The sequence below is a fragment of the Drosophila serrata genome, unplaced genomic scaffold, assembly GCF_035046125.1.
Source record: "Drosophila serrata isolate PLE 108 unplaced genomic scaffold, ASM3504612v1 contig_249, whole genome shotgun sequence".
Taxonomy (NCBI): Eukaryota; Metazoa; Arthropoda; class Insecta; order Diptera; family Drosophilidae; genus Drosophila; species Drosophila serrata.
In genome coordinates, this window is record NW_028257147.1 from 1 (window position 1) to 69,951 (window position 69,951).

Here is a 69,951-nt window from a genome sequence, read left to right on the forward strand (position 1 = left end):
AATTCTAAGTATTTTAAAAATTATTTTGAGTAAGCAGATTTAATATTCCAATAAAAACTAGCATAGGACAGCTTTTAGAATTAAAATTAAACCTTTTTTGGCTTAGTTATGAGTTTTTTAAGATTTTGATTTATCGAAGAAATTGTTATATAAAATATTGATAAATATCGATAGTAAAAATGTGAATATTATAGGCTTAATTATGATCAATTTCCCATTTAATCCTATATTTCCATTGAAAACTTTAAGGGCGTATAAACTTAAGCTTCCAACAGTCAGTTTTCTTATTAATTAATTCCCTCTTACAAAGTCTCCCCTGTTACCCAAAATATTGTCACCTCCGCTTTCGAAAATTCCTTTTCGCCCAAATTCTTCTTCCTCCGTTTTTTTTTTTTTGGAAGCTAAACAATTTTCAAAAATTTTCCTTCATCTCCCCCCAAATATGGCTGCAAAACTTTCGGTTCAAACGCATCGCGGACATTTTTAGGCCCAGTTTTTAGCACATGTCACGCCTACATTGGGTGGCCCCCCCCCCCCCTCGAAAAGCGCTAATTGGAAGGGCGCATCGCTGTCAGGATATAGGCGACCGAGGACACCCGTTCCTGATCCTCCATCATCATCGTCGTTGTCGTCTGCTGCAAATTAATGCAAACAAACATTTTAACGCCTCGCCGGGCAAACAACCAAAGAAGCAGAGAAGCTGCAGCAGGAAAAGCACCCAGAGGAAGGGGGAGGGGAGTGGAAAAACTGTGAGCGGGGAGATGGGGCTTAGCTGGACACGCAATTTGTGGTGCAGAGCAAGAAAATCTATGTAATTGTGGGAAGAAAGGAAGGAGATCAAAGATACTTTAAAAGCTTAGGAAAAATCTTAAAAAATGAGTTTGAAAATAAATTACTAATTTTAAAAAATACCTTCTTAATTTTCCTTATAAGAAAATCCTCTGAAATCTTGAATATTAACACTAAGATTTTTCTTCCGTGCCACTTTGAGCTTCTCGCATTTTCCCGCCGTGGCCTCATCGTCTCTGAAGTGGCCATCAATTCTTCGTGGCTTTTCCAGCAAGATTGTGAGGGGGGCGGGGGGCGTAGACTGGCTGAAGTGTGGAAAATTCTAAAGTGTGGGGGGGGGGCAAACAACAGAAGCTTTTTGTCGCGACTTTTCATCAGGCAACAACGTCCGGCACCGCTTTTTCGGACCAAAAATCTGATTTATATGCTTGACAACATCACGTTCGCCAGCTTCCCGCGGATGAAGAGATTCTGGCCAGGATGAGGGCAGCTGTCAAAGTTGAACTTTAAGGAGGAATCTCTGGTGGTGTTGCCTTGGTAAAGACCCAACATTAATGAAACAATATTTTGTTGTGATGAATATTACAAAAAGCATACTTCCGGTGTTAGTCAAAACCTTGTATTACGATGTTATGTGGAGTTTGAAAGTAAAGGAGCTTAAATCTTATAGCAGATTTATTTTAAGAAATCTTTGTTAACTGTTTTTAAGCAATTTTAGTTCTTAATTTACCATATTCTAGAAAGAAAACGTTTTTAAAAAATAATTCTAGGTATTTCAAAGTCGTTTTTGATCTCTTTTTTTTGCTGCACTCTTAGTTGCATTCACTCCTTTGTGTCCCTCATAGATGCTGCATCTGTCCCTCATTGCTTCATTTTGAGTTCTGCTTTTGTGGTTTTCTGGCATCGTTTCATTCTCATCCGTTTTTGTTTTCCGGTATGAAGAGGGAGAGGGGTAGATAGGGGGGAACGCCACTCTGTCGTTGATGAATGCAGCGCATGCATGCGTGAGGCGCCAAAAACCGCTGCCACCCAGCGTAGCGCAGCCCCCTTCCACTTCTAAGCCACCCCTCACTGCTCTTTAGAGGGTGCTATACACTGAAGAAAAATATTACGAAAAATAAATATTATTTAAAAGGGTTTTAGAAGAAGGTTATCAAATACTTTTAACCCAAGGATTTTGTTGTGTTTTATATAAATATAAATAAATAATTTAATATATTCAGATAAATTAAAACTATTATATGCCAGAAACCAAAAGCTTAAAGATTTAACTGATAAATAATAATTTAACCTTTTTTTTTTAATAACGTATCAAAGAATTCTTAATTTTTATGTATTTCAATATTTACAAATCTCATAACTATGCCAAAAATGCATTTATTTCAATTCGGAAAACTTTCCTATGCCCGCTTTTATAATGGCTAAAAAAACTGCATACTCAATTCAAAATGAAAATGTCAATTTTTGACAATTTTAATGATGTAACCCCTTATCTTTTTTTTGCAAAAATCTAACAAATTTTTGAAAAATTAGATCGGTTCAGCTGTTGATGCTGATCAAGAATATATATGATTTATGGGGTTGGAAATGACTCCTTCACAGTTTAACAAGTTTCTGAATAAACGTACAATACCACACTTTTAGTCGGTATTTGTCTATATTTTATAAACAATTTTGTCAATAAATCAAATTTTAAAAATCTCATAACTATGCCAAAAATGCATTAATTTCAATTCGGAAACTTTTTCAATTTTTTTTTTTACTGTGTAAATTCGTTGTTGCATTCGCTTGGCGAACAGTTATGCAAATTTGTTGTGCGTCTCGTCCGTGGTGCAGTTTTCATCAAAACCCGTTCGCCACAACGTCGCGATGGCGCCAGCAATAAAGGCCAAAAACAACAAATAGGAGCTGCAACAACAATAAAAATAGCAACAAAAACGACAACAACAATAAGAATTTAGAGGAGCAAACAACAAAAGAGATACCGCCCGCTGATGATGAGGCCAACGATGACCGGCTAAGCTGGCACTTCCTTCCTGCTGCTCCTGTCCTGCTGCTCCTGTCCTGCTCCTCCTCCTGTTCCTATTCCTGGTTTTAACCCTATGGAACTCTTGGCCATCATCGATAGCCCAATGGCCATACTTGGCCGCAAACTTTGCATGTGGGGTGTGCTAATGATCTTGTGAGCCCAATTGCATTTTGGCCAAGGGATGCGGTGGAGTGATGCGTAACTATGGGATATAGGATACAAACAGAAGTGAAGAATATATGTAGATACTATTTGGGGGTTACAGATTCGTTAATGGGGGAACTGGTGGTTATATCATATAGTATTCCGATTTTCAAACTAAAAACGAAAATCTATAATAATAAAAGATAGCTTTGAATCAAATTAAGTAAAATATGTTAAAAACTGTAAGTTACAATTTCCCATTCAGTGCGTTGCAAACTACTGACTGAAATTATAATACCCTGCAAGGGTATAAAAAAGAGCAAAAACCAAGGGTCAGTATGTTATAATTTTGATAAATTTTACGGATTTATCACATATTTTTTACTAACTCAAATTCTCATTATTTCAAAATAAACAATGAGACCTTTCCCTACGCTTCTCAAAAAAGCAAATTGTGCTTGCTCTCTTTTACTCTCTCTCAAAAATAATACTTTCCTCGCATTCACTCTTTCTCGAAAAAGTGCCCTCCTCTGCGCTTCTCAACCAGTGTACTTAAGCACAGTAGCAAACACAATTATTTTTGTTCTTCTTCTTGTTCCTTTTTAAGGTTTCTAATTAAATTTCAGTTTAAATCCAACCTTTTTCTATTATAAAATTTGTGTTAAATCAATGTTTCCTATCACAACTACTACTCTCAAAAAAAGTGCCCTCCTCTGCGCTTCTCAACCAGTGTACTTAAGCCCCGTAGCAAACACAATTATTTTTGTTCTTCTTCTTGTTCCGTTTTAAGGTTTCTAATTAAATTTCAGTTTAAATCCAACCTTTTGCTATTATAAAATTTGTGTTAAATCAATGTTTCCTATCACAACTACTACTCTCAAAAAAACTGCCCTCCTCTGCGCTTCTCAACCATTGTACTTAAGCACCGTAGCAAACACAATTATTTTTGTTCTTCTTCTTGTTCCTTTTTAAAGTTTCTAATTAAATTTCAGTTTAAATCCAACCTTTTGCTATTATAAAATTTGTGTTAAATCAATGTTTCCTATCACAACTACTACTCTCAAAAAAGTGCCCTCCTCTGCGCTTCTCAACCAGTGTACTTAAGCCCCGCAGCAAACACAATTATTTTTGTTCTTCTTCTTGTTCCGTTTTATGGTTTCTAATTAAATTTTAGTTTAAATCCAACCTTTTGTGTTAAATCAATGTTTCCTATCACAACTACTACTAAACAAAATCCCACTAAAACAGATGCCAACTCCGTAGCCTTGTCTCTGGTACTCCACCAAGCCTGCAGAGAGAGTGTAAGTAACAAATCATTTAACTCCTTGGGGATACTGATGATCTTGTGATTTAAGAGGCTGTTTATGTGGGAATATTTAAAGGGAAAAGTTTTGTATTACTTAATGTTCATAGATACTTACTGATCATAGTTAATAACTGGTCATAGATACTTACTGATTATAGTTACTTACTTGTCATAGATACTTTCTGTTCAGAGTTACTTGAATGTTCATTAAAACCTACTGATCATAGTTAATTACTGGTCATTGTTATTTACTGATTATAGTTCAATAAATCGTCCGATTGTTCCTATGTCAGATATATATGTATATATGTATATATATAGTCCACCGATTTGCCACGCTCCAACTTATATACTAGTAAAATTATAAAGAAGATCATTCAAATAGCTTCCTCTTAAATTTGTTCCAAAACAAATCTCGCACATGCTTATGATTCTCAACTTGTTTTAACATCCCCGGAACGAAGTGACTTCTGCCGGCCATGTCTCAGATAAGTGTTGTGCTTCAAAGTTGCAAGTCATTGTTTATTTGTGTTCAAAGATAGTAACTGATTATACATACTTACTGATCATAGTTACTTACTGGCCATAGATATTTATTGATCAAAGTTACTTTCTGTTCATAGATACTTACTGATCATAGTTACTCACTGCTCTTAGTTAATTACTGATGAAAGATACTTACTGATCCTCATTTAACAACCGTTTCTATGACGGTTATATTATTGGTCGGACATGACTCCGTCTTTGCGTTTTAAACTTCTGACTGAAATTTTAATACCCTGCGAGTGTATACAAAGGAAACTACAATCTCTGAGTGCACTATAATTTTATAGATTTGCGTCACTTAATCTTCAAATGGTTGGCCCTATCAAAACCGATTTAATCTATCACTATTCACTTCAATTTCGTAGACAGTATCAGTCAAGCTTTTCCCTGCTATCTAAAGTCTCAACGCCAGTAAAGTAAAGTGTTATTTAAAGATAAAGCCAAAATGAAAACCAAAACAAACCTGTATAAATTAAAAGAAAGTACAAATAAACGTTTGAATCAGTTGATTTTATGCTGAAATTTAACCGTCGATGATTAAGGAAAACAATGACGTACTTAAACAATTTTTTCGCATTTCCTAATACATTGATTGAACGATTTTAGCAAATGATTCAGAGACGCAGAGTGGGGTAAACCAAAAAGAAATATAAAACCGTGACTGATAAAGCGGACGACCTTGTCAGGGCCAAAAGAATACGAGGCCTAGGTCTCTCTAATATACTGCAGTATTATCAGTGCACTGGGAGATATTACATATATATTGAGGAACAATTTTAAATAAATCAGTAATAAAATAAAATTTGTATTAAACGAGGTTTTTCTTCAGATTAAATATAAATTAATTTATAATAAATATAATTACAGAAATGCGAGTAGAAGGGTAGATATGATATAATGATTTAGAATTACAAATTATAATAGGAAGTTCATTATAATATATTGTGAAAACCCAATCCCACGCTCAATATCGCATTAAAAATATCGAAAATTTTGTTATCTTAATATTTTAGATATAAATAAATATCATATTTTACCAAAAATGTATTTGTTTTCTATTATATTGATCCAATATAATATTTCAATACAAAAATTGTGCCTAATATTATATACATATCATCGTTTCCGTACAATAGAAACTCTTGTAGATTATAGATACCTTATTGATTTATGAATCTTTTTGTTCCTCCCTGAAGTTACTTTATTTTCTTAATTTAAATTTAAAAAGGTTCTCTCACTGTACTAACCAAACGTAGCTGTGTTGTCATGTTCTCGGCTGACTGATAATACTGATAAGTTTCGACACATTTCAATTTTTTTTCTCCGCTCCGCAAGCAAACAACAAGTAGACTCAGTTGAGAATTGAAATTAGCCGGAGAAAGTTCAGCTAGATCTCTGCCGATCTAGTAGTGAATATATAGTATATACCCAGCTATATGTCCAGTGCCTTGAGCAACGTTTGGTGCTCACTGCTGGCCAAGCAGCCCTCAAAGGACTTCGAAATCGATGCGGAAATAGATCCACGGCCATTGGCTTTGAAATGGGATTCCCAGGAGGATGTTGCCAGGATGCCAGCAGCACATTATCTTCAGCTAATGTCATTGGCCGCCCGCAGGGTGCAGAAAACTCGATTTTCGAGGGGAAAACAATTGGAAATTAGGGCCGGAGTTGGTGGAGTAACAGCACCTGATGTCGAATCTCTGGGCTTGGAGGACTCTGAGGTCTGGGCGGGAATTAGCCTACGCATTGTGCTGCGGCTTCAAGTTGACCTGCTGAGGACCTCTGACCCGAAACATCTGCTCCTGCTGCTCCTGCAAACTGTTTCCCATTCACACGCTGACAGCCAGCGTAAGTTTTTCTTTTTTTTTGGCTACAAAAAAGTTTTTTCTTACTTATGAGAGGGTTTCTCTACTATGGGTATCGTTTTGATGGTTTTAATATATATATTCTGTGATCTTAATATGTATAATCGTTTAAACAATCACTATACCTATCTTAAATGTCTCAACTTTGATTAATTTTTGTTAATTTGTGGACTTAAAACCTTTCCATTTAACAACCAGTTCTTCTATTTATCTTATCACAAACATTAGTCATGCGATTTTATATTGTATTGTCAAGAAAGTCCACTGATTAAGTGACTTCAGAAAGTATATATGGATGTATAAATAAGAAAAGAATAGATATTGATTGATTCATAAAAATTTATCTAGGTTTTAGGAAGATATCTGTAGAAATAAAGGAGACTTTTGGTATACAATATTCAATTTTAAACTTATATTTAAGATTATATAACTCATTTCTTGGATCTTATATATGAAACCTTGTACCATTCCTCAGAAACTGTATTATATATTGCAGAGTATCCATTTTTTTGTGACCTCATCGATTAGGATTATTTTCACAACCAGCTTGTAGTCTGACTTTTAGTCCAGAAAATTATTTATTCTGTTTTTTTTTTTTGGGAAACTCTCAGCTTGGGAGTTCCTTTACCCCCAGGCGTCTCTCACCCATAAATCTCTCTGGTTAGTGGCTACAAGTTTTCCTCTTTTTTTTGTCGGAAAACCCACTTGGAGTGAGAGAGTGAATAAGTGGACCAGCTGTGATCAAAGTTATTTCATTCAGTTACAACTGACTTTCTCCCTTTTCCTCCCTCTTTCCTTGCAGGTCAAATGCTGATGAAATGGCTAATCTCAACGATGCAGAGCAACCCGAAGAGTCCTGCCAATGAGTGCTTCAACCAGGATAATTCATTCTTCAATTCTCTGGCTATGCAATTCTGCAATAATCTCAAATATGTCGGTGTCCTCAAGCAGATCTCCAGTGAGCATTTGGATGGCGGATTTAGCGTAAGTTCAATGCACTTTTATTCCCGGAAATTGGTCATCTGTAGTCAAGGGGGGAAGGGTGGGTGCTAACTGAACGGAAGTTGCCACGGCGCTAACGGAAATGATGACAGCAGCGCGTTTAGAGTCATGGCCAGAACCAGGACCAAAAACGGATGACAGCTAAACTAAGTTTCAAGTCATTAGCGTTTCAGGAAAAACTATTGATAATGACATCCGCCAAAATCCACTGATCGAAAATATTAGTTAACTCAAAGAGAACCTAAGGGATTTAGGTTTGAATTTTTATTAGTCAAAAGATGAAAACTCCTCTTGAAAGCTTCCTTTATAATCTGTAAACTTTCGACAGCCTAATTGAGTCCAATTTTGTCCTGTGTCCTGTGTCCTGTGCCACCAACAGTTATATCCCTTAGGCCCTTGGAAAAGGACCTTCAACTTACGGCCTCTGTGCATAATGTTACTCATACGCAGCGTTGTCCAGCGCTCACTCGTTCGCTCGTCGAAGTTCCTGCGCAAAAGTTGTGCAACACTGAACCGCAAAGTTGTGCCCGGAAATTAGCAATTCCATTGCAAAAAAAATGTGGGGAAAAAGACAGACCAAGGGGCCAAGCCTTAGCTGCACTTTCATTTTAACCGAGCCACAGCGGTTGTCCATCTAACCCTTGCCATGTCCGCTCCCTTCCCACATCGGGATGGGATTGTTGGGGGATTCCCCCTCTGCCTGCAAGTGTCAGAACTTGTTAAAACTTTACAGTCGGTACAGCCGTCAACTATCAAAAAGCCAAGTTCTCTCTTGGCTGCATTAACAATTTTTCGCTTTTGCTGTTGATTTGGTTTGTTTTGCTGCATGCAAAATTATGAAACCAAAGTTGGGGTACACAGAGTGAAAATTTGTGGACTGCACAAAAAATATATACTTTTCTCTTATTAAAATATTATATGAATATGATTTAATTTTCAACTCAATTCATTCTATAACATGTCTATAAGAATTTCTCATTATTCTCCTATATTATATTTCAAAGATATTCTAATGTTAAAGTCAGGTAATGCCGCTTTTAACTGTCTTCAATTGCTTTTCTATATTTCATAGAATATTATATACCAAATATATTTATTTCTCTCCATTAACCTCTTATAACTTGTTTATTTAAAATTTAAAATCAAAATATTAATAATTTCTTTCGCTTAAAATGTATAAATAACATTACAGAACAGTCAAAGCCATTTTTCATTAATTAAACATTAAAAAACAGAAGATAATTTGTAAACATTTTTAGAACATACCTTCTGAGTTTTATTAAATTAATTAATATAATTAAAAAATTAAAATTTTTCAATTTATCCCCAGTGCATTGAGCAATAACCGAGCCCTTTTAATATCTCCCTGGGAAAAAGGCCAGTTTCCTTTATTTTTCTTTTCTTTTTTTTTGTGTTAGCCAACTCATTCCTTTTGTGCCAACTCTTTGGCCAGCATCTGGCGATGGTCATCTTCATCTGCCGCTGCCGGGCCTAATGGACTCCATAATAGTTTTGGCCATATCGGGTACAGTTTAGCCAGGCATTTAGCATTTTAGCATTTTAGCATTATAGCATTGCTCTTGACTAGAAAGCTAAATAAACAAACGCTTCCAAAGGGAATGGGAGGAAAATCAGCAAAAGCTTTAATTGCCCCTGTAGAAAAAAAAGGCCAAGGAAGCTGTTCCATTTCCATTTCGAGGGCTGTAAACCGAGACCCAGTTAAGTGTTATTAGACAGGCGACAGCAGGGACAAACAAGAACAACTGCAGCAGGAGTGGGAACAGGAGGAGCAGGAGCAGCAGGACTCACAGGATAACAGGAACAACAAATCCAACAACATTGTACAACAACCAAAAACCACCGCAAATAATGAAGCACTGGAATATAGCCCTCAAATTAGTTTAGGCCAAAAGTTTTAGCCACAGCAGCTTAACCTCAAATCCCTAAGAACGAGATAGAGAGACAAACTCTATCTCTCTCTCTCACACACACTCCTAGCAAATGGCAGACGCCAGACGACACCGTTAAGTGATTTTCTATGTGATGATACTTGAGCTCAAGATTATGATATCACAAATTTCTTCAACTGGCTGCCAAGTGGAAAGGAGCAGTGTTGCAGAGTGATATATATATACATCTATATTATATATATATATATATTTATATATATACATATATCCTTAGGTATGGGAGGGGTGTGTGTGTTGACGACGTCTCCGATGTCTCCGAAATGTGTGTTCGAACTTTTTGGGCAACAGGCCAGCGCACAGTTGGTAGTTAGAAAAGGATAGATGGATAGATAAAGAGGTGGGAAAGAGATAGATGAAATAATGTCAAAGGTTCGTTGTTCGACGTTGACTTTAGTTGGTGTTTTATGAGTATAGTAACCGCTATTTGGTAGTTTTATTATTTAGAGGTACTGAATAAGGGTTATTTAAAAAAAATTGACTACAGGTTTTATGTTTCTAAGGAATTTTATGAGACATATTTATAGTTTATATAACACTTATTAGAGGAAACTTAAAATTTCCAAGAGGAATATGGTATAGAAATTTGTTATATTTAATTCTAACTTTAATTCTTATGATATTTTATTAAGAATATATGCTAAATATTTTGTTATTCATTATACCCTTGCAGGGTATTATAATATCAGTCAAAAGCTTGAAACACAGTCAAGGAATTAAATCCGACCCTTTAAGGTATATATATTTTTGATCAGCATCAACAGCCGAGTCGATCTAGTCATGTCCGGCTGACAAATAATTTTTCGAAATTTTCTCAAAAAAAGATAAGGAGTTTCATCGTTAAAATTTTCGAAAAATTGATAACTATTTTAATTTTCTTACATTATAAATTGAAGAGATTTTTTAAGCTTAAAAAAAACGAACCGCTTTCCGAATCGAAATTAATACATTTTTGACTAAGTTATGATCGACCTCAGTTTAATGAAAAGATCCAATTGCAATTTTTAAAGAAATAATGTATATTAAAATTATATTCAGTTTTTTTTATTGTTTTTAAGGTGGGTTTGAATAATTATTGTGCAAATTAATATACAAATTTAACATGAAAAGAATACAATTGTTTTTCAAATTGTAAAGAAACTATTTTAGTCTCGCTAAACATTTCGTAAATTTATTCTGAAATCTATATTTTTTAGTAACTATAGTTTTCCATTTTAATTTCTTTAATTTATTTCTACATTTTCATTATTTCCAGTGACTACTGTATCCTTTATCCTTTTTTTTACGCCATATTCCCTTCTGTTTCTTCGTGTTATTGTTGTTGCCAGCTCATTGAAAGTTTGTGCGTTTTTATTACTTTGAGTCGAAAGTTTTTCCCCCCAGTTTTCCCGCCCCTCCTCCAGCTTTCCCTGCCCCACCCCTCCATCTGTTAGTAGTATTATTCTTTTGGGTCTGCCGGAACAAACGAAACTTTGATGCAGAAATGAGCAAAACTGGATTTGAATGTGCAATGTAACTAACACTGAGTGTGTGTCGATGTGTGTAGGAGGAGCGTGTTCGATTGTTCTTTAACTAAATATACATATATTATATGGATATATATATATGTATATATATATATTTGGAATGAGATTTGTGGTGGTTTATATCAAGTGGCTCTGATGGGATTAGATTGAATAGATTTTGATGTTGTTGTTAATTAAGTGGGAATTGGGAAAAAGGCAAACTAGAAATTTGGCTAAAACTGCGTGTGTGTTCTAATCGCTTATTAAGTGTTGAATTTGTCGGACATTTAAATATATAAAGCAAAATGTTGTTAAAACAATTTAATCCTTGAAAAATATATGTACATATATTTGAGGTTTGGTAGGATTTGAATTGTGGATTAATTAATAGTTTTTAAAATAAAGTTAAAATTGTTTTAGAATCAGCAGGAATGAGAAAAAATTCTAATATATGGAAACATGAATTTGATTATGCTTTTCTGTTTTATTAAGCATAAATACATGTAAATAAATTTTAATTATCAAAATCAATATTTTAGGAGTTTTTTAAGATCATTGATTAGCTATTTATTATATGGTTCTTTAAGGTGGTTCTTAAGGAGTTTTTGGTAAGATTTTAGGAAAAGGTTTTAGGGTTTTTAAGGAATCAAATTAAGAGTAGCCTTGACAACTAATTTTCATTTCTTATATTAAACGCAATCCTTTAGTTTTTAATTTCATTTATTTTTTAATATTTCTACCTAATTATTTCCTTAAATTTCCCAAATCCAATTTTAACATTTCCCCAGTTAATTTTCAAGCTTTCCTTATGATTTAAGTGTTTTATAAGAACCAAAGTAAAAGTAGCTTTGAAAACTAAGCCAAAGTATAAAGATTTATTAAACCCATTCTTAAATTTTGTATATAATTATTACCTTAAATTTTCCAAATGTGATTTAAACATTTCCTCAGTTAATTTTCAAGCTTTCCTCTTATTTTTCGGTCACTGCACTTGGCATTTCTTTTACTCCAACTCACCTCAATGTGGTCTCTTATGGTTTAGGGTTTTTGGTTCTATTTTATTTTTCAGCTGCGCATTTTCTGGTGTGTGTTGTTTTTAGGGGAGGGGTGTGCTGAGTGGGGTGTGTTGTGTGTGTGGTGTTTTTCTTGCGTTCTGGTTACTTGCAGGTTTCTTAGGTAACTCTCCCTGGGTCCGTTTTGGTTCTTTAAAATGTGCAAACAACATGCAAATCGCTGGCACCACCAGCCCAAAGTGCAAACACTTGGGCACAAATGGTGTAAAGTGCGATAAACTCAACCGATTTGCCCTGCAACGTATATATATATATAAATCTTTATATATCTCTATATATATACCCTTATAAGATACTTACTGTGTGTGAAAGTGTGTTTTCATCTGCAAAATCAGGCGTCGGGCCGAGCTGTTGCACTTGATTTGCATTTGTCAAGTTTTCAAGTTCTTTGACTGATTAGCGTTGTGTGGGTGTGTGTGGGGGTGTGTGTGCGGGTGTGTGTGCGGGTGTGTGTGCTTAAACGGCACTTGTAACGGCATAATTAAATTGCAATTTTAATTGCATTTGTCAGGGCAAGTTGTGTGGGAAAATTTGACCCTAATTAGCAGTTCTTTAAGGAAATTCTTTCATAAAGAAGAAAAGTCTTAATTAATGTAGTTATTATTTGAGGAAAATATTGAATTTCAATTTTAAACTTGAGATTACTTAAGACAAATATTGAATTTAAATTTAAATTTTAAATATATACATTTTCCTTTAGTATTCTTTCTTACTTTGCTTTTAAATCCATCTCCATGCTTCTATATCCTCACAAACCCATAACAGTTTTCACTGCTTTCATATTCTTTAACTTCATGACAACAAAGAAAAGGACAATTCCCACAGTGGGACTGAAAAGTCAGCATCGTCAACAAGGACATGCACAATCAAAATCAAAAGGAGTTTTGCATGCAAGAAAATAGTGAAGAAATATAGCGAACTTTTAGCCGAATGGCTGCTTTTAAGCTTTGTCGCTTGTCGCACACTGGAGACCCACTGGCAGCTATGCACTTACTTCTGTAGTTTATATAGTTTTTATTTTTCTTTATTTTTTTTTGTCCCACTCGACTGGCAATTAGAAGTTATAGGTAGTACAAAAGGAATAATCATAAATATATAGCTTTAAGGGGGAAATTTATATTTAACAATTAAAGAAACTAACTTTTGGAAACTGAAGTTTGGAAGTATTGCAATTGTATTCTAGGAACGAATCAGCAAACGATCATAACTAAGCATTAAATATATTCATATTTTTTTAATCATTTTTTATTTATTTTAATAAAACAAAATTTTTTCACATATCAATTACTTAAAAATCTCATAACCAAGCCAAAAATGCATTAATTTCGATTCGGAATGCTGCTCTATGTTAGTTTTTATTAGGGTTATAAATCTGCATACTACATTTAAAATTTTGTAAAATTCAAAATTGTATCAATTTTTTTAAATTTTTAGCGCTGTAACTAACCCCTTACAATTTTTTTAAGCAAATTAAAACAAATTGTTTTCCACCAAACATAGCTAGTTCAAATCGACTGCTGATCCTGATCGAGAATATATATGATTTATAGGTCAGAAATGATTCCGTCACTGGGTTTTAAGCTTATGACTAAAATTATAATACCAAAGGTATAAATGTTTATGCACCTTTATTATAATGTGCTCTTAACTATAATCTTACATTATTTCCTGTTCAAAAAGAGGAAGCCCGTTTACTATCCTAAAAGTAATAGGAATTAATTTCCTCTATTTTTTGTATTTCTTATTCCTTAACTTAATCTCTAGTACTACCAATTTCTAACAATTTTCCTTACAATTTAATTCCTACCCTCAGCCCTATGAGATGTACCAATGGACCCATACGGAACAGCCGACGACATCGCTCCCACTGACACCCGGCAAGCTGGACAAGGTGGCGGCCTGGCCCTTCTCCAGCACACCCGCTGGACTTCGAACATTGGAAGCTAACTCACTGGCGGGAACAGGAGCTGGAGCTGCTGGTGCTGGTGCCTTGGGAGGAGCTATTGCCGCCACCTCAGGGACTGGGACATCCACAACAGCGATACCCGATAGCCAGAAGACGCTGCAGCAGATCCTGAAGAAGCGTCTGCTCAACTGCTCCACGCTGGCCGAGGTGCATGCGGTGGTCAATGAGCTGCTGAGCAGCGTGGATGAGCCGCCGCGACGCCCTTCCAAGCGGTGTGTGAATCTCACGGATCTGCTCAATGCCAGCGAGGCAACCATTTATGAGTACAATAAATCCGGAGGAGCTGACTCGGGATTGAAGACTTACGCGGAAGCAGGGACACAAACGGAAACGGAAACGGAAGTGACGGAGTGCAAGGGTTCCTGCAAATGTGGTGAATCCCCGAAAGAAAGGGATACCACGGCTAAGGAAAAGCAGAAAACTGGAGCTGCTGCACCGCCTCCCCCGCCACCTCCTCCGCCGCCGGCTCCAGCGCTTGCCGGTCCACCGCCACCACCTCCTCCGCCGCCTGCCTTTGGTATACCTGCGCCACCGCCCATTCCTGCACCGCCCCGAGCTCCTGGAGCTCCACCACCTCCACCGCCGCCACCGGGCAGTGGTGCCGCCCCGCCTCCACCGCCTCCTGCTCCAGGTGGACCAGGTGCACCTACTCCGCCGCCCATGAGCCCGTCCGATTCCGCTAAGACGCTAAACTCACCCGCCCCGCTGCCCGATCCCGCCGAAGGGAACTGGTTCCATCGCACAAACAGTGAGTATAAATTAAGTATATGATGTAGTAGTCCGATTTTCATAAAATTTGACACAAAATTCTAGATTAATATATAATGGCTATATACTAGATTAGATGAAAATCTGTTGAAAACTGAAAAAGTTATAATATTATTATATATATATATATATATATATATAAATATAGTCCACCGATTTGCCATGCTCCGACTTATATACTAGTAAAATTATATAGAAGAATAACTCTATAGTTTCATGCCTTTCTCTTAAATTTGTTCCAAAACAAATCTCGCACGTCTGTGCATATGATTCCCAACTAGTTCTAACATCCCCGGAACGAAGTGACTGCTGCCGACCAAGTCTTAGATATGTGTTGTGTTACTAAAATTGCAAGTCATTGTTTATTAGTGTTTAAAGTTAGTAACTGATCATTCTTGCTGCTCATAGATGCTTACTGTTCAGAGGTACTTGCTGCTCATAGATACTTACTGATCAGAGTTACTTAACGTTCATTGATACTTACTGATCATACTTACTTACTGGTCATAGATATTTACTGTTCAGAGTTACTTACTGCTCATAGATACTTACTGATCATAGTTACTCACTGCTCTTAGTTAATTACTGATCATAGTTATGCTTCCTCTTGAATTTGTTCCAAAACAAATGTCGCACATATGATTCCCAACTAGTTCTAACATCCCCGGAACGAAGTGACTTCAGCCGGCCATGTCTCAGAAATGTGTTGTGTTACAAAAGTTGCAAGTCATTGTTTATTAGTGTTCAAAGTTAGTAACTGATCTTACATATTTACTGGTCATAGATACTTACTGATCATAGTTACTTACTGGTCATAGATACTTGCTGTTCAGAGTCACTTATTGGTCATTGGTAATTACTGGTCACAGTTAATTACTGATCATAGGTACCTAGTGTTCAGAGTTACTTGCTGCTTATAGTTAGTTCCTGCTCATAGGTAATTACTGGTCATTGTTAATTACTGATCATAGTTCTATAAATCGTCCGATTGTTCCTATGTCAGATATATATATGTATATATATAGTCCACCGATTTGCCATGCTCCGATTTATGAACTTGTAATTGTATATAAAAGAATAACTCCATAGTTTCATTTAAATGCGGTGCTCCTAAAATTTGTTCCAAAACAAATCTCGCACATGCTTATGATTCTCAACTTGTTTTAACATCCCCGTAACGAAGTGACTTCTGCCGGCCATGTCTCAGAGAAGTGTTGTGTTACAAAAGTTGCAAGTCATTGTTTATTAGTTTTCAAAAGTAGTAACTGATCATACATATTTGCTGGTCATAGATACTTACTGGTCATAGATACTTGCTGTTCAGAGTTACTTACTGCTCATAGGTAATTACTGGTCATAGTCACTTATTGAACATAGTTGCTTAATGTTTATAGATACTTACTGTTCATAGTTACTTACTGGTCATAAGTACTTAGTGATCATAGTAGTAAGTTATGCTTGCTCTTAAACGTACGTTTATTATATATATTTATTTCTAAAATTTATTTATTCCAGCTCTGCGCAAGAGCGCAGTTAACCCGCCGAAGCCCATGCGTCCCTTGTACTGGACACGTATAGTGACGAGTGCCCCACCAGCGCCACGTCCCCCCTCCGTAGCCAATTCCACAGATTCCACTGAGAACAGTGGGAGTTCTCCGGATGAGCCGCCAGCTGTGACAAGTGTCGATGGAGCTGCAGGAGAAGATCCACCCACAAAGGAGATCTGGACAGAGATCGAGGAGACGCCCCTCGATAATATCGACGAATTCACGGAGCTCTTCTCACGCCAGGCCATGGCGCCGGTCGCCAAACCCATTGAACTGAAGGTCAAGCGAGCCAAGTCCATCAAAGTTCTCGATCCGGAGAGATCGCGAAATGTGGGCATCATTTGGAAAAGTTTACACGTGACATCCCGTGAGATCGAGCATGCTATATATCATATAGACACCTCGGTGGTCAGTTTGGAGGCCCTGCAGCACATCCGGAACATGCAGGCCTCGGAGGATGAGCTGCAGAAGATTAAGGAAGCAGCTGGAGGCGACATACCCCTCGATTTGCCTGAGCAATTCCTGCTGGACACCTCACTGATATCCATGGCCAGCGAGAGGATTTCCTGCATTGTCTTCCAGGCGGAATTCGAGGAGTCCGTAACACAGTTGGTTCGGAAAATTGAAACAGTGACTCAATTATCGCGACAATTAATCGAAAGCGAGGATCTGAAACTGGTTTTCTCCATTATCCTGACACTTGGCAACTATATGAACGGAGGTAATAGACAGCGCGGCCAGGCCGATGGCTTTAACCTGGACATCTTGGGTAAACTGAAGGATGTGAAGTCCAAGGAATCGCACACCACTTTGCTCCATTTCATTGTGCGCACATATATTGCGCATCGGAGAAAGGAGGGAGTGCATCCATTGGAGATTCAATTGCCGATACCAGAGCCACCGGATGTGGAGAGAGCGGCGCAAATGGATTTTGAGGATGTGCAAAGGCAAATCACCGAACTAAACAGGAGATTTGCAGGTGGGTTTAAATATATATCAATTTATATTTTACAATTAATAATTATAAATATTTATTTGCAGGTTGCAAAAGAACCACAGCCAAAGTCTTGGCCGCCTCTCGTCCCGATATACTGGAGCCCTTCAAGTCTAAAATGGAGGAGTTTGTTGAGGGAGCAGACAAATCCATGGCCAAGCTACGTCAGTCCCTCGAGGAGTGCCGCGAACTATTCCTGGAAACAATGCGGTTCTATCACTTTTCCCCTAAAGCCTGCACTCTAACCCTGTCCCAGTGCACGCCCGATCAGTTTTTTGAATACTGGACGAATTTCACCAATGATTTCAAGGACATTTGGAAAAAGGAGATCAACAATCTTTTAAATGACTTGTAAGGAAAAAAACTGATCCTCTAAAAATTAAAATTTAAAATTAAATTTTATTTGCAGAATGAAGAAATCAAAACAGGCCCAAATCGAGTCTCGTCGCAACGTCTCCACAAAGGTGGAGAAGTCCGGACGGGTTTCTCTAAAGGAACGCATGCTGATGAGGCGCAGCAAAAACTAAATTAACTATCTCTATCTCTCTGCCCACAACGCAATGATATATTTTTTAATTGTGGTTGCATTTTTTATCACGCATTATTGCTAAGCAAATTTCTCGTTACATGGATTCATTCTCTGCTATTTTTTAAGTTACAAAACTGTATAAAATAAATTTAAAAGGAAAACAATCTACAAGCATGACTCTTTAAATAAAATGTTCTCGTAGTGTTGTGATTGTAACATTTGATTGTTTTTAATTGTACTTTAAAACCTGATGGCTTGAATTAATGAAGTTATTAAACTCAATTTAGTTTTTCTTTTTAAATTCAAATTCAAATCTAAGTATGTTTTTGTTCATTTTCGAACACTGATTGCTAGCAGTCTCTAGTTATTTTTGGTATTTTTCATCAAGCCTTTTTTTGGTAGCTTTTTAAAAAAATAGCAACGGTCACACTGAATCCAAAAACCAAAACAAATCTTTGGCAATTTCGTAAATTTACGTTTTTATCAAATAATAAACGTTTAATAGACGCTTTCAAAATGCACCGCTCCCATCCGAGTATTAGTCGCCGCAAGCACCTGATGAAGGAAATGATGGAGGACGACTATGCGCTGCCCACGGAGCAGCAGCAGATCGTGCGTGTGGTCAGCAGCCGGGGAAACAATCTCCACGAGGTGGAAACGGCCAAGAGCGAGGCGGAGGAGAACTTTCTGGGTGAGTGCGGGGAAGAAGCAGGAAAATCCAATTTTAGTTAATAAAATAAATACTTTCCTCTTTCAGTTTCCATGCCCAACAAATTCCGCAAAAGTATGTGGGTGAAACGTGGTGATTTCCTCTTAATAGAACCCATCGAAGAAGGAGACAAAGTCAAGGCCGAAATCTGTAAAATCCTTACCACCGACCATGTCAAGGAATACACCAAGGCTGGCATTTGGCCGGAAAAGTTTGCCAAAAAACCCGCGCAGGAAGAGGAGCTACCAAACCAAAATCAAGAGGATTCCGATTTCGAGGATGATCTAATGCCCAACACAAATCGTCCGCAGGAATCCTCTGAAGAGGAAGAGGACGACGAGGATACGTCCAGCGATGAAGACTGACATTCCTTAAGGTACACAAATTCTGTAATTTAAGATTTTTTAAACGTCTCACAAAAATTAAAACAAAAAATGGTTCGCTGTAGTTGCTATTGCTAAACCAAGTTGTTAATTTTTATAAAAGGGCTTGTTAAGTGGCCAATTTGAAGTTAAAGATTTATTTAACTTAAATTAATTTAATTATTTAATAAAATTAATTAAAAACGGTTTTAAATTAAAGAACAAAATCTAATTTTTTATATTGCAAAACTTGCTTATATCATTTCTCATTTTGACAAATCTTTAAACAAACGTACCTTTTTTATCATACAGCGACATATCCATATTTTCTGCTATATCCCATAGAAACAGTGTTTTGTTTTACAAAAATGTAATTTTGTATTTATAATTTGTTTCATAAGTTCTTTTTTTTGCTGCATCTCTCCGTCTCCCTCACCTTTACTACACTTCTCTCATAAATTTAACAAAAAATTATCATTTTGGTGTCTGCCTGCTGGTGCTACTGTTAGGTTTCAACACAACTGAGCTCTAAAAATTGTTGCAAAAGCTACACAAAAAGCCTACACATGAAGTAATTAATTAGCGCCGAGATCGGATCCTTAAAGCGTTTCATGGTTTCTTAATTGGAATTTGTTCTCTTCTATGCATCGGATTCGAGTTGAGATGGCTCGTTGTTCTTCTTCAGTTCCACCTCATTGTTGAGTTCCTCGATTTTGACGCTCATTGTTTCGTGCTTGGATTCCAGGGCCAATGTTGAGGGTCTTGGTTTCGTGAAGGGAAAGTTGGTGAGGTCCTCTATCTGCGGCGTGTGCACAGCTATCAAATCCGTTTGAGTGGAGCTGCAATCGATGATCTCGGCCTGCTTCTTGATCGCATCCTGGGGCAGATTGCACACCATGGTCAGGCAATTGACAATGGTGCCAATGGAGCTCTGTAATATTTGCACCTGATCGGTGAGCATGGTGCAACGCTTGGCCAGATCATTAACCACCGAGGCCGAGTTTGGATCAAGACTCATGTGGCCAGAGGAGCTGGATCCACCACCATTGGAGTCCTGCTCGCCCTCCTTCTGATCAGCGGCGGGTATTCCTTTCGAAACAACCTCCATGGTGGACACCTTCTTCCACAGCGCACTGATGGCCTGCATCTGCAGCTGCTGGATCTCGCGCTCCTTTACAAGATGCGCCTTGGTCAGGCGCATGTCTTCGCTAAGTTGTCTATAGAAGTAGGAGTCATTGAAATATCCCATTTTAATACCTTTTTTGAGGCACTTACTGTATGTATTCCTGCGTGCGTCGTCTCTGCAGTCTCTCGGCTATATCCTTGTTGGTCTTCTTGCGCGTATGATAGCCACGCCACATCTTTTGGATGGTCACAGCCGAGGACTCGGTCACGTGTTCGCTTAAACGTTCCGCACAGTTCTGGCTGGCTCCGTTGATCTTCTCCTGATATACCATCATCTGCTGCTGCTGCTGTTGTTGCTGCTGTTGCTGTTGCTTTTGGGCTGCCATCTTTCGGATGGCCTTTAACTTTTCTGTATTAATCTGTTCCCCGCCATCGTCGTCAGTGCTAAAACCGCCGGCATCTACCATTATCGTGGATGTCTGTAGCTTCTCTTGCTGCATCTTCTCTTGGTTAGATTTACCAGCCACCTTCCGCGGACTATTGGCGGGACTTTGGTTCCTTTTTAACTGAGGACTTTGAACCCTCGGTAAGTTTAGTTTGTTGTCTGTAATAAAGTATAAAGGTTAGGGGACTATGTGAAAGTTAGTACAGTTTACAACTGGCCACCTTTGTTTTTGTTGACTTTAGATTTGTGCAGCAACTGCTGCGAGTTCATAGCCCCCACGACAGTCATCCTTTGGGCAACGGCGGCGGGACAGACATCCGGACTCATCAGGGTCTCCGGCACGGGAACCATTTTCGAGGCAGCCGCCAAGGGACCTCCAGAAGGGGTTTGGCTGATGAAGGTTTGATCTAAAATGGGGAAAAAGTGATTCTATTAATATAGTTCATAGTTTAGATAGTTTCTGATTTAAGCTCACCATTATAGGGATTGGGGGTTATATTCCTAGGTGTGGACTCCGTGGAGTTGTAGGTCTTGGTAGTCACACTACTTGACATACCGCTGCCTGCCAGCGAGTAGCCATCACCATCGTTTTTAATATTTTCTATAAGCGAGATGCTCATCTGTAGGGAATTATTCGCCGATCCATTGTCGCTGACAAGGCTGTTGTTACAGCTGCTGTTCCCATGATAGCTATTCGCCATGGATTCGGGCGATCCCTGGCGTCCACTCAAACGGGAAACTAAAGAATAGATAAGCATGTAAATTGGTATTAATAGACAGATAAGACTTACATCTCGGCGACTGTATCCGACTCGTGGGCTTTTTGCGATGGGATGAGGGCGAGGTACTGGCCGAGCTATTGGCATTATCCATAATCTCCTCCTGCAGCTGCCGTTGATGGTGTTGAGCCTTGCTCAGGATCAAGCGCAGCTTTCGATCGTTCTCATTCTCCAAGGCCTCACCCACCAACGGGCAGTTGGAGCTTAGGTATTTGGCCAAGCTTATCTGCTCGCCCACGCGAAACTGACGTCCGCGTCCCTGGCTATACAGCCACTCGGCCTTGAGGCCTTCGATGGGGGCTACCACATAGCCATCGATGTACTTGAGGTTCATGCACCAGTTTAAAACAAAGGGTCGATAGTCAAAGCCCCTGGAACATAAACCAGTATAGTTAAAGAAAAGTAAAGTAAACCATATAAAGGAAACTCACTCCATGCTATTGGTCATGTGGACACAGGGATTATCCGATATCGAAATGCTCAGCAGATTGCACAAATGCGACAGCGTACAGATCTCATTCAGATCGGTTATTCCATTCTTGGCCAGCGTTAGGGTCTCCAGGGAGGTGGGCAAATATTTATCGCATTGCCGTAAATGCGTCAGCCGATTTCCATGCAAATAGAGCTCCTTGAGATTCCGCAAATACGACACATCCGAGATGCTGCCAATACTGTTGTCCGCCAGATTCAGGCATTCCAGATTGACGTTCGTGTTAAGGTGCTCGATGGTCTTGATGTTATTCCCCTCCAGGTTCAGTATTCGCAAATGAATGCACTCTTTAAGGCCTTCAATCGATAGGATGCCATTGAAGGAGAGGTTCAGTTCACGGAGGCAGTGCAGCCGGCAAACGCCATACATCCGCAGTAATTGATTTCGGGCCAGGGAGAGCTTAAAGTGGGGTTTAATAATAATTAGTTAAATGATCTTAATTAGGATTATTAACTCACCGTTTCTATCTTGAGGTACGAGTCTATGTTGTCAATCTTCTGCAGTTCGTTCTCATCCAGGATAAGCTGACGTATGTTGTGAGCATCATCCTGTTTGGGCACCTTCTTCAGCTTCTGCTTGCTTAAATTCAGGATGTGCTTCTCCTCGCTACTTTCGTCGCCTTGTTTGGGGAAAAGAAATGGAAAAGATAAGAATATGTAATATTTATAGTTAAGAAATTAAAAACAGCAAAGGAAGCTAACTTCGGGAAGTTAAAGCTAAAGTTTATACGATCATGACAAAGCCAAAAATTCATTTATTTCTATTCGGAAACCGGTTCTATGCTAGTTTTTAATAGCTTAATAAATCTGTATACTCAATTTAAAATGTAAGAAAATTGAAATTTTTATCAAATTTCGAAAATTTCAACGATGTAACCCCTTATATTTTGTTAAAAAAATTTCAAAAATATTTTTTTCCACCGGATATGATTAGATCGATTCTGGTGTTGATGCTGATCAATAATGTATATGATTAATGGGGTCGGAAATTACTTTATCACTAGGTTTTTAACAATATAATGCCCTACAAGGATATAAAAATTCTATGATTTTTTTCAAGAAATTATTGTATTTTTAAAAATATTCTTTACTATAAGCTGCGTATATTCTCAAGTTTCTATCACACATATCGCCTTTGATTTAATAACATTTAAAATAGTGCCAAAAAGTTGTATTGGCTAAAAATAATCAAAATATTTCATGGCCTACTTTTAGATTCTTTGTATAAATGATTTAAAATTCATCTACATTTCTTTTATGCCAAATTATTATATAGGTTCCACTGTGTCTACATTGTAGCCCAATTGATGACTTCATCGGGGGGGTTCTGGACCTTCTCAGGGTTGGAGAGGGTGTCAAAGCGCAGGTGCGTCTGTCCTGCCAGGACCCTCAAACAGCCCCCAGCGCCCTCTCCCGCCCTAACCCCCACCCCTCCCCGAAAGCAGACTGCAAATTCCCATACAGTCGCCACAAAAAGGCTCACTTAACCCTGAGCATAAACAATAAGGCAAATCAAAGAGGGGAAAACTTAGCTAATTTAACTACATTACTTACCACTCATTGTGTTAAAAATTCCAGCACTTGTTACCGAACCAATTCAACTTTTTTTAAGTAGCAACTTTTGGCGTCGCAGCGAAAAATCAATGAAACGCAACTTTTCCTTTCTCCACATGCAGCCGCCGTCTTTCAGTTCTCCAGCTTCTTGTGCCCAAATTATCCAGTTTAATTATTCCAATTCCCGTCAGCTGGGTTGGTTTTTTGTTTTAGAATTAGGACCACGCCATTGTAAATAAATGGTTATAAACTATATTATTTTTTAGCGCCGTAAAATGAATTTTTGTTTACTATAGCTATTAGTGTGACCGCACTGGGCGCGTTAAATATTCCAGCAGAATTGAAAGGCAGAAAATACTAGTTGCTATACCGAATATACCAAAGATAGAAAGAGTCTTTAAAATGATGCAAAACCGTTTTATTTTAAAAATATTGAAATTTTTGAACTTTATAATTTATACTTAAATATTAATTTAAGAATTATGACTAATAACAATAAGGGCAAGGAGTATATATGGTTTAATTTTTCTTTCGACTTTGAGATACTTAAGTTTCAAAAACAAACATTTTTATTTCATATACATATAAACATTATTATATTACAAATTTAAAATAATCTTAGAAAAAATAAAATATATAGAATAATCTTTTCTCTTAGTAAATTAATAGACATTAAATTTTGTTTATAATTATAAAACCAGTCAATGGTGTATTTTTTTTATTCACTTTACAATTTTCTAAAATATAATTGCATAAAAAACCAAGACACGGTCCACTTGGCAGTAGGATCATCGAAATATATATGAAGTACCCGTTAGACACTCGAACTAAGGACCTTGCCAAGGATAACTTCCTTTCTCTGTACGGTTAGAGAGATAAACACGATCGGATTTTAGTAAATTTATTTGGTAAAGACAACTTTGGGGTGAATCTTCGAAAGGGAGGAGGCGGAGGCGTAGTTTCCTGTCGGATGGGAAAAGGGAAATGGAAATACCAGTGGCGATAATCTAAATTTGCTGCTTGAATAGTCCGAGTGCATGCGGATGCTGTCAGTCTTGGTCTGGGTAGCTTCACGCCCTAGTTTCGATGCTTGTGTTCGCACTGGGCGCCGCCGCCGTATCGCAGCTATCCACTTGGGTGGGCTTGAGCATGGCCAGCGTGGGGCTACCATCCAGGACCTCATCCTTTCGCACATGCAGCATATCGATCTCGGTTAGTGCAACATTTGGTTCCTAGATAAGATAGAAATATGACTTGAAAAGGGACTGCAGAAAAATCGATAAAAATGTGAGACAAAATGATCATTCACCTTCTCCATTGCCGCATCGGACACCTGCAGATGGTACTTGTCCCGGCAGAAACGCGACAGCAGGGCAATGCCCACATCCCTCTTCTTGGCGTACTTTGTTTCCCAGGCGTCCAGCAGGCGGTTGTAGTAGCGCGCGTTCTCGATGTACCTCAGGTATATATGTGTGTCAGCGGTGGGGAAGATTCGCTCCAGAGGCTGGCACCGGGCCAGCTCGTCCTCGGCCACAATCAGACACCGCACATCGTCCGGCAGCAGGTTGTCCAGTATGGTATCCACATACTCCTCCCGGAACTCGATGCTGCGATTGGTATACTGATTGTGTTTGCGTACCTCCTCCGCCGTCAGGCAGGTGGTGAAGATGCGCTTGTCATGGCACAGCGGCCCGCTCAGATTTAACTCCTGTAGAATCTCGTTCTGTTGGTGTTCATTTAGCTTCGGCGGCACCTGATACAGAGCCGTGTTAAGCACAGCCTGAATGAGGGGACCCTTTACATGAAGATCTAGCGGCAGTTCGGAGTGCAGCGAGGGCGATATATTGATCTCCAACAACCACGGGACCAGATTCTCGTCCAGCAGCACATCGAAGCCGAAGAGTTCGAAGCAGTTGTAGCGAAAGTTTACATTCTGGCGGTACATGCGATTCAGTCCTGACTCTCCGCTCACGATTCCCTTGATAACCAGATTCCGCAGCGTGGCCCACAGGCGTTTGGTATTCACGCCACGATTCTCCAGGCAGGACCAGAGGGATTGCAAGGTCCACTTGTGACCTTGACAGGCATTAAAGTCCTCGTTCTTGGCATAATTCTGCGAGAATTTGTTGATGCTGTAGTTGGTCAGGTGCATGCAGCGCTCGTCTAAGTTGCTCAGCTCCGAGCTGTACTTGACGGACGCGAATCTCGCCAGTCCATCCTTGAACATGTAGATGCGCAGCGGGTTGATGGAGGTCAACACTACGTAGAGCCGCATATCGAACTTGTTATCGTTGATCAGCAAGGGTCGCTCAATGTATCTGCAAATGGGTTAAGTTTCTCATAAGAATACAGATTAATTGCAGGGATTTCGACACTCACTTTTGCACCACCAGCGGGCGATCCTTCGGAAACTGGCTCCACTTGTTCACTATCCGAATGCCAGTTCCTCGGGCACTGGCAGGCGGCTTAACAATCCACTTGGTGAGCTTGGAAGCGTTCTTAGGCCAAACCTGTCTCAGATTCTCCAGGTCATCAGGCATTATATAGGATCTAGTAAAGCAAAAGTATGGTAAAGCCAAATTATTATATAATTGGATACTTACCTTTGCATAAAACCAAACTCTTTCTTGCCGAATTTCTTCATGTTATTGTAGATGCTACGCCACATGGTGTCCTTGCGTCCAATACGGAACGATCCGGGTATGTGGTTGTACTTTTGGTGCGACCTAATAGTCCTAAATCCAGGGCTCTTCATGTGCTTCTCCCACACGGCCATCCAGTCGGTGGTATCTGCCAAGGTATCACAGATTAAAGATCACATATCAAAGATTAGGTGCCACAGAAAACTCACTCTTAATGATACGAAAGCCTGAGTTCAGAACTACTCGCTTAACTATCTTTGGCATGACGGGACTTAGCTTCCATTTAAGAACTCGATGCAAAGCTGCCGGCATGGGGGGACCCTTGTCGGCGTGCGAGGTGAAGTTGAGGTAGGGCGGAACGTTCGGGAACAGACTGGGCGAGAGGATCGTTTCCGGGCGGAAATAAACGGATGCCTCCGAATCCGTGGTGGCCACCGATTCCTTCGAATGTGTTTTCGCTGGCAGTAGACGTGTATGCCGGCTCTGGTGGGACTCTGTGCTATCCTCCTCAAGGAAGAATGGCGTGCCCACATACTCCTCCTCCGAGTCGGAGTCATCGTAGTTGTTAATGTCATCGATAGCTAGGAATTAGAAACATATGCATACAGAAATATCCTTTAGGAAATAGCAAACTTGCTCACCTGCACATGGATCGTCTTCGTGCTTCCGATCATGATGATCATGGATTGCTCCTTTGTTCAAGGACACTCCCACATATGTAGCGCTATGCTCGCCTCCCGGAATTCGCTGATTGGCCAAGTGATGATGGACCTGCTGAATGTGAGGCGGTTGGGTGTACAACGAGGCATACAGGCTCGTCTCTAGGGCGGTGGCCGCCGACTTGGTCAGCCCATTTTGCGTGAGCAGCTTGCTCTTCTCCTCCTGCTGGGTATTTAGAATGCTGCTTCCATGGAAGGTGTTAACCACAATCTTGCTGGGTGGTGATGCCTTTAACGTTTGCGTGCTTGAGCAGGATACGCTCGACGGTGCCGTCTTGGACAGGGCATGTGGACTTAGGCTGGATCGCTTGGTACGTCCATTGATGGTTGATCCCTTGACGCAGGCATCGTCTCGGGCGCGCTTCAATAGCATCTGGGCGGTTAGTTAAAGCAAAAGCGGAAACGGAAACGGACAAGGAGCACGCAGTGGGGGGAATATGGGAAAACAGACATGATATATGTTAGCAATTAACAGGAATAAAATGAACTGATTTATTTAAGTCATTGATAATGCAGTCCAATTAGGGATGTATATCGAAGGGAAGAATATGATATGTATACCCATCGTTCTTAAGATCATATTAAAAATATATCTTTGATATATCGAAGTTCAGAATAACATTAAATAACATATATTCGAAACATATATTTAAGCTGACCCAAAATATCAAAGGGAATATTGATATATCTCACATATGTAAAAGAGAAAAAAGAGAAAAATCTATACAGTATTAAAACTTCTTTACTCTACATTTTATTTAAGTTTAAAATGAATTAATGGAGAAATTGCTTGCTGACTATAAATGAGGTTAATATATAATTGATAAAGCAAAGTTTATTCAGATAAATAGCAGAGGCGGGGAAAATTAGGAATATAACAAAAAGAAATTAGTAAATTGTGAGGTATTCATTATACCATTATATTATAATTTTATTCGAAAGCCAGTAAAGGATTTAATAGGATCTATTACATTGCTTAGAGCACAGAATTAAATTTGTTACTATATGCCTAAATAATAGACCTTTTTAGAGTTAAATTAATAATTTCGTAATTCTAGCAACATATCCTTATTATATATTCATAGATCAGAGATTATTGATAGAAAACAAAGAATGCTAGCTAATCTTTCCTACTCACAAATATCTCAAATGTAGTGCCCGATCCAAACAGATAACATATAGTTTATAGCTTCTCCACACTCACCTGGACTTTCTTGTACGACTCCGATTGGAGTATACTGTTGGGTGTGCCGGCTGCGGACGTGTTCTTTGGACTGGTACTGGTGGCTGGAGACGGGATTCCCCGAATGCCGATGCGCTGCGATGTCGGCGTGACCTTCGATGAATCTCCGGCATATGAGACGCTACTTCTGACTACTTTCTCCGGCGTAAGGCGTTTACGCGGCGATGGCGGTGATCTGGGCTTTTGGGCGGCTGAGGGCGGGGATCGGGCTGTGGCATTGGCTGCAGCGGCGGCCGCGGCAGCAGCAGCGCCAGAGCCAGCGGAAGTGGCCAAATGTGATCCTCCACCGGCGGCGCTACGATGCGGCGGAGTGCCGGTGGAAATCCGGCTTTGATTTCGGTTTGGTGCCGAGAGGTGCGGACTGAAGGGATGGCCAGCGGTGGGTACGTGGTTGTGATGGGCCAGTTTCTTGGCCATGACCATCTTGTCCTTGTAGAGCTCAACCTCTTCCAGCCAGGATTCGTGAAAGTCCAGAATCTCGATGCCCTTGCCGCCGCCATTGCGCTGCTGTCCATTTTGCTGATGGCGAAGATTTCGCCCCGTCAAGCTGTGGTTCTCCTTGGCAGCTGTCCCCGATCGGGCCGACGTCGTCCTCTTCTCGGTCATTTGAGCCATACTGAAGTTACAGGTAATTTAAATAACTGAAAAGGGGAAGAGAATTATAAATATATATTATTGTAGAATATGTGAATTGATACAAATGTTTCGATATATTGTGATATATATTTAATTGTCTTTATCTAATTTGAATTTTATTCAGTTTATTTTGTAATCAGCTCTATTTAAAGTCCTTTGTTTTCATTCTTATCATTGTTGCTTTTCAAATGGTGGACGTTTGCCAGCCTTCTTTCTCAATGAAAGAATTAAGTTTGTGAGAATGTGCATATAATTTGTAAATGTTTTAAATTAAAATTGATAGAAGGTCTTTTATGCGGTTAGTTTATTCAATATTACGAGTTTTATTTGCTATCTTTTATGTTGATTGCTTTAGTAGGATTCCTTGAAAACATATTAATTAAGTATTTAATTCTTGGTCACATTTGTTTATAAATAATACTTTAATATTTATATTTGGTATTTTAATTTTATCATTTATTTATACTTCCAATTGTTTGTAGTATTTTTTAACTCTATTTGTTTTTGATATAGTTGGTATTTGTATTTTCCATTTATGTTTATTATTAGGATTTTATTTCCTGAAGGTTATTTTTCTTTCTTTCTGAGTTATTCAATTTTTAAATGATTTAAATGAAAACTTTTTTCATGAATGTGTTTTATATAATTTTAAATTTATAAACACCTTTCCATATTTTATTTTATTTTTTATTTTTGAAGACTTTATTTACTTCTGGAGTTTTTTGAAACTGATTTCCCAGATCTTTGTGGCACTTTTCGGGTTACTTTAGGGATCGGAATGGAACGTAATGGGGGTTTTCCGCGCTAAGTGGAGTGGGTCTGCCGAATGGGTTCAAGGTGGTCGCTTTTTGTTTTTGGGCCACTGCAGGTGCCGATTGTTCAGATTGCTCAGGATTACTTCACCACGACGACGACGTAGTCCGCGTGTGTGTGTGTGTGTGTGTGCGAGGCGTGTCAATGGCTGGCTATTTTCGAAGATTCATGGCACGGCACCAAGATCATCCAACGAGACGCGAAAAAAGAATAAAAAAGCGAAAAACGCAGCATCGCCCAGAATGCGGGGCACACTTCGATCATCGATCGGCGGACGCGATCGATTGCCGATCGATCAATAACAATATAAATGCAAAGCGTGCCAACAAAATAAATATATAAAAGAAAAGACTTTCGCCTTCGCTCAAATTCAAAAATCAAGAGGGCGCGAAAAAATTGCGACCCTTGTCGCTATTTCACTCTCTCCTTCAGAGCCGGCTTTTGCTGCGTCCGTGTGCGTCTGCATGTGCGCGCACTAGTGTGTGTGAGTGTGTGTGTGTGCGTGAAGCTGGACTCACCTTGTTATTTTTGATTTCTTTTTGCATGCGCACAACGAATTTTGTTGAATTGTATAAATAAACCGAGAATTTGTAGACAGTTTTCGACTCGGGGACTAGATCTAAATTGTTTAGATTTTGTGACTGATATTGATATTCATTCAAAACGACAACAACAGCGGCGGCAGCGGCAAAAACAACAAACAGCGACAAGGATGCCAACTTGTCCGTTCGCTGTCCTGTAGCTTCTATCGATAGATCGATACTTCTGTCGATTTCTGGTGTCGTCGGGCGGCCGGAAGGCGCGCTTTTTGAATAAAGACTGAAAATTGCAAATTTAGCCACAAAAAAATCCAATTCGAATCGCTTAAAAACAAGTCTATGCTAATGTATATAAAATACTTTTAGTAGAAAAATTTGAGTATTATGTATTATTTCAAATGCCAAAATCCATTATAATTTCATTTAAAATTTGAGGTAAAAATCTATGAAGTACTGTTTTGAACACATTACTTTTCTCTAAACTCAAATCTTCCGGAAGTACGTACTAGGTCATGAGAGATATGTGGCAAAATCGAAGTTGACAATCTTGGGTCCAAGGAAACCTCCAAAACCGGGACGTCTTTTGTAGTAGATGCCAATACCGGACAGCGGCACCGGTGGATTTGTGACAACATCCTGGATGTCAATAAAGGGCACTGTGGTCTGGGCAGCATCCTGCTCGAATCCAGTGTGGGTGAAATCAATATGCTGGTAGGTCTTTGGGAAAGGCACCGAAGAGGTAGTTAACGTGGGCACATGGGTCTCTCCTAGGGTCAGTTTTTCGCTTAAAGACAGAATAGTCGTTAATTTTATGAGTAATTCAGAACAATTAATTAATTAAACTTGTAGATTGGATTTACCTTCCCTGATTGCCATCAGTCTCCCAAAAGCTCTGCTCCATTGGTTCAATAAGTTTGCCCCTCAGGAAATCGAATTCGGTATACTGAGCCTCCAGATGGAGATGGCCTCCAACGTTCTGAAATCTCAGTCCGGTGATAAGGGAGCTGTTGGTAGGTGCTTCCAACTCATTCAGATCGATGGATCGTCGGTCGTTGGTCAGCGTGTGGTAATCGACACCCTGCCGCACATTCTTATCAGTGATGCTGTACTCGTCCACGGGCTTCCACTGGAGAGTGGTCTGATTGATGGCTCCTCTGGGCAAAAGCTCTCCCTCCTGGATCTGGAGATGAAATATGCGATTCCGCTTTACGAAACGAAGACCAGTCACAACTCTGTTGTGCTCCACATCGGCTCTCACGGGTCGCAGGTAAAAATAGCGATCGGATTTGGGACCCTGCTCATCGCACAGGCACATGCAGTAGCTGCATTTCCAGAATATCCAGCGACCCCAGCTTTTCGCCCTTTCTGTTTGCCTGCCGCACTCAACCCACTGTCCGAACCTATGTCCGCTTTTATAATGGACGAACTCGTAGCGCCTGCTGGAGCTCCAGTCTGCCAGGCAAACCTGCATCTGTGATTCCACAAACTTGCAGTGGTGCACGTGACCAAAACACGCCGGCTGCTTGGAGCAGAACTCATTATCGTAGCATCCATAATTGCTGGTGTAATCGAAGTGGGCGCAGTCATACCGACACCTCCCATCTGGATTCAGATCCACCTCGTTCTCGATGTAGCCTTGTAGGAGGCGGGTGACCTCCTCGTAGGTGACTCCTGCCGTGTGGTGTGCCGGATCGCATCGCCAAACAGTGCGATCTGATCTGCTTATCACGTCCTTGAACATCCTCAGAGTGCGGTTTGTCCTGCGATCGTATTCTTGTCGCATTAGTGTCTTCTCTTCGGTGAATTCACCGTCTTCTTTGAGCAAAGTCCAGGAGAAATGAGCCAAGGCGAGGGCTTTAAATTCGGTGAGTGCGATGTTCTCGAGCAGCTGATAAAAAAACAAATGGGAGGACTGCCGCGTTCTGCACATGTGACCGGATGAAACCTACAAATCATTTATAAGGTATTACAGGGATACAAATGTATGTTAGTTAATACAACCTTTAATCTGGTTTCCAATTCGACCAAAAGATTGTTGGGGGTTAGATGGGGCTTGTCCTCGGTTCCCAAGAGCGTGGTGTGAAGTTCATCAAGACTGTCATGGATTATCGAGAGCGTTTCCTCAGCAAAGCTGGAAAGGGTTGTCTTTTCAAAGGCCGTCCTATTTTGATATGTCTTCATCCTTTGGTAGCGAAAACTAATCCTGTTCATTATTTTTTGAATATCTTGCATCTTCGCTATTGTGGGACTATTCGTTTCTATATAGTCTGCGACCGAATCTATTATGAAGTCCGCAAAATGCTGATGCTAGAGAGGGATATCTCTTAGAGGTGCATAGGCAACAAAAGAATCCTTATAGCTTACCTGCTCCCTCATCGTGTCATCTATTCCTTCGATCCGGCTTCGGATTTCCACCAACCAAGGCTCAACCATTGACTTGGGTTCCTGAACAATTGGAATATTCTCGTCTGGCACGTAATCTATGAATTTATTGGATTGTGCCCACTCAATGGCACCATCAAGGCCAGCACGAATTGCAGCAGGACCATTAAGAGCACCATTGATAGATTTTCCGATGACCAACAGCAAAGCCAGAAGAAATGGGACTTCCATTTTCACAGGGATAAAGGTGATGTCCCTTTGTTTAGCGATAAGATGTCGGAACGATGTGTTTTCCTTAACGCTAAGAACCTAACTAAATTATTTTCTAATCTGGTTTCCCTTTTTAATGAGAGCGGCCTTTGAGAGCGCTTTTTGAGAGTGACAAAAATATAAACCAACAAAATATATAGTAAAATCAAATCTTTTTGCAAACTCATATTCTAATCAGAGGCATTGTTTTCTTAGGACCCATAGAGATATTGTGGCGATTCTGAGAAAACTTGCAGGTTATTGTTTTTTTTTAAACTATGATTCTAGATTCTTCTGCCCAAAATGATAGTTTGAATATATATGTATTGATTAATATTAATTAGCATATGTGGGAAAATTCTTTCCATACCGATGCCACTAGATCCTGATACTTTATATACTGAGACCTTAGGTAAAACGTATCAAATAACTTAAATCAAATGGTTTGTTTAGCTCTCTTATAGTAACATTTCATTGATTGTTATTTTTTATAATTCCTATTAATTATTAGGATTAGCTTGAATCATAAACTATGTTTTTTGCAATCACAAAGTCTTAAAGTCAAATAATTTTTTGGAGTGCTTTGTTTATCGCTACATTCAATTTTTTCACTTCTATTATAAAATCTACATAGTACCACTAAATTTTTTGCTTAGTGATAGTACATATATTTCCTCTTATAATCTTTAAGCGCGACATGCTTAAAAAATACTAAAAACAAGAATGAAGCCAAGTTCGGGAGACCACAGATTGTATACCCTTACGATCGATCATAACTAAGCCAAAAATGTATTAATTTGTATTCGGAGAGCTGTTCTTTCTTAGTTTTTATAGGGTTAAAAAATCTTCGTACTCTATTAAAATTGTACAAAATGAAATTTTTTTTATCCATTTTTGAAAATTTTAACGATAAAAAATTTTAATTTTTTGAAAAAAATACATTTTTGCTGGACAGCAAGATTGACTCGGCTGTTGATCCTGATCGAAAATATATATGATTTATAGGGTCGAAAATGACTCCTTCACTGGGTTTCAAGCTTCTGACTAAAATTATAGTACTCTGCAAACATATAAAAATAAGTGTAAGATGAATGTCTATACACACATGTATTTTCTCATTTAATTAGTTTATTTTAATAAGCCTGCGAAAACACTGATAAGTGCGCAGCTTTACTCAAAAATCAGCCCAAAATAATTAAATTATATTCATTAAGTTTTGAGCATCAGAACAGAGAAGAAATAAATTTAAAAGAAAAAGTTCGCCATGAAGGGAGAACATTTCCTTTTACTGGTCTCTTTCTTGGCCTTTCAGAAGACTTTCTTCTGCAAAGCCTCTTCGGAAAGGTCTGAAGAACCGATTTTTAAGCTAACTCAAACGAATAAACGATTGGGTGACATAATCAGACGGATCGATGAGTTGCAGCAGCTGAACAGAGCCACGGTGAGTTCAATCCCAGTCTTATAAATAGAACCGAAACTGTACTGGAGGGTTCCAATAGAATCGAAATATTGCTGCATTTGCCGTCCTTCCAAACGGCTACATGGATGAAAGCTTTGACTTTAGCTCGGAGTTCGATGAATCTTATAGAACCATAGGATGGATAGAGCACTTATACGACTATCTTGGGCATTTTGAGAAGGGCAGGTTTGAAAATGATACGCTAATTCGTTTCGCAGAAGACACCGTTGCCAACGAACGTAAGGAGATTAGGATGGAAAAGTTGCACGCTTTCTTCTTTGGAAGCGAGGATCTACCTTTTGCAGGGAGGCATCTTCTGAGATCCCTTGCCGAAGGCTATCAGGTAATACTAAGCTGTTAATCAGCTAGAAACATAACTCTAATTAGAATATTTAATTATGCTTACAGAAATATCCAAATAGAACTTGCAGGACTCCGCAGTCACCACAGCAGTATCTATACACTTTGTATGTGGACATTGCTCTCGCCGAACTAAAGTCCCTTGCCATGCTGGAGTGGTCCTGGCTACTCCTCGGGCAATTTGGAAGAACCGGGTTCACCGTGGAGCAGGAAACAGTGCGGGAGGACTTTGAGCAAAGGATGAAACGGACTCGGAAGAGGATCGAGGATCAAATGAGTGGCGCTGATCAAACTGTCTGGCGTTGCGATCCTTTGAAGCCCAAGGCCGGAGTCAACTACGATGAGGTCACCCGGCTTCTCCAAGGCTACATCGAGAACGAGGTGCATCTCAGTGCGGAGGGGACATGTCGACATGACTGCGCCTACTACCAATCCGCGAGGAGCGAGGGATGCAACGGGGATGAGATCTGCTCCCAGCAGCCGAGGTGTGAAGGTTTCCTGCACAACTGTCAGTTTGTGGAGTCCGACCTGCAGGTATGCCAGTCGGAGACGAACTCACACAGGCGGTACGAATTTATTCAGGGTGAAGACGGAGGCCACATGGGACGCCCTGAGGAGTGCAGCCGGAAGATGGACAAAGCTAAAAGCTGGCTGAGCTGGTTCGTCGAGTGCAGTTATTGCCTCTGCCTGTGTGATGAGGAGGGGACCAAGTCGGATCGATACTTCAACCTGCGACCAGTAACAGCCGATATATTGCGGAACAGGTGAGTTTGAGCTGCGCTCTTGACATACATATATTTCTCACTGCTCCCTTCAGAGTTGTCACTGGATTGCGATTTCTAAAGCACAATCGCATATTCCACCTCCAGATCCAGGAGGGGGAGCTCCTAGCACATGGAACGATCAACGAGACCACTCTCCAATGGAAGCCCCTGGACTCTTACAGCATCTTAGATGAGAACGTTAAGAAGGACGTGGACTTTCACATGCTGAGCTACGAGAATCGATCAATCGATCTAGTTGAGATCAAAGAACACAGTAACTTTGTGGTGACTGGATTGCGATTCCGAGTGGTTGGAGGCCATCTTAATCTGGAGGCACAGTTCAATAGGTTTGACTTTAAGAGCGGCCAGCTCACTGATTCAACCAAATGGTTGTCAGGAGACAGCGAGAAAATCAGGTAATGTTACTACAAGCATCTAAGGGGTGAATATTGTCTATTAAAGCCCCATTTCTATTAGGACGAAAGTGGTCCTGGAGAACACCAAAGTGTTCCCAAAAACCTCCACTTCCTCTGAGCCGTATCCCAGCGGCAATGACCATTATGTGGAGTTTACAAACTCGGGTCTTCAAGAGGATGCCGCTCAGACCACTGTGCCCCTTGTTGACATCCAAGCAGTTGTCTCCAAGCCTCCGGTTCCTCTTTCCGGAATTGGAGTTTACTACAGAGGCAGCAAGGGATACGGTGGCTACGTGGCTCCCAAACTAATAACCTACGATTTCAGCCAGAATTTCGATTTTCCCATAATGTAATTGGTGGTTGGAACAACATAATACAAATGTTACATATTAAACCTATTTAATTTTGATTTGATTTGAACAATCTCCAGGCGGATTTATCTATATTTAAAAGAGCAAATCTTCCTTTCGAGATTCTTTTCCATGCCATCCTGGAACTAAATTTTGGATCATTGTAGGTACGAAGCAAAATCGAAGTTTACAATCTTGGGCCCAAGGAAGCCCCCGTAGCCTTGGCGACCCTTGTAGTAGATTCCTATGCCGGACAGCGGCACCGGTGGATTTGAGACCACGTCTTGGATGTCGATAAAAGGCACGGTGGTCTGTGCGACGTCCTGCTCGAAGCCCGTATGGGTGAAATCGATGTACTGCATGCTGCTGGAGAACACAATCGAGGAGGCGGTGGTTCGTGTGGACATATGGGTGCCTCTCAGGGGCAATTTTTCTCTAGAGAAAAGAACAAGCTCGGAAAGGTATTAGTTTTTGTCAGAATGTTAATCCGAATCGATAATTTACCTTTCCTGATCACTAGACATTGTCTCCCAATAACTTTTCTTCGTTGGCTCGATTAGCTTGCCGCTGTGGAACTCGAACTGAGAGTATTGAGCCTCCAGATGCAAATGATCTCCAATGATTCGAAACCTTATCCCGGTTATAAGCGAGTTGGTTTCCCTTGGTTCCAGCTCATCCAGATCGATGGAGCGCCTGTCGTAGGTCAGCATGTTGTAATCGATACCCTGTCGCACATTCCTATCGGTGATCCTGTAATCGTCCACGGGCTTCCACTGGAGAGTGGTCTGGTTGATGGCTCCCTCGGGTAGGAGCTCTCCTTCCTGGATTTGTAGATGAAATACACGATTCCGCTTTACGAAACGAAGACCAGTCACAACTCTGTTGTGCTCCACATCGGCTTTCACGGGTCGCAGGTTAAAATAGCGATCGGATTTGGGGCCCTGCTCATCGCATAAACACATGCAGTAGGTGCATTTCCAGAATATCCAGCGACGCCAGCCGCTTGCTTTGTCTAGGTATCTGGCGCACTGACCTCCAGGACCAAACCTATATCCGCTCTCATAATGGACAAACTCATATCGCCTGGTGGAGTCCTGAGGAGCCTGACACACCTGCATCTTGTATTCCACATACTGGCAGTTGTGCACGCGACCAGAACACTTTGTCTGCTTGGAGCAGAACTGATTGTGGTAGCATCCGTGAGTTCTGGTGTTATGGTAGCGGGAGCACTCGTATCGACATCTCCCATCCTCGTGCAGATCCACCTCGTTCTCTATGTAGCCTTGTAGGACGCGGGTGACCTCCTCGTAGGTGAGTCCCGCCGTGTGGTGTGTCGGATCGCATCGCCAAACGGTGCGATCTGCTCTGCTAATCACGTCCTTGAACATCCTCAGAGTGCGGCTTGTCCTCCGCTTGAGGGCCTCCCGTATCACCCTCTTCTCCTCGGTAAATTCTCCCTGTTCAAATTGCTTGAGCAGCAGCCAGGAGAACTCAATCATGGCGTGGGCCTTCAATTCGGTGATGGCGATGTCCTTGAATAGCAGGTAAAAAAACTGCTGGGCAGACTGTTGCGATTTGCAGACGTGATATGATGAGCCCTAGGAGGCATTAACCATGTTAAGTATCGTCAAATTTTCGTACTTTATAAATATAAATTACTTTTAATTTGGCTTGCAGTTGAAACAGAAGGTTATTGGGCGTTACATGGGCTCTTTCCTCCCTTCCGAGGAGCGTTGCATGAATCCTGTCTATCTGATGGATTGCCGAAAGACTGTCCTCGGCAAATTTGATTAAAGTAAAGTTTTCGAAGAGCCTCGACTCTCCGTAAATCTGCATCCACTGGTAGCGCAAAGAGATGTCATTCATGACATCATGGATATCCTTCATCTTGGCCATAATTGGAATGTTTTGCTCCATATTTTCTGTAATCGAATCCCTGGTGTAGTCCGCAAAGTGGTGATGCTTCAGTGGGATACCCTTGTAAATTTGTGATACAGACGAAGATTATTTTAAACACTCACCACACTGTTCCTCTGCTCAATGCTATCTATCCCAGCTTCGACTTTTGCCAGCCACAGCTCCTCTTTTGACTCTGACTTCAATGTTGGTTCACGAGGCGTGTCTATATGATTTGCTTCCTCGATAAGGGCACTAGCGCTGGCCTCAACGGCCATCCCTGCGATCACTGCAAGCGCCGCTTTTCCGGCACCCTTGCCCACCTTTCCGGCACCCTTGCCCAGCGAATTCCCAATTTTTGTGCCAACTTTCGAAAACCATTTTGAATTCGCAGGCGTAGGCGACAGTTGAAGGACCAGCAGCGTGGCCACGAAAATAGAGAGACGCATTTTCATCTTACTACCACTTCCGTAATGATTCAAATATGTTTCTCACTGAAAAATACTATTGCAACACTTTAAAACAAAAGAACTGTAGGGCTTGCAGCTTGGAATTTAATTAATTGTAAGGCCCACCATACGCTGCCTTTTATTAAATGTCCCACAGATCTTGGTTTGCCACCACTCCGTGGGGGGAATGCACTGATAGCCTCACAAGAAGATCCCATAATCCCTATCAGAGTCATACAAAACATACATATTGAAAGCAGTTCGTTGAATGCATAACAATTACAAACTAAGAATGATAAGGACTCCGTTGAAGCAATGTAAACAACAGAGGTAAAGGGTGAGGAAGCCTTTCTTAACTTTGGAAAACGATTTTTTTCGGGTCAACATTATGCTAAATTTTAAATTAAATTTTGTCTGAAGTCTAAGGTGATGAGATTGGAAGACGAATTAAATTTGCAAACAATTTACAAATTAAAAAAGATATTTATATAAGTTAAATAAATATTTTGTAATATTTATCATATATCTAAAAAGGCTTTTTAGCTTTGCAATTGTTTATAAATATTTAAAACCGGAAACTGTTAAACTTACGCAGTCTGGCAGCTCTGAGTACTGTTTTATTTGAATTTTCCAGCTACAGTGCTGCCAGACCTCAGCTGAAAGCTGTGAAAGAATTTCTCACTATCGACTGTTTTAGTTTAACGGTAAATATAGCACACGAACGCTGGCGAGTTCAATTATCACCCCCTCCGATTGCGTTGGTTCTTAACGTTTACACGGGCAATGTTTATCAATACCACTTCCATTTAGTGCCAGTGCAAGCAACCCTACCGCCCCCCACCCGCTCCAACCACCTGTGAGACTATCTCCCTTTTGCACGACAGCCAGGCACTTTCTTTCGCTCTTTCCCGCTCTCTTTCTCTCGCAGTCTCTGTGCCTCTCTGGCGCGTGCTGAGCTCAATTAGCACTCATACGCCGTGTGTGTTTTTACCGTTCGCTCAATCGCAACTGTTTCTTCGAAGAGAGCGGACGTGCACGGAAGAAGCGTACGCTGGCGCATTCCGTTCCGATTCTGTTTCTGTCTGGCGTGTTTTTTTCTGTTGTGTTGTTGCGTTGTTATTAACTTTTGTATTTACTACCACTACGTTTCGCTATAGTACATTGTATAATTTTTTTGTTCTCTGCCGCGTTTTTGCCACCTGTACACAAGTGTGTCGCTGGAAAAAGATAGTTCGGGAAAAAGAAATAGAGCGCTGAATTCAATGCTGCCGGCTTCAAAGTTTAAAATGTGTGTCTTTGCTGACGTTCCAACTGTGGCAAATAGCTTGTGAAATAACGGAAAATATTTCAAATATTAATAATAATAAAGGAAATAATAATATTAATGCATGGTAAAGTGTAGAAAAAAGTGCAGCTGGAGAGCCAAGCTAAAGTGCAAGCAAATAATTTACAGATATCGCGTATACGACGCGTGTTGCCTTGAAAATTCAGAAATTAAGTGCCACCCCTTTTCTCGCTGTGTCCCCTGTACATCTCTGAGCCTGTGTGTGTGTGTGTTTGTGTTTGTGTGTGCGTAGCCAAATATTAAGTGAATTACAACAAGAGAAAACAACAACAGCCAATGGCACATCACTTACTATTAAATTATATTGCAAGTTACAAGCTGAGGGAGAAAAAATAATAAAAAAAAAAAACAAAAACGAGACAACAAAATAATCAAGCGAAACAAGGAGAAAAAAAATACACAACAAAAACAAACAATAACAGAGGCAGCGAAAAGAACGTTTAACTGAGCAGCAACAGCGACGTGAACAGCGACTGCGACTGCGGCAGCATCGGAGGGGTGCAACAGTAGCAGCAGCAGCGACAACACCAAAAACAGCGAAAATAGCAACAAAATGTTGAAAAACTGTTGAGGTTCGTACACAGCCATAAAATTATGATTTTATTATAATTTTCAAGTGAGATTTTTAAATTCAAATGTTTAAATTTTAATAGAAATTTACTTCAATATATATAAAAGATTTCCCTGCATATTTTTGTGATTTATTCACTTTAAATTTTAAATTTTGTTGCTAATGTTTCTCATCAGTTTATATAATTTGTTATAAGTATAAAATTGTTTAAATCTATTTAACCTATATTTCCATAAACATTTTTTACTCACGGAAAATTCAAAAAAAAGTTTTTTTAATTACCTAACCAACAAAAGTTAACATATAAAAAAATTATATTTTTTATATATAAAAAAAAAGAATATACACTATATAAGCCTAATAAGATCACATTATCTGCCTTTTTTTCTGTTTTGTTTTTGAATATCCGTGTAAGTGTGTCGAGTGAGTGTGTGTGTGTATGAATACGTGGTTTATTTGCTGCTTCAGTGCATACGCTGCCCCACCCCTTCCCATCCACATTTTCGCTGAGTGCGGCTTATGCTGCTGGCGTCGCTGCCGGCATCGCTGCCGACTTGGGTGCTCTACTTTATTCTCTTCTTTGGCATTTTTGTTTTGCGGCAAGCAGCAGCGACAGCAATAGCAACAAAAGCAACAGCAAAAACAGCAACAAAGTCGATTACAGCGACAGCCCCAAAAAGCGCCACACAGACAGCAAAAGAACACTAAAAAGGGTTAGGCCTGCACATTCCCCTTAGTTGAATTTCGAATTTTCATGCAGACATGGATAGATCGGTTCGGCTTATGATGCTAATCAATAATGAATATAGTTTATAGAGTCGGAAATGCCCATTTTTCCTTTAAAATTATTATACCCTGGAAGGGTATAAAAATTTTTAAAAAGAAACAATTCTTTCTTTTTAATTTACTTAAAGAAAAGGATTGAAAGTATACCGAATATATTGCTACTAATAAAATCAATGATTTTAAAAGTGAGAAATAATTTAAAAGACTTGTAAATTTTATTTATTGAAAATATTTATTGCCATCATAAAACTCTAACCTACATATACTATGTATGTATATTTCCAAAGTTCAAACTTGAAATGAAGTAGTGGCTTTTAATAGAAGCAACCCCTATAATTTTTAACATTTATTTTTAACTTGAAAAAAAAAGAAAAAAAAAACAAAATGCCGGGGGTGGTTGTCGATATACTCCCCAATCCCCTATCCATGCAGGGTATTACATCAACAACAATAAAAGTGTGTTGACATTTTAGTGTGTGTGTGTGTGTTTTTTTTTCTTTTCGCTTTTTACGTCTGTTTTGCTCCATACGTTATGGCATGTATGATGGTGCAGGGGGGTATCAGGGGGGGCAGGCGGTGTATCGAGGGGGCGGGTGCATAAGAGGGGGAGGTGACTCTAGTCCAGGGGGCTACGTGTTTAAATTATCAAGCCGAGCTTGTCATCGCCACACGCACGAACATCAAAAAACTACTGACACACAAATGTATGTACAGTTCTGTGATTGTGCATGAATATACATATGTACATATACATATATGTAGTACACTCCACATAAGCATGTACATACATATGTATGTATATGCGATTGAAGCGAGTTTGCCGGCAGTTGGCAGTTGGATCGCGGCGAACATTTGAATTCCGAGTTCTCCTCCGGGCGGGCAATCATAGAGAATGAATGACAAGCGGCCGAGTCGAGCCTATTGATTTTCAATCAATATTTTTGTCGTGGCCACATAGCGTTCCATATATTTACATATGTATCTACAGACGGTGTCAAGGCAATAAGAACGTTAATATTTTGAAAGCCATAAATGCCACTTACACCATGCCTAATTTCACCATTAATCTACCTCCCGACTTTGTATTTTTTCGCGTCAAAATAAAAATAATAACAAAACATTTGTCAAAATAATCGCTGCGTTCATTTAGATAAATAAAATAACAATAAACTTTGCATTTGTTTGGTTTTGAATTCATCTAATTGCTGGTAAGGTTGGCAAATAATTTTGATAAGCACACAAACATTAAACAATAAGTATTTGTTTTTAACAAAGATTATATATCATACCAAAGCTAAGTCTTGAATTTACAAAGAGTTTTGTGGTTAATCAATCTTAGCTTTAGTTAGGCATACCATGCGTATACTTAATTTTTTTTTTGTTTTATATCAAAAGTTAATTGTTAGGAAAAAGGTATTTGCTTTTAAAAAAAATTCTATATAATAATAGTAGTCTTTTTCTTACAGAGAGTTTTGTGGTTAATCGATTCCTTACATTTGTTAGGCATACCATTCGGCATACCAGGCGTATACTTGATCTTACCAAAGGTTGATGTTTAAACCAGAAGGTATTTGTTTTTGAAAAAAGACTAAATTTACCAAAACCTAAGTCTTGATTTTACATAAAGTTTTTTTTGGATAATAAATCCCTTAGCATTAGCTAACCATGTTGGGAAGACTTTATTAACCTTACATACCAGGCGTATACTTGATCTTTTTTTTGTTTTGTTTTACATTAAAGGTTAATGGTTAATGGGCTTGAAGTACATTTTATTTTTGTGTTTTTCTAGGATCCATTAGCAAGTTCATTGTCAAAACAGAACACCATGCCGGCCGTTTGTTTAGTTTTAGAGCTTCCCCAATAGATAAGATAGGCAAATAATTTGATTAGGATGTTTGCTTGACACTTCATATGTGTTTGTCCGAGAATTATGGGAATACCTTGAATACACCTTAATTAACCTGTAGTGAAATAGATATCCATTATTTTTGATATAGTTCCTAGCATTGCCACCTCGTCTGTGTGGTTTTTTGTTTTGTATTTATACGATGACACCAGGTTTTCTTTCTTTCTTTCGCTTCCTTCTATCTGTTCGCTGTTGTTCGATTTTTCTTGAATTTGTTTTGCATTTGAATGTGGAATTGGGAATTGCTATAGCTTCTTCTGTCTTCTACGGTCTTCTGGCCCCGGTCTTTCTTCGCATTTCACCTTTTATATATTTATGTATGTATGTGTATATATTGTATATGCAAAGTAAATGGGGGGGGGGGGAATGAAGCCACAAGACACCGCCACCGACGCTGCTGACTGTCGCAGTCTCGGCCGGCGCCTCAGCCGGCGTAATCGTCGCTGCTTTTTATTATCATTTGATTGCGTTGCCTTTATGATTGCCGTTGTTGCTGTTTGTCGCCTATTTTATTGTTGCTTTTTTTCCACTTTTTTCTTTTGCTTTTTGCCATTCCGCTGCTCATTGTTTATTTCAATTCCCTTTTTGTGCTGCCCTCTCTTGGCACCGGGAGAAAGGGGAGCGCGAAGGGAATTACATTTGTAAATTCATTTTGTTAAAAGAACTTAAAGGTTAAAATCTAATCGTAAGCTCCATATATAGTTATATATAGTTAAAATCTAATGTTAAACTTACTCAGAGTTAAAATATTATATTAAATATAGCAGTTTCCATAAAAGAACAGAAGAACAGAAGAACAGAAAATGTTCTTTTAAAGCCAACAAAAGAGAGAAAGAAAAGTGCGCTTAATAAAATTTCTTTAGAATTTTATTGTTTTATAATAATACTTTCTTATATTACTATAGAGTAGCAATTTCTACAATAATGTAGGATAAATATAATATTTATTATACATATATAGAGACATTTTTTGCTGTGTATTTAGTTCTTTAACCGCGAAGCCAGATTTTGTTGTTGTCCCTTTTGTTATTTGCTTGTTTACTGAATTTACTTAATTCGTTTTTGCGGTCGATGGTTTAGCCCTATTTAAGCAACTCTCACTCCGTTGGGCCCGAGAAGTTTCCTAGGGTCTATCACCTCCATTTCTCGATGCAGTTTTCCAATCATTCCGGTTGCCCGAGCCGCGTTGTTATTATTTGTCACGCTTCGCCATCGAACCGTTTGGGGAAATGCAAAAGGAAAAGCTGGAGAAATGGGAAAATAATGAAAGAAAAGAAGAAAAAAATAGAAATAACAAAAACCGAGTGGCAAACAACTCGAACTAACGCTAATGGGAGCATGGGAGCTGTCATGTTTGCTTATGAGCGGCGGCTTCATTTCCGTCCATTTCAGGACTCTGGGCCAGGACACAAAGGAGGCTCAGAAGGGTGGGAGCTGTCACATGTCTACCAAATGTTACGGGAGCGGCTGCACTACTACCCAGACCCTGTAATATTTAAAGAGTGGAAGTCTATACTGGCTAAGGGATCTACGAAATCAGCTTCTAAATAATATTCATAATTTTTGTTTATGATACTAAATGCTAGTAATTGAAGCAACAGGTGTATTAGTTCCATTTTCCACCTCATTTTCATTTTCTTTAAAGGTTTTATATAATTTATAAATTCATGATTTTAGCTGGTGTAAGTCCAAGGGATCTTTTTATTTACTAGAATTTTGTTTCCATATTTGTTAATGATTTCTATTCCTTAGGGCTTAATAAGCACTTGCTTTTAATGACAATTATTAATTTCACAAGGAAATAAATATGCCTTCTCTCTTCTTTAATTTATTTAGCACAACTTTAATATTTATTCATAAATTTTTTGTTAATATTTTAAAAGAGGCACATTTTTAATCATTATTAAAAAAGAGGGTGCCATGCAGTCGCATTTCCTTTTTTTTCAGCTCAATCCTTTCGCTCTATTTTTGTGTCCGTTTTGCTTCTCACCACGGCAACCACTTGTTTTCCCAAGCACAACAACAACAGACACACACACACACACTCTCTCTCGCACACCCAGAGGCATTCTAAAGGGACGCTTACACACTCGCCTTTTTATTGACTGTCCCTTTTTCGTCCTTCGTCCTTCCTCCCTGTTTTTCCTTGCCAGTTTTTCTTTCTTGGCGTCTGCGTCGGCGCAGGCGTCGCTGCTGGCTGCTCTGCCAATGTCAGCGTCACTGCGACGCATTCCTTAGCAGCGGCAGCTTCAACAGATGAAAAAGTTTTTGCTGGAAAGTCGCACGCGGTCCGTCACGCCTCCTTCTCGTTAAAATAGCTGCAGTCCTCGAAGTTTCGTAATTAAAACAAAAGGCGGCCGTCGTGGCATTGTGTGTGCGTGGGGGAATCCCCTTGCAATCACACACACACACACACTCACTTTGTGTGTGTGACTGTTTGCGTGCCCTCGTTCGTGCAGGGGTGTGTGTGTGTCTGTGTCCGTGTCTGTGTTAGCCCGCGTTTTTCAGTTGCCAACATATGGCAGCATAATTCTGGGCATTTTCGGTGAGCATTTTATTGCCTGACATGCCTCCTAAAAAATTTAATTTAAGTTCATTATTTTTCATCTGATGAGAATGCTGTTTAAATGTGTTTATGTTTTTTACAAGTGCTTAACAAAAAAATATATACATACATTTCAATATTTTTACACAGCTTGGTTGCTTTTTAAAGACTGTTTAATGTTTAATAAATAAATCTCCATAAACTGTGAAGTAAAAACCCTTAGGGAGTTGCTTTGTAAAAATTATTTAATGTTTAATAAATAAATCTACATAAACTGTGCTAAAAAATCCCTTGGGGAGGTATTAGTAATTAATTAAGATGTTTTTACAAATTTAAATTTTGTTGCTATATTTATACTCCTGCTGGGTATTATCAGTCACAAGCTTGTAAAACTGGGAAAGAGTCATTTCTGACCCCATAAATCATATATATTCTTAATCAGCCACAAAAGCCAAGTCGATCTAGTCATGTCTTGTCGAAAATTTTTTCTAATAAAAGATAAGTGGTTAATCGTTAAATGGTTATGGTTAAATGGTTATCGTAAAATTGTTCAAAAATTTATAAAAATGTTGATTTTTTAAAATGTTAAATTGAGTAGACAGATTTGTTAACCTAATAAAACCTAGCACAAGAAAGCTTTCCGAATTAAAATTAACGAATTTTTGGCTTAGTTATGAGTTTTTGAAAGTATGTTTTGGTCTCTTAATAATATTATTATTTTAATTGTTTACTATTATTAAGGATATGAATCCTAGAATATTCATACCTGTTATCCCTTTAGTTGTTTTTTTAAAAGCAATAATATTTGTTAAGCAGTTGTATTCATTTTCTTTATACCTTCAAATGGGAATTGTATTTTTGCGTCACTCCAATTATTTTGGAACTTTTTATTCTTGTATTAAATTTTCCGGAAAACTTTAAAGATCTTGGATCTAAGTTATTAAATTCTCACCCATCGCTTGCATTGTTCTGCAATTTTATTAAACTCAATGTGCAATTGCGTCGATTTAAGGTATGGACTCTTGGTACCCTTGGGCGTATACGCAATGCGCTTGAATTGCAACAACGCACAAACCCGACTTTGCATTTACGTCTTACTAGATATATATATATATATATATATATATATATATTATATCGAGTGTACCGCGTATATCGGGTGGCGGTCCAATCTTCTTCGATTACCATTGCCTCCCTTTTGGAGGGGGACAGCTCCAGGTCGTGATTTGCATTGCGATCCCATTTCGATTAGCGCTTCCATTCGGCCCAAGCAATCGCGATCTCTCATTTATTCCGGATGGCCGCTTCACGCCCAATTAGGCTAAAAGCCGACCCGAATTGCGATGCCAGAGAGGAGGTCGTCGATTATTATTCGGGAACCGAGTGCCGGACTAATGGTCGATGGCCATCCGCTTGGGTCATCAATAATATTCGCCTCCGGACGAGAAAGTCTATTATCATAATGAATTCCAGTTCGTCACTTGCCGTGCTCGGTGTACTTGCGTTTTAATTTTATTCCGCTCGCAGCAGCAGGAGCAACAGTATTCTCTTATTAAAACCATGTGGCTGCCGGCGGATAGCAGTTGTCCCTACGGCTGGTCCTGTCCCTGGACATCGCAGCTGCTTGTCAACGGATTGTGGATGAAACTGCCGCCAGGGTATCGTGGTGATCGTGTCCCCAAAGGGAAAAAGGGTATGACTGGGAAAGAAACTTAACTATAATGCGTTACAAATGTTTATTTTAATTTTAAGTACTTTAAAATTACACCTTTAATTTAAAGTTCGTTTGCACTTAATTATAAAAGGCTTAGATTTATAGTCCTTCCATTGAATAATTCTATATTTGCGCATATTTACTCTCCGAACTTACGATATATGTACATATATATGTACTTTAATTCACCTTTCTCAACAAAGTTGTAGAATAATTTTTGTTAATGAGTTTTAAAATTTTGTTAAATACTAATTTCGTTTTATGAAGCATAACCGCTTTTGTTAATTCCAGTAAACCTTCATAAATTCAACACTTACTATACACGGTATATAGCTTTCTGTTCCCACTTCACATCAGAGCTTGGGTGTCTTAATCTTGATGGGTCTAAGAGGTCACTTTCCAAGAACGATTATCCTTATCAATATGAATATTTATTATCTGTCAACCTCGTATTATCAAGAATAAGTAATAGGCAATGCTCTATAAAGTCCGAGCTGCTCTTCAGACTCTCAATCGTCGCAGATCTGTTCAGTTCGATGTTCTAAAACAAAAATATGAATCCCACTCCCGAGACTCTCAGGTAATAAGGGTAAGCCACATGTGGAGGTTGGAATTCCCTCCCATAGATTGCCTTTCTGACAATTATCTGCGACAATTATTGGTTTTTTTCCCAGTGCTACTGCTGATGATGGCCCACTTTGCTGTGGGCGGTGACATTGAGGGGCGTGGAAAAGGGCTTCATTCTGTTGTTGTTGTTATTATTGTTGTTATTATTGTTGTTATTATTGTTGTTATTATTGTTGCTCTTTGCATTGTCCATCCCTTTCGGTTGAGTGAGTGAGTGAGTGTGTGTCTGTGTGGGGTCAATCATTAATATTTCATGAACATTCCACATTTCCATTTCACAAAGCCAAAGCCCGCGTTTTATTTTGTAGTCCAAGTCGAAGAGGCACTGGGAAAAATAACTTTTAAATAAGAAATATAATTAAATTAAATTTATATTTAGAAAATAATGATTTATGCTTTGAAAATGTTTCATTTTTCTAATAAAAGTGTTGAGTTTTTAATATAAATTCCACTTACAGATCAATTTAAAACAGTCTTATACTCATATCAAAGATTTTAAAGACGTTAATTTACGTTTCTTATCAAAAATCAGTATTTAAGCACCCTACACCATTTAGTTATTTTTTTCCTGTGCGTGTGCTTTTCCCAACTCATTCCCTTGGCTGCATTTAGACATCACAAAAAAACCCCACTGACACACTTCCAGCAGGAATATGAAGGACCTGCGTGCCACTGAAGACCACATTTAATGACCAACAAAAGCGAAATTGTCGCGGGGTGGTAGCAGGGGTGCTTCAACCTGTAGTACATATGTATGTACATACATACCATCGTTGGGGGTTTTCCATTTTTCATTTAAATGTCTGGGAATAATTGCTTTTTCCTGTTCGCGTGGCTGTGGGTGGGTGGGTGTGCATTGCTGGAAAATGGAAAAGGAAAAACGGGGAGGCGGTGCATTTAGCAATTGCGAGTGCAGCCAAGTGAACAAAAGGGGAAATCCTCGCAAGAAGTGCTCGGGATAAACGTTGAAGCAACCTTGGCAAATGTAGGGAAGGTGACACCGAACATGACAAAGGGGAATATTTAAATTATAATGTGTTTTTGGTGCCTTATCTATTAAGCACTTAAGAATGGTTATTTAAAATATAACTTTATATTGAATGCATAATTCCCACTTTCTATCCCATTTCAGCCTTAAAGATGCAAACGGCCATGGACACGGCCGCCATGGCCCTGGGCTCCGGCCTGAGCTCCTCCGGCTCCAGTTCCGGTCCAGGCAGCAGCAGCAGCAGCGGGAGCAGTGGCAGCAGCAGCAGCGGCTATGGCAGCGCCACAACCACGCCCACCAGCGGCGGTGGCCACTATGAGGCATCACCCCCCACGATGCCCATGGCCACGATAGCCACTGTGGCTCCCTTCTACAGCGAGGCTCTGACCTCCCTGGATGCCCAGCAGCGGCAGCAGCAGCATCAGCATCAGCAGCAACAGCAACAGCATCAGCAGCAGCAGCAGCAGCAACAGCAGCCGAGTCCGGGTCACTATTACCATCAAAACTATGGGTATAGCAACTCCCTGCCCCTGGATCCAGCCTACAACTATAGCGGTTCACCGTACAACGCTTACAGTTCCGGACAGCAGCTGTCGGGGAATACGTATCCAGTGACTGGAAGTCGTTATGAAAAGTTGGCCCCCAGCACGATGCCAAAATACGGAGGAGCAGGAAGTTCAATTGGTTCAGGTGGCAGCGGAGGAGGGAGTACAAGTCTAAAGCCTCAAGCCACGGCCACGCCCTTTTACGCCCAGTCACTGTCCGGCGGAGGAGCAGCTGGATCTGGCGGCTATATGTCCCAATCGAATCCCATGTACGATCCCTACAAGTACAAGATGCCAGCCCAGGCGACGGCTCAGCCGACCATGATGACGAGCAGTCAAGTGGCTAGCAATCCCAATCCCTATGGCCATGGGTTGGCCCTTAATCCCAATACCCAGAAGCAGACCCAGATGCACTCACTTCCCCAGCAGTCGCAGCCGCAGCTTACCCAACTGGAGGCGAACTATGCGGCCATTAAGCCTAGCAGAAGTTACCAGGCCATGCCTGCGGTCGCCTATGGGGGAACTGGAGGAGGACCTGGTGGTGGCAGCACCATGCCAGGCAGTGGCAGCGGAGGAGTACCTAGTAATCTATCGGGGGCCACATCGGCTCAATATTACGACAAGTACGGGATGCCCATGTCCATGTATTCCCCAAATGGCGGACTACCCATGTACAATCCGGCGGATTTGGGTCCCGAACCTGGGTACCGGAAGACTGGAAACAATTGTCACTGGAGTGTGGACTATAATGCGCCCAATTGCAGAACTCTGCCACAGGCGCCGGCGGTGGTCAATAGCTCCTATCATCATCCGCATCCAGGACCTGGCCCCGGACCCACCAACACTGACCTTTACTACGGTTCCACGAAGTACGACAAGTATGGTGGCAGCGGAGGAGTCACGCCCTATGCCAGCAATCCCTATGCAGGACCAGCGATCACACAGTCATATGCCGGCAGGAATCTATGGTCGGGAGCGGAGAATCCGCCATCAAATCCCCGCCAGAATTGCTGCTCCCAGGGTTATGCCTTGAACCAGCAGGGTTGCTATTACCCCAGGAGCAATGGGTACGGTTCGCTGGGACCGGCATCATATGCGGCGACAGGAAGTGTGCCACAAGGACAGAGCCAATATCCTGGCGGTGGCACCACCGCCGCCGCTTCCATGAAGCTCAAGCATCCGACTGACATGTATGTGGGTCATGCCCCCTATGAAGCCACGCCCACGCAACTGGGATATGGATATAACCATCCACAGGCACCGCCCGGATCCACAACATCGAATAACATGAGCACTCAGAGGTATCCAGTGCCACCTTTGGGTCTGGGAATGGGCATGGGAATCGGAGTGGGCATGGGCATGGCCATGGATCCCGGCAGCGGGGGCTACTACAACGATCTCAATCTGAACAGTCTGGACAGCTATGTGAACCAGACGATGCCACCGCAGCAATCCCTACGAAGTCAGCCCTATCCGGATTATCGCAAGAGATCCGCACTGGTTGGTAATACGTCCTCAACGAATTGTTACCTCGGACAGGGAGGAAGTGGAGCAGGTCCTCTTACCGGCGGTATAAGTGGACCCCTCACCAATCTCGATGCCCATGTGGACAGCTATGTGGGCTATAATCTCCATGCCACTGCCGCCGCCAATCTGAACTACAGTGTGGACTCCTCGAAAGCGGCCGCTGTAGCTGCCTCCAACGCTCAGTCCAACAATATTCGCGACTTTCTCTCCACCTGGAAGGTGGATGATGAGGACGAAGCGGGTGCGGTTCTGGAAATGGAGCCTCTACCGGCCATTGCTGTGGTGGCGCCCGTGCCCAACACGACAGTCAACTTCATGTACGAATCTCTGCCGCCTACGGGACCACAGGCTACAGCCGTGGTGGATCATCAGGGCATGAATTTGCCCGACATCATCATAGACATTGAGAAGGCGAATGGGAATGGCATTCCGGCTGAGACAACAACCAGTGTGGATGATTCCTTTGCCAGCTTCGATGTGGAAAAGGAGCTGGATGAGTTGCGTCTCAAGACCTGTGTCACAGAGCAGCCGGTCAACGATAGCGATGCCCTGGCGGAGATCCTACGACAACCGGAAGCAGCAACTCTAATTGACAGAGAACCACAACCAGCAATGCCTCTGCCCAGTCCCATTCTCAGCAGCAACACTGAGAACTTTGATAACGTTATCCAACCCTCACTACCTGCTCCGCCGACGGTCCTGGACTTTGACCAGAACAACAGCTCGAATTCGAATGAATCCACCTTTGCCAAGCAGTATGAGACCTTTATACACAAAATCGAGGGCTCTGAGAGTGAAACGGAGGAGACAAATCCCCAGGAGGAGGATGAATACAGAGAGAATCCCAAGCGATTTAAGTTCTACAAGAGAAAGCGACGAACCACTGAGCAGCAGAATAGCCTCCAAGGGAACAAGGATGAAGAGGAAGTACGGCCAATGGAAGAGGTGATACCAAGTCCCCCGGTGAAAGTCCTTTCCCCGAAAGCATCGGCCAGAGCTAGTCAGAAGCTACTCGCCAAAAAGCGACGCAATCGCATCAAAATGCTAAAGATCCTGGAGTTCGAGAGTCCAAAGATTAAGTATCGTCATTATTTCAAGGCCCTGAAACTCTTGAGAAAGCGAGCCGCCTCTAGCCGAACCAGGGAGCTGCGACATCTGCTGGTTAAAAAGCAGTTGAGCCGGCATAGAGAGCACCGCCTGCCGCTGATCAAGAGGCTCATCAAGAAGTACAAACCCAGCCAGGAGCTACACAATCCGCCCAGTCTCAAAGGACTGAGTGTGTCGGTCTTGAATTCCTCGGAATTTCGAAGCAGTTTGCTGAGTGGCACCGATCGGGAGACGGTCATCAAAAGTGTCTACAGCTACAAAGACAAGACTGAGGAAGAGGCTGGTGGAGTTCTGAATCTTGAGGAGCAGAGCCTGGATACCATCAAGTCCCTGGAGCTACAGCCAAGCTTCAAGGGCTTCGATGACTTTGAGAATACGAATTTGTCGCCAAAAATTAAGCTGAGAGTGGAGCAGGAGGAGGAGGAGGAGCAAAAGCCTGCCACTGAAGGAGAAACTCCAGCAGAACCAGGTGCTGTTCCCAACAAAGAGGAGCAAATCCAGGCCTGGCTGAGGAATAATATGGAGGATAATGTTACGCCCACTCCGGAGCCAAGCCAACCGGTGATTAAAATAATCCTCTCATCATCCTCATCCTCATCCTCTTCGTCGAGTTCGAGTTCCAGTAGTAGCTCCAGCTCAGATGATGATACCAGCAGTACAACCAGCAACCAGGCAGGAGGAGATGGAGGAGGAGGAGGAGGAGGAGAGGTGGCCTCCAGTGCCAGCAGTAGCTCCAGCAGCAGCAGCAGTAGCAGCAGCAGCAGTTCCGCAAGCTCACCGGAAAGCGACTTCAATGAGCTGGCCGCCCTGGAAAGGGAACTCTCCCAATCCCAAACGAAACCAGAAGAATCTAAGCCAGCTCAACAGTCTCCCCTTGAGATGATCAAGATCGAGATGAATACGGAGGAGGGAGACGAAGAGGGGGTCTCCAATCACGATATTGCCAAACTAAAGAAGATCCTGGAGAGCGATAGCGAGGAGCTGGCCACCAGTTCCCGCTTTGCCAGCGTACCAAAGCTAAGTGACCTTAGTAAGATTGCCTTAAATAGTTCCTTAAAGACAGAAGAAGAGTTAGTAGTCGTAAGAGAGAGTGCATCCGAGGAATCTCCCAGGGTGAGCAATCCTGCTGCCCGAGAGCTGAGCGTGGAGGAGGCCCTGGCGGAGATGTATCAGCAAATAGGTGTGGCCTCTGATCCCGAGGATTTCGAGGGCAAGGAGAACGACGAGGAGCCGGATCACAATGGTCAGGATGTGCTGCTCATCAATCTGGCCGAGATCTTTGACTCCAGCAGCGATCTCTATGTGGTGCAGTGCGACATGAACGAGAATATATTGGGAGTGGTGGCCAACGGAGAGGAGGAGCACGAGCAGGAGGAGGATCAGGAGATGGTGGACAATCAGGCCGACGAAGAACTCGTTCAGGTTAATCCTGAGGTGGCCGAGCAGGTCAACACTTTGCAGCTCATCCAATTGCTGGCGGAACCACAGCCCGAGTTCGATGCCAATACGCCTTTGATCCATCACGAGGAGATAATCCGTGACGAGAAATCCGATCCGCAACAAGATCGCCGCCAATTGCTCAAGTATCTCCATGGAAAGTATGTCCAGAGTCGGATCAGTCGCTACTACCATGTCCATCGCATCCTGCGGAAGTACAAGCGCCAGCGGGCGGGCAAGAAGCGGAGGAGCCGCCGCAGGATCACCTAGGATACCAGCTTCTACCAAAGATATTTCTGGTCCCTGGACAGGATCAGATGTGTGAGGCTTAAGTAGCACACACACACACACACACACACACAAGCAGCTAAACTTTTTACCAGAATCTCAAGACTTTTTTTTGCTTTTTAAATATTTGAATTTGTTTTAGGAAGTGGAATATTTTAGGGAAATCATATTACTTTTGAATAACTTTTACGATACTTATTTTACTAACGATATAGAGAGAGAGTATCATATATAGATATATATATATAGTATATTTTAGATATCTGTGCAATATTTACATGGAAAAATGTCGTGTTTATCTGAAATCCGCGAATTCGAATCTCGATGAATGGGTTAAGCATGAGTAAGCAGCGTTAGGTGACGAGGAGGGTTAATTTCGGGGGCAAAGTCGGGGAGTTCGAGTCGCGTGCAATTAACGAGATATAGTATATATATAGATATGTGTATACCTTATGTTATCTTCTAATGTATCAGCGTTTTAGTCGCTCAGCGAGTTGGGCCATTTTAAAATGCTTTTCGCCAAAGGTCAGGCACAGATTTGAGATACATTTCGCATTATACATATACATATATATACATATAAATATGTACGTTCCAGTTGCGTGTCAGCCTCGGCCTTCGTAGTTTAATTTTTGTTTTAGATATAAAAATATATTGCCACCAAATGCAGCCTAGACCAAAAAGTAAACCATACATATATAGTGTTCGATCTGTTAGAAGCCCAAGACTTTGTTTGTTTTGTTTTCTGTTTAGAGCAATTCTTCTTTGTTAGGTTCCTAGAGCAATTTGTTATCGTCGGTTTTTTTAGGGGGATTACCAATAGTGTTAAGCTTTAAGCCCCCGCTATTCCTATACCAACCAAAAGCACCAGAGTTCCGCGGCAAAAGACCATCCCGAATTGATCCAGGCAGATCTTTATGGCATATAAAATATAATTCGTTATGGCGAAACCTTAACAAATTCACAACGCTGGACTTGTGTAAAACGCAGATGCAGAATATGAAAAATAAAACTTATATATAAATACATATTTATATATAAAACCAAGGGCAATGCCAACTGTGGAACAGACTTCGGGTGCTGTTTTTTTTTTAAGTCTTACTAAAATCTGAATGTAATCTAATCTTATAATCGAAACCACCTAGATGTCTTTTTTCTCTCTCGTAACACATTCCAAAGGACCAACTTTTTAGGAAACTATATACACTATCTATACACTGAACACGAATCAAGAAACTACTATCTAATGTCTAGCAAAATCTCTAAATGTACGTTCTTTCGTTTGTTATTTGTAATTTGTTAAAAATCTAAATAATACGCTTAATTTTAGTACAAAAGAACAGCAAAATGCAAGAGCTAGCCCACTAAATGTAGTAATTAGTGTTTAGCAGTAACTATTAATATTTATTGCGCAATATGTACATACACACCCCCACCCGACTCTCACATTCTATACATACCCCCAATGGATATATCTGTATGTATTTTCTAGCTGTACAATTTGTATATCAGAAGGTTTTCATTGTACCCCTTAGCGTTAAGATTTGTGACTATATCAATGTGAGTGTCTTTGAGCAAAAAACCAAACAAAACGAACGATATACGAAATACTAAAACAAACAAAAATAATGAAAAATAAATGTTTTATGTAAATGTTAATCGATGACTTTATTTATTTATTAATGGTTTTGAAAACTAATTTAAAGTAAGTAAAAGATTATATTCTGGGAGAGTGTAATATGCGACTATTTATGTGGAGGTTATTAACTAATCTCAAAAATATAGATTTAAAATAAAAACTTAAAAAAATACTTCCAGGACATTACAATTTTAGTCAGAAACCTAAAATAGAGTGAAGGAGCCATTTCCGACCCCATAGATATGTACATATATTCTTGATCAGCATTAAAAAATAAATTGAGTATGCAGTTTTGTTGCCATTATAAAAACGTGCATAGGAAAGTTTTCCGAATTGAAATTAATGCGATTTTGGCATAGTTATGAGATTTCTAAAATTTGATTTATTAACAAAATTGTTTAAAAAATATAGACAAATACCGACTAAAAGTGTGGTATTGTACGTTTAGTCAGAATCTTGTAGAACTTTGAAGGACTCAGGTCCGAGTAAATTGAGTATGCAGTTTTATTGCCATAATAAACGTTTATAGAAAAGGTTTCCGAATTGAAATTAATGCATTTTTAGCTTAGTTATGAGATTTTTAAAATTTGATTTATTGACAAAATTGTTTATAAAATATAGACAAATACCGACTAAAAGTGTGGTATTGTACGTTTAGTCAGAAGCTTGTAGAACTTTAAAGGACTCAGTTCTGAGTAAATTGAGTATGCAGTTTTATTGCCATAATAAAAACGTTTATAGAAAAGGTTTCCGAATTGAAATTAATGCATTTTTAGCTTAGTTATGAGATTTTTAAAATTTGATTTATTGACAAAATTGTTTATAAAATATAGACAAATACCGACTAAAAGTGTGGTATTGTAAGTTTAGTCACAAGCTTGTTAAACTGTGAAGGAGTCATTTCCGACCCCATAAATCATATATATTCTTGATCAGCATCAACAGCTGAATCGATCTAAGTATGTCCGGTTGAAATTTTTTTTTTTTAATTTTATCGATTTTTGCAAAAAATAATAAGGGGTTACATCATTAAAATTGTCAAAAATCGACAAAAATTTTCATTTTAAATTGAGTATGCAGTTTTATTGCCATAATAAAAATGTGCATAGGAAAGTTTTCCGAATTGAAATTAATGCATTTTTAGCTTAGTTATGAGATTTCTAAAATTTGATTAATTGACAAAATTGTTTATAAAATATAGACAAATACCAACACTAAAGTGTGGTATTGTACGTATAGTCAGAATCTTGTAGAACTTTAAAGGACTCATGTCCGAGTAAATTGAGTATGCAGTTTTATTGCCATAATAAAAACGTTAATAGAAAAGGTTTCCGAATTAAAATTAATGCATTTTTAGCTTAGTTATGAGATTTTTAAAATTTGATTTATTGACAAAATTGTTTATAAAATATAGACAAATACCGACTAAAAGTGTGGTATTGTAAGTTTAGTCACAAGCTTGTTAAACTGTGAAGGAGTCATTTCCGACCCAATAAATCATTTATATTCTTGATCAGCATCAACAGCTGAATCGATCTAAGTATGTCCGGTTGAAATTTTTTTTTTTTTAATTTTATCGATTTTTGCAAAAAATGATAAGGGGTTACATCATTAAAATTGTCAAAAATCGACAAAAATTTTCATTTTAAATTGAGTATACAGTTTTATTGCCATAATAAAAACGTGCATAGGAAAGTTTTCCGAATTGAAATTAATGCATTTTTAGCTTAGTTATGAGATTTCTAAAATTTGATTAATTGACAAAATTGTTTATAAAATATAGACAAATACCGACTAAAAGTGTGGTTTTGTACGTTTAGTCAGAAGCTTGTAGAACTTTAAAGGACTCAGTTCCGAGTAAATTGAGTATGCAGTTTTATTGCCATAATAAAAACGTTAATAGAAAAGGTTTCCGAATTAAAATTAATGCATTTTTAGCTTAGTTATGAGATTTACTCGGAACTGAGTCCTTTAAAGTTCCACAAGCTTCTGACTAAACGTACAATACCACACTTTTAGTTGGTATTTGTCTATATTTTATAAACAATTTTGACAATTAATCAAATTTTAAAAATCTCATAACTAAGCTAAAAATGCATTAATTTCAATTCGGAAAACTTTCCTATGCACGTTTTTATTATGGCAATAAAACTGCATACTCAATTTAAAATGAAAATTTTTGTCGATTTTTGACAATTTTAATGATGTAACCCCTTATCGTTTTTTGCAAAAATCGATAAAATTTTCAAAAAAAATTTTTCAACCGGACATACTTAGATCGATTCAGCTGTTGATGCTGATCAAGAATATATATGATTTATGGGGTCGGAAATGACTCCTTCACAGTTTAACAAGCTTGTGACTAAACTTACAATACCACACTTTAGTCGGTATTTGTCTATATTTTATAAACAATTTTGTCAATAAATCAAATTTTAAAAATCTCATAACTAAGCTAAAAATGCATTAATTTCAATTCGGAAACCTTTTCTATAAACGTTTTTATTATGGCAATAAAACTGCATACTTAATTTACTCGGAACTGAGTCCTTTAAAGTTCCACAAGCTTCTGACTAAACGTACAATACCACACTTTTAGTTGGTATTTGTCTATATTTTATAAACAATTTTGACAATTAATCAAATTTTAAAAATCTCATAACTAAGCTAAAAATGCATTAATTTCAATACGGAAAACTTTCCTATGCACGTTTTTATTATGGCAATAAAACTGCTTACTCAATTTAAAATGAAAATTTTTGTCGATTTTTGACAATTTTAATGATGTAACCCCTTATCGTTTTTTGCAAAAATCGATAAAATTTTCAAAAAAAATTTTTCAACCGGACATACTTAGATCGATTCAGCTGTTGATGCTGATCAAGAATATATATGATTTATGGGGTCGGAAATGACTCCTTCACAGTTTAACAAGCTTGTGACTAAACTTACAATACCACACTTTAGTCGGTATTTGTCTATATTTTATAAACAATTTTGTCAATAAATCAAATTTTAAAAATCTCATAACTAAGCTAAAAATGCATTAATTTCAATTCGGAAACCTTTTCTATAAACGTTTTTATTATGGCAATAAAACTGCATACTTAATTTACTCGGAACTGAGTCCTTTAAAGTTCCACAAGCTTCTGACTAAACGTACAATACCACACTTTTAGTCGGTATTTGTCTATATTTTATAAACAATTTTGACAATTAATCAAATTTTAAAAATCTCATAACTAAGCTAAAAATGCATTAATTTCAATTCGGAAACCTTTTCTATAAACGTTTTTATTATGGCAATAAAACTGCATACTCAATTTACTCGGACCTGAGTCCTTTAAAGTTCTACAAGATTCTGACTAAACGTACAATACCACACTTTTAGTCTGGTATTTGTCTATATTTTTTAAACAATTTTGTTAATAAATCAAATTTTAGAAATCTCATAACTATGCCAAAATCGCATTAATTTCAATACGGAAAACTTTCCTATGCACGTTTTTATAATGGCAACAAAACTGCATACTCAATTTATTTTTTAATGCTGATCAAGAATATATGTACATATCTATGGGGTCGGAAATGGCTCCTTCACTCTATTTTAGGTTTCTGACTAAAATTGTAATGTCCTGGAAGTATTTTTTTAAGTTTTTATTTTAAATCTATATTTTTGAGATTAGTTAATAACCTCCACATAAATAGTCGCATATTACACTCTCCCAGAATATAATCTTTTACTTACTTTAAATTAGTTTTCAAAACCATTAATAAATAAATAAAGTCATCGATTAACATTTACATAAAACATTTATTTTTCATTATTTTTGTTTGTTTTAGTATTTCGTATATCGTTCGTTTTGTTTGGTTTTTTGCTCAAAGACACTCACATTGATATAGTCACAAATCTTAACGCTAAGGGGTACAATGAAAACCTTCTGATATACAAATTGTACAGCTAGAAAATACATACAGATATATCCATTGGGGGTATGTATAGAATGTGAGAGTCGGGTGGGGGTGTGTATGTACATATTGCGCAATAAATATTAATAGTTACTGCTAAACACTAATTACTACATTTAGTGGGCTAGCTCTTGCATTTTGCTGTTCTTTTGTACTAAAATTAAGCGTATTATTTAGATTTTTAACAAATTACAAATAACAAACGAAAGAACGTACATTTAGAGATTTTGCTAGACATTAGATAGTAGTTTCTTGATTCGTGTTCAGTGTATAGATAGTGTATATAGTTTCCTAAAAAGTTGGTCCTTTGGAATGTGTTACGAGAGAGAAAAAAACATCTAGGTGGTTTCGATTATAAGATTAGATTACATTCAGATTTTAGTAAGACTTAAAAAAAAAACAGCACCCAAGTCTGTTGCACAGTTGGCATTGCCCTTGGTTTTATATATAAATATGTATTTATATATAAGTTTTATTTTTCATATTCTCATCTGCGTTTTACACAAGTCCAGCGTTGTGAATTTGTTAAGGTTTCGCCATAACGAATTATATTTTATATGCCATAAAGATCTGCCTGGATCAATTCGGGATGGTCTTTTGCCGCGGAACTCTGGTGCTTTTGGTTGGTATAGGAATAGCGGGGGCTTAAAGCTTAACACTATTGGTAATCCCCCTAAAAAAACCGACGATAACAAATTGCTCTAGGAACCTAACAAAGAAGAATTGCTCTAAACAGAAAACAAAACAAACAAAGTCTTGGGCTTCTAACAGATCGAACACTATATATGTATGGTTACTTTTTGGTCTAGGCTGCATTTGGTGGCAATATATTTTTATATCTAAAACAAAAATTAAACTACGAAGGCCGAGGCTGACACGCAACTGGAACGTACATATTTATATGTATATATATGTATATGTATAATGCGAAATGTATCTCAAATCTGTGCCTGACCTTTGGCGAAAAGCATTTTAAAATGGCCCAACTTCGCTGAGCGACTAAAACGCTGATACATTAGAAGATAACATAAGGTATACACATATCTATATATATACTATATCTCGTTAATTGCACGCAGACTCGAACTCCCCACTTTGCCCCCGAAATTAACCCTCCTCGTCACCTAACGCTGCTTACTCATGCTTAACCCATTCATCGAGATTCGAATTCGCGGATTTCAGATAAACACGACATTTTTCCATGTAAATATTGCACAGATATCTAAAATATACTATATATATATATCTATATATGATATCTCTCTATATCGTTAGTAAAATAAGTATCGTAAAAGTTATTCAAAAGTAATATGATATTTCCCTAAAATATTCCACTTCCTAAAACAAATTCAAATATTTAAAAAGCAAAAAAAAGTCTTGAGATTCTGGTAAAAAGTTTAGCTTCTTTGTGTGTGTGTGTGTGTGTGTGTGTGCTACTTAAGCCTCACACATCTGATCCTGTCCAGGGACCAGAAATATCTTTGGTAGAAGCTGGTATCCTAGGTGATCCTGCGGCGGCTCCTCCGCTTCTTGCCCGCCCGCTGGCGCTTGTACTTCCGCAGGATGCGATGGACATGGTAGTAGCGACTGATCCGACTCTGGACATACTTTCCATGGAGACTAGCGATTGGCGGCGAATCTTGCTTGCGGATCGGATTTCTAGCGTCACGGATTATCTCCTCGTGATGGATCAAAAGGCGTATGGCATCGAACTCGAGCTATGGCTTCCACCAGCCAATCGAATGAGTTGCAGAGTGTTAACCTGCTCGGCCACCTCAGGATTAACCTGAACGAGTTCTTCTTGAGTCACCCTCGGATCTCCAGCGTTTCCTGATCCTCCTCCTGCTCGTGCTCCTCCTCTCCGTTGGCCACCACTCCCAATATATTCTCGTTCATGTCGCACTGCACCACATAGAGATCGCTGCTGGAGTCAAAGATCTCGGCCAGATTGATGAGCAGCACATCCTGACCATTCTAATACAGCTCCTCGTTAACATCTCCTTGCCCTCGCAAATCCTCGGGATCAGAGGCCGCACCCTATTTGCTGATACATCTCCACCAGGGCCTTCCTCACTAGCTCTAGGGCAGCAGTTGCTCACCCCTGAGAAATCCTAGAATGTTTTCATCTACTTCAGGACTCCTCATCTTTCTTCTGTATCCGGTAACTATTTAAGGCAATCTTCCCTAAGTAGCTCACTTTGGTACGCTGGCAAAGCGGGAAACTGGTGGCCAGCTCCTCGCTATCGCTCTCCAGGATCTTCTCGTTTGACCAATCTCGTGATTGGAGACTGCCCACTCTTCGTATTCCCTCCGCTGCTGCATTCTTCTCTCGATCTTGATCATCTCAAGGGGAGACTGTTGGGGCTCACTCCATTGCTTCTGGTTTCGTTTGGGATTAAGGGAAAGCTTCCACGCAGCCATGAGCATTGAAGTCGCTTTCCGGTGAGCTTGCGGAACTGCTGCTGCTGCTACTGCTGCTGCTGCTGGAGCTACTGCTGGGGGTGGAACAGCCTCCTCCTCCTCCTCCTCCTCCATCTCCTCCTGCCTCGTTACTGGTTGTTATTACTAGTATTGCATAATTTTCAACTCCAAGATACTACAGTGAAGTCAAACTCGACAAAGATGTCAGGATAGTGGATGATGAGAGGATTATTTTAATCACAGGTTCGCTTCAGCTACGGAGTGGGCAGTAGGAGACACATTATCCTCCATTATTATTCCTCAGCCAGGCCTGGATTTGCTCCTCTTTGTTGGGAACAGCACCTGGGTTCTGCTCATTTCTCCTCTCAGTAGGGCAGGCTTTCCTCCTCCTCCTCCTCCTGCTCCACTCTCAGTTTCAATTTTTGGCGACAAATTCGTATTCTCAAAGTCATCGAAGCCCTCCGAAGCTTGGCTGTTAGCTCCAGGGACTTGGGATGAGTATCCAGGCTCTGCTCCTCAAGATTCAGAACTCCACCAGCCTCTTCCTCAGTCTTTCTTTGTGGCTGCTCAACATTTTTAATCGTAACCTTACAATAATGCCTTCAGCAAACTGCTTCAAGAATACAAAGATCCAGAACCAACACACTCAGCTCCTTTGCAACTCAGGCAGCTGTGTAGCTCCTGGCTGGGTTTGTACTTCTTGATGAGCCTCTTAATAAGCAGCCAAGTGTTCTCTATGCCCCAGGTTCAACTTCTTTCTAACCAGCAGATGCACAGCTCCCTGGTTCAGGCTAGAGGCAGCTAGCTTTTCAAGAGCTCAGGGCCTTGAAATGAGTGGCAGATACTTAATCTTTGGACTCTCTAGGAACTTCAGGAAATACCATTTTGATGCAATTACATAGCTTCTTGGCAAGTCCTTGGGCTCCACTTTTTATAGACAATGCTCTTCGGGGAAAGGACTTTCACCAGGGGGACTAGCAGTCACCCCTTAAATTCCACATGCTTAGCTCTAGATTCCTTGTTCCCTTGGAGGCTATTCTGCTACTACGCTGTTGGTCAGCTCTTCTTGTAGAACTTAAATCGCTTGGGATTCTCTTCTGTATTCAAATTCCTCCTCCTGAGGATTGTCTCCTTGGTTACTTAGCTCAGGAAGCCATCGATTTTGTGTATAAAGGTCTCATACTGCTTGGCAAAGGTGGATTCATTCAAATTCGAGCTGCTGCTTACTGAGTAGGAGAGCAGGACCATGAGGCGGAGCAGGTAGTGAGGGTTGGATAACGTTATCAAAGTTCTCAGTGTTGCTGCTGAGAATGGGACTGGGCAGAGGCATTGCTGAGTTATGGCTCTCTGTAGAAAAAATGAGTTGCCTGCTTCAGGTTGTCGTTAGGATCTCCGCCAGGGCATCGCTATAGTTAACCAGCTGTTCTGTGACACAGGTCTTGGGTCAGGATTGGTACCCAGCTCCTTTTCCACATCAGAAGCTGGCAAAGGAATCATGCACACTCATTCTGTATTTTTCAGCCGGAATGCCATTCCCATTCCACCTTGCTGAATGTCTATCATAGTGTCGGGCAAATTAATTGCCTGATTGATGTCCCCCACACAGCTATCAACCCTGGTCCCGGTCCACAGCCATTGGTCCCGTGCAGGAAATTGGCTTACTGCGTGTTGGGCACAGGCACCACCACCACAGCAATCCACCATGGCTCCATTTTCACAGAACCGCACCCACTTCATCATCATCATCCACCTTCCAGGTGGAGAGAAGTCACCGAGAATATTGTTGGACTCAGCGTTCGAGGCAGCTACAGCGGCCGCTTTCGAGGAGTCCACACTGTAGTTCAGTTTGGCGGCGGCAGTGGGGTGTGATGCTGGCGCGCATCGCTGTCCACATGGGCATCGAGATTGGTGAGGGGTCCACTTCTACCACCAGTCACAAGGACCTGTTCCGCTTCCTCCCTGTCCCAAGGTCCTCGATTCGTTGAGGAACCGTGTCCCCAACCAGTGCGGATCTCTTGCGATCCATGCGGATAGGGCTAACTCATCAGAGATGCTGCCGGTGGCATCGTCTGGTTCACATAGCTGTCCAGACTGTTCCAGTTTGAGATCGTTGTAGTAGCCCCCGCTGCGGGATCCATGGCCATGCCCATGCCCACTCCGATTCCCATGCCCATTCCAGGACCCAAAGGTGGCACTAGAACGTCTCATCTGTACGTGTTTCTCAATATATTCAATTTTGGCAGTACCCTGATGGTTATATCCATATCCCAGTTGCGTGGGCGTGGCTCCACACATAGGGGGCATGACCCACATACATGTCAGTCGGATGCTTGAGCTTCATGGAAGCGGCGGCGGTGGTGCCACCGCCAGGATATTGGCTCTGTCCTTTTGTGGCACACTTCCTGTCGCCGCATATGATGCCAGTACCAGCGAACCGTACCCATTGCTCCTGGGGTAATAGCAACCCTGCTGGTTCAAGGCATAACCCTGGGAGCAGCAATTCTGGCGGGGATTTGATGGCGGATTCTCCGCTCCCGACCATAGATTCCTGCCGGCATATGACTGTGTGATCGCTGGTCCTGCATAGGGATTGCTGGCATAGGGCGTGACTCCTCCGCTGCCGCCGTACTTTGAGTATTTCGTGGAACCGTAGTAAAGGTCAGTGTTGGTGGGTCCGGGGCCAGGTCCTCGATGCGGATGATGATAGGAGCTATTGACCACCGCCAGCCTGTGGCAGAGTTCTGCAATTGGGCGCATTATAGTCCACACTCCAGTGCGACAATCTACAGTCTCTTTTCCCGGTACCCGGTTCGGGACCCAAATCCGCCGGATTGTACATGGGTAGTCCGCCATTTGGGGAATACATGGACATGGGCATCCCGTACTTGTCGTAATATTGAGCCGATGTGGCCCCCGATAAATTTGTGGGTTCTCCTCCGCTGCCACTGCCTGGCATGGTGCTGCCACCACCAGGTCCTCCTCCCAGTTCCCCCATAGGCGACCGCAGGCATGGCCTGGTAACTTCTGCTAGGCTTAATGGCCGCATAGTTCGCCTCCAGTTGGGTTAGCTGCGGCTGCGACTGCTGGGGAAGTGAGTGCATCTGGGTCTGCTTCTGGGTATTGGGATTAAGGGCCAACCCATGGCCATCGGGATTGGGATTGCTAGCCACTTGACTGCTCGTCATCATGGTCGGCTGAGCCGTCGCCTGGGCTGGCATCCTACTTGTAGGGATCGTACATGGGATTCGATTGGGACATATAGCCCGCCAGATCCAGCTGCTCCTCCGCCGGACAGTGACTGGGCGTAAAAGGGCGTGGCCGTGGCTTGAGGCTTTAGACTTGTACTCCCTCCTCCGCTGCCACCTGAACCGATTGGACTTTCCTGCTCCTCCGTATTTTGGCATCGTGCTGGGGGCCAACTTTTCATAACGACTTCCAGTCACTGGATACGTATTCCCCGACAGCTGCTGTCCGGAACTGTAAGCGTTGTACGGTGAACCGCTATAGTTGTAGGCTGGATCCAGGGGCAGGGAGTTGCTATACCCATAGTTTTGATGGTAATAGTGACCCGGACTCGGCTGCTGTTTGCTGCTGCTGCTGCTGATGCTGTTGCTGTTGCTGCTGATGCTGATGCTGCTGCTGCCGCTGCTGGGCATACAGGGAGGTCAGAGCCTCGCTGTAGAAGGGAGCCACAGTGGCTATCGTGGCCATGGGCGTAGTTGGGGGGTGATGCCTCATCGTGGCCACCGCCGCTGGTGGGCGTGGTTGTGGCGCTGCCGTCGCCGCTGCTGCTGCTGCCACTGCTCCCGCTGCTGCTGCTGCTGCCTGGACCGGAACTGGAGCCGGAGGAGCTCGGCCGGAGCCCAGGGCCATGGCGGCCGTGTCAGTGGCCGTTTGCATCTTTAAGGCTGAAATGGGATAGAAAGTGGGAATTATGCATTCAATATAAAGTTATATTTTAAATAACCATTCTTAAGTGCTTAATAGATAAGGCACCAAAAACACATTATAATTTAAATATTCCCCTTTGTCATGTTCGGTGTCACCTTTCCTACATTTGCCAAGGTTGCTTCAACGTTTATCCCGAGCACTTCTTTCAAGGATTTCCCCTTTTGTTCACTTGGCTGCACTCGCAATTGCTAAATGCACCGCCTCCCCCGTTTTTCCTTTTCCATTTTCCAGCAATGCACACCCACCCACCCACAGCCACGCGAACAGGAAAAAGCAATTATTCCCAGACATTTAAATGAAAAATGGAAAACCCCCAACGATGGTATGTATGTACATACATATGTACTACAGGTTGAAGCACCCCTGCTACCACCCCGCGACAATTTCGCTTTTGTTTTGGTCATTAAATGTAGTCTTCAGTAGGGCACGCCAGGTCCTTCATATTCCTGCTGGAAGTGTGTCAGTGGGGTTTTTTTGTGATGTCTAAATGCAGCCAAGGGAATGAGTTGGGAAAAGCACACGCACAGGAAAAAAATAACTAAATGGTGTAGGGTGCTTAAATACTGATTTTTGATAAGAAACATAAATTAACGTCTTTTAAAATATTCAAGTGAGTATAGACTGTTTTAAATTGATCTGTAAGTGGAATTTATATTGTAAAAACTCAACACTTTTCTGAGAAAAATGAAACATTTTCAAAGCATAAATCATTATTTTCTAAATATAAATTTAATTTAATTATATTTCTTATTTAAAAGTTATTTTTCCCAGTGCCTCTTCGACTTGGACTACAAAATAAACGCGGGCTTTGGCTTTGTGAAATGGAAATGTGGAATGTTCATGAAATATTAATGATTGACCCCACACAGACACACACTCACTCACTCACTCAACCGAAAGGGATGGACAATGCAAAGAGCAACAATAATAACAACAATAATAACAACAATAATAACAACAATAATAACAACAACAACAGAATCAAGCCCTTTTCCACGCCCCTCAATGTCACCGCCCACAGCAAAGTGGGCCATCATCAGCAGTAGCACTGGGGAAAAAAACCAATAATTGTCGCAGATAATTGTCAGAAAGGCAATCTATGGGAGGGAATTCCAACCTCCACATGTGGCTTACCCTTATTACCTGAGAGTCTCGGGAGTGGGATTCATATTTTTGTTTTAGAACATCGAACTGAACAGATCTGCGACGATTGAGAGTCTGAGAGCAGCTCGGACTTTATAGAGCATTGCCTATTACTTATTCTTGATAATACGAGGTTGACAATATAATAAATATTGATATTGATAAGGATAATCGTTCTTGGAAAGTGACCTCTTAGACCCATCAAGATTATAGCACCCAAGCTCTGATGTGAAGTGGGAAAGAAAGCTATATACCGTGTATAGTAAGTGTTGAATTTATGAAGGTTTATGGAATTAACAAAAGCGGTTATGCTTCATAAAACGAAATTAGTATTTAACAAAATTTTAAAACTCATTAACAAAAATTATTCTACAACTTTGTTGAGAAAGGTGAATTAAAGTACATATATATGTACATATATCGTAAGTTCGGAGAGTAAATATGCGCAAATATAGAATTATTCAATGGAAGGACTATAAATCTAAGCCTTTTATAATTAAGTGCAAACGAACTTTAAATTAAAGGTGTAATTTTAAAGTACTTAAAATTAAAATAAACATTTGTAACGCATTATAGTTAAGTTTCTTTCCCAGTCATACCCTTTTTCCCTTTGGGGACACGATCACCACGATACCCTGGCGGCAGTTTCATCCACAATCCGTTGACAAGCAGCTGCGATGTCCAGGGACAGGACCAGCCGTAGGGACAACTGCTATCCGCCGGCAGCCACATGGTTTTAATAAGAGAATACTGTTGCTCCTGCTGCTGCGAGCGGAATAAAATTAAAACGCAAGTACACCGAGCACGGCAAGTGACGAACTGGAATTCATTATGATAATAGACTTTCTCGTCCGGAGGCGAATATTATTGATGACCCAAGCGGATGGCCATCGACCATTAGTCCGGCACTCGGTTCCCGAATAATAATCGACGACCTCCTCTCTGGCATCGCAATTCGGGTCGGCTTTTAGCCTAATTGGGCGTGAAGCGGCCATCCGGAATAAATGAGAGATCGCGATTGCTTGGGCCGAATGGAAGCGCTAATCGAAATGGGATCGCAATGCAAATCACGACCTGGAGCTGTCCCCTCCAAAAGGGAGGCAATGGTAATCGAAGAAGATTGGACCGCCACCCGATATACGCGGTACACTCGATATAATATATATATATATATATATATATATATATATCTAGTAAGACGTAAATGCAAAGTCGGGTTTGTGCGTTGTTGCAATTCAAGCGCATTGCGTATACGCCCAAGGGTACCAAGAGTCCATACCTTAAATCGACGCAATTGCACATTGAGTTTAATAAAATTGCAGAACAATGCAAGCGATGGGTGAGAATTTAATAACTTAGATCCAAGATCTTTAAAGTTTTCCGGAAAATTTAATACAAGAATAAAAAGTTCCAAAATAATTGGAGTGACGAAAAATACAATTCCCATTTGAAGGTATAAAGAAAATGAATACAACTGCTTAACAAATATTATTGCTTTTAAAAAAACAACTAAAGGGATAACAGGTATGAATATTCTAGGATTCATATCCTTAATAATAGTAAACAATTAAAATAATAATATTATTAAGAGACCAAAACATACTTTCAAAAACTCATAACTAAGCCAAAAATTCGTTAATTTTAATTCGGAAAGCTTTCTTGTGCTAGGTTTTATTAGGTTAACAAATCTGTCTACTCAATTTAACATTTTAAAAAATCAACATTTTTATAAATTTTTGAACAATTTTACGATAACCATTTAACCATAACCATTTAACGATTAACCACTTATCTTTTATTAGAAAAAATTTTCGACAAGACATGACTAGATCGACTTGGCTTTTGTGGCTGATTAAGAATATATATGATTTATGGGGTCAGAAATGACTCTTTCCCAGTTTTACAAGCTTGTGACTGATAATACCCAGCAGGAGTATAAATATAGCAACAAAATTTAAATTTGTAAAAACATCTTAATTAATTACTAATACCTCCCCAAGGGATTTTTTAGCACAGTTTATGTAGATTTATTTATTAAACATTAAATAATTTTTACAAAGCAACTCCCTAAGGGTTTTTACTTCACAGTTTATGGAGATTTATTTATTAAACATTAAACAGTCTTTAAAAAGCAACCAAGCTGTGTAAAAATATTGAAATGTATGTATATATTTTTTTGTTAAGCACTTGTAAAAAACATAAACACATTTAAACAGCATTCTCATCAGATGAAAAATAATGAACTTAAATTAAATTTTTTAGGAGGCATGTCAGGCAATAAAATGCTCACCGAAAATGCCCAGAATTATGCTGCCATATGTTGGCAACTGAAAAACGCGGGCTAACACAGACACGGACACAGACACACACACACCCCTGCACGAACGAGGGCACGCAAACAGTCACACACACAAAGTGAGTGTGTGTGTGTGTGTGATTGCAAGGGGATTCCCCCACGCACACACAATGCCACGACGGCCGCCTTTTGTTTTAATTACGAAACTTCGAGGACTGCAGCTATTTTAACGAGAAGGAGGCGTGACGGACCGCGTGCGACTTTCCAGCAAAAACTTTTTCATCTGTTGAAGCTGCCGCTGCTAAGGAATGCGTCGCAGTGACGCTGACATTGGCAGAGCAGCCAGCAGCGACGCCTGCGCCGACGCAGACGCCAAGAAAGAAAAACTGGCAAGGAAAAACAGGGAGGAAGGACGAAGGACGAAAAAGGGACAGTCAATAAAAAGGCGAGTGTGTAAGCGTCCCTTTAGAATGCCTCTGGGTGTGCGAGAGAGAGTGTGTGTGTGTGTGTCTGTTGTTGTTGTGCTTGGGAAAACAAGTGGTTGCCGTGGTGAGAAGCAAAACGGACACAAAAATAGAGCGAAAGGATTGAGCTGAAAAAAAAGGAAATGCGACTGCATGGCACCCTCTTTTTTAATAATGATTAAAAATGTGCCTCTTTTAAAATATTAACAAAAAATTTATGAATAAATATTAAAGTTGTGCTAAATAAATTAAAGAAGAGAGAAGGCATATTT

The 69,951-nt window shown here is 40.3% G+C and overlaps 8 protein-coding genes and 1 pseudogene across 10 annotated transcripts; 4 read left to right on the forward strand and 5 right to left on the reverse strand.

The window, feature by feature from the left end:
• The first annotated feature begins 4,150 nt into the window (after window positions 1-4,150).
• On the forward strand, window positions 4,151-18,246 carry LOC147643648 (protein cappuccino-like). The gene is made up of 6 exons (XM_086832331.1): window positions 4,151-6,662; window positions 7,482-7,663; window positions 14,040-14,940; window positions 16,476-17,486; window positions 17,549-17,852; window positions 17,911-18,246. Exons 1-6 carry the CDS (start codon window positions 6,251-6,253, stop codon window positions 18,026-18,028), a joined length of 2,928 nt encoding a protein of 975 aa, XP_086688457.1. The 5' UTR covers window positions 4,151-6,250; the 3' UTR covers window positions 18,029-18,246.
• A 169-nt stretch (window positions 18,247-18,415) lies between these two features.
• LOC110187580 (putative RNA-binding protein EIF1AD) lies at window positions 18,416-19,328 on the forward strand. Its single transcript, XM_086832334.1, has 2 exons — window positions 18,416-18,721; window positions 18,788-19,328. The coding sequence occupies exons 1-2, from the start codon at window positions 18,547-18,549 to the stop codon at window positions 19,102-19,104; spliced, it is 492 nt and encodes a 163-aa protein (XP_086688460.1). The 5' UTR covers window positions 18,416-18,546; the 3' UTR covers window positions 19,105-19,328.
• A 126-nt stretch (window positions 19,329-19,454) lies between these two features.
• LOC147643649 (uncharacterized) lies at window positions 19,455-23,852 on the reverse strand. 2 transcript variants are annotated; one of them, XM_086832333.1, is made up of 8 exons: window positions 23,494-23,852; window positions 22,399-22,559; window positions 21,882-22,339; window positions 21,463-21,821; window positions 21,147-21,410; window positions 20,893-21,078; window positions 20,377-20,830; window positions 19,455-20,318 (listed from the first exon to the last, which is right to left on the reverse strand). In XM_086832333.1, exons 1-8 carry the CDS (start codon window positions 23,498-23,500, stop codon window positions 19,742-19,744), a joined length of 2,466 nt encoding a protein of 821 aa, XP_086688459.1. In that variant the 5' UTR covers window positions 23,501-23,852; the 3' UTR covers window positions 19,455-19,741. The 2 variants fall into 2 exon arrangements, with proteins under 2 accessions (XP_086688459.1, XP_086688458.1); XM_086832332.1 differs by lacking the exon at window positions 23,494-23,852 and adding an exon at window positions 23,031-23,094.
• A 526-nt stretch (window positions 23,853-24,378) lies between these two features.
• Window positions 24,379-30,559, reverse strand: LOC110187566 (Tubulin tyrosine ligase-like 4B). Its single transcript, XM_020956955.2, has 8 exons — window positions 30,065-30,559; window positions 28,059-28,738; window positions 26,777-27,227; window positions 26,345-26,716; window positions 26,097-26,283; window positions 25,873-26,043; window positions 24,803-25,811; window positions 24,379-24,725 (listed from the first exon to the last, which is right to left on the reverse strand). The coding sequence occupies exons 2-8, from the start codon at window positions 28,710-28,712 to the stop codon at window positions 24,564-24,566; spliced, it is 3,006 nt and encodes a 1,001-aa protein (XP_020812614.2). The 5' UTR covers window positions 28,713-28,738; window positions 30,065-30,559; the 3' UTR covers window positions 24,379-24,563.
• Window positions 30,560-30,573: 14 nt separating this feature from the next.
• On the reverse strand, window positions 30,574-31,863 carry LOC110187572 (uncharacterized). The gene is made up of 2 exons (XM_086832335.1): window positions 30,946-31,863; window positions 30,574-30,869 (listed from the first exon to the last, which is right to left on the reverse strand). Exons 1-2 carry the CDS (start codon window positions 31,824-31,826, stop codon window positions 30,596-30,598), a joined length of 1,155 nt encoding a protein of 384 aa, XP_086688461.1. The 5' UTR covers window positions 31,827-31,863; the 3' UTR covers window positions 30,574-30,595.
• Window positions 31,864-34,598: 2,735 nt separating this feature from the next.
• Window positions 34,599-36,113, forward strand: LOC147643650 (uncharacterized; the record flags this gene model as incomplete). Its single annotated transcript, XM_086832337.1, has 3 exons — window positions 34,599-35,299; window positions 35,353-35,715; window positions 35,777-36,113. Coding segments are annotated over 3 exons (1,356 nt in total), but the record flags the coding sequence as incomplete, so codon positions are not given.
• Window positions 36,049-38,667, reverse strand: LOC110187574 (uncharacterized). 2 transcript variants are annotated; one of them, XM_086832336.1, is made up of 5 exons: window positions 38,537-38,667; window positions 38,087-38,476; window positions 37,725-38,027; window positions 36,570-37,663; window positions 36,049-36,500 (listed from the first exon to the last, which is right to left on the reverse strand). In XM_086832336.1, the coding sequence occupies exons 2-5, from the start codon at window positions 38,414-38,416 to the stop codon at window positions 36,224-36,226; spliced, it is 2,004 nt and encodes a 667-aa protein (XP_086688462.1). In that variant the 5' UTR covers window positions 38,417-38,476; window positions 38,537-38,667; the 3' UTR covers window positions 36,049-36,223. The 2 variants fall into 2 exon arrangements, with proteins under 2 accessions (XP_086688462.1, XP_020812619.2); XM_020956960.2 differs by having other exon boundaries at window positions 38,087-38,633.
• Window positions 38,668-39,111: 444 nt separating this feature from the next.
• Window positions 39,112-55,455, forward strand: LOC110187577 (uncharacterized). The gene is made up of 2 exons (XM_020956964.2): window positions 39,112-40,327; window positions 49,037-55,455. The coding sequence occupies exon 2, from the start codon at window positions 49,045-49,047 to the stop codon at window positions 53,776-53,778; it is 4,734 nt and encodes a 1,577-aa protein (XP_020812623.2). The 5' UTR covers window positions 39,112-40,327; window positions 49,037-49,044; the 3' UTR covers window positions 53,779-55,455.
• Window positions 55,456-60,821: 5,366 nt separating this feature from the next.
• Window positions 60,822-65,725, reverse strand: LOC147643651 (uncharacterized; annotated as a pseudogene).
• Window positions 65,726-69,951: the final 4,226 nt, after the last annotated feature.

Coding starts and splice junctions, on each gene's coding strand:
- LOC147643648 (XM_086832331.1), top strand. CDS start 6,251: ATGTCCAGTGCCTTGAGCAACGTTTGGTGCTCACTGCTGGCCAAGCAG. Junction 14,941..16,475: donor CTGGTTCCATCGCACAAACA/GTGAGTATAAAT, acceptor TATTTATTCCAG/CTCTGCGCAAGAGCGCAGTT. Junction 17,487..17,548: donor ACTAAACAGGAGATTTGCAG/GTGGGTTTAAAT, acceptor ATTTATTTGCAG/GTTGCAAAAGAACCACAGCC.
- LOC110187580 (XM_086832334.1), top strand. CDS start 18,547: ATGCACCGCTCCCATCCGAGTATTAGTCGCCGCAAGCACCTGATGAAG. Junction 18,722..18,787: donor GGCGGAGGAGAACTTTCTGG/GTGAGTGCGGGG, acceptor TTCCTCTTTCAG/TTTCCATGCCCAACAAATTC.
- LOC147643649 (XM_086832332.1), bottom strand. CDS start 23,067: ATGTGTGATAGAAACTTGAGAATATACGCAGCTTATA. Junction 21,079..21,146: donor AACCCCCAATCCCTATAATG/GTGAGCTTAAAT, acceptor TCCCCATTTTAG/ATCAAACCTTCATCAGCCAA. Junction 20,831..20,892: donor TAAAGTCAACAAAAACAAAG/GTGGCCAGTTGT, acceptor ACTTTATTACAG/ACAACAAACTAAACTTACCG.
- LOC110187566 (XM_020956955.2), bottom strand. CDS start 28,712: ATGGCTCAAATGACCGAGAAGAGGACGACGTCGGCCCGATCGGGGACA. Junction 27,228..28,058: donor AGTCGTACAAGAAAGTCCAG/GTGAGTGTGGAG, acceptor CTAACCGCCCAG/ATGCTATTGAAGCGCGCCCG. Junction 26,717..26,776: donor CGAAGACGATCCATGTGCAG/GTGAGCAAGTTT, acceptor TCTAATTCCTAG/CTATCGATGACATTAACAAC.
- LOC110187572 (XM_086832335.1), bottom strand. CDS start 31,826: ATGTTCAAGGACGTGATAAGCAGATCAGATCGCACTGTTTGGCGATGC. Junction 30,870..30,945: donor ACTGATGGCAATCAGGGAAG/GTAAATCCAATC, acceptor TCTGTCTTTAAG/CGAAAAACTGACCCTAGGAG.
- LOC110187574 (XM_086832336.1), bottom strand. CDS start 38,416: ATGAAAATGCGTCTCTCTATTTTCGTGGCCACGCTGCTGGTCCTTCAA. Junction 38,028..38,086: donor TTGAGCAGAGGAACAGTGTG/GTGAGTGTTTAA, acceptor ATCCCACTGAAG/CATCACCACTTTGCGGACTA. Junction 37,664..37,724: donor AACTGCAAGCCAAATTAAAA/GTAATTTATATT, acceptor AATGCCTCCTAG/GGCTCATCATATCACGTCTG.
- LOC110187577 (XM_020956964.2), top strand. CDS start 49,045: ATGCAAACGGCCATGGACACGGCCGCCATGGCCCTGGGCTCCGGCCTG.